The sequence below is a fragment of the Pleurodeles waltl genome, chromosome 12 (assembly GCF_031143425.1).
Source record: "Pleurodeles waltl isolate 20211129_DDA chromosome 12, aPleWal1.hap1.20221129, whole genome shotgun sequence".
NCBI classification, from domain to species: Eukaryota; Metazoa; Chordata; class Amphibia; order Caudata; family Salamandridae; genus Pleurodeles; species Pleurodeles waltl.
The window spans coordinates 138,905,332-138,977,420 of NC_090451.1; the positions used below are offsets into that span (position 1 = coordinate 138,905,332).

Sequence of the window (72,089 nt, forward strand, 5' to 3'; positions counted from 1 at the left end):
TGAACAGTCAGACTTAACTTAGAAGGCAATGTGTAAAGTATTTGTGCAATAAATCATATAATACCATGATATAACAGCACAAAACTACACCACACAGTGTTTAGAAAAATATATAATATTTATCTGGATAAACGCAGGTCAAAACGATTAACGATGAAATAAGCAAATGTAGGGATATCACTGAAAGTGATATCAAGTGTCTTAGAGTTGAAATATTACTGTAAGAGCAAAAAAAGTGTCTTAAGTTCTCCTACAAACAACAAGTGTATCTTGCAAGGCAAAGTACCTGGTTTGCGTTGAAAAATTCTAGCAAGGGACCGCAGAGGAGGAGATGCATGGAAAACGGTAGGTGTGCGTTGGTTTCGCTCCTTCACACATGGACTTGCGTTGTTGTTTTCCAAGCAGTGTCAATTTCCGGCGCGCAGACTTGGATCCTCTTCAGGTTGCGGGGTTCTCAGACGCCCAGGGGACGTTTTGTGGAATCCTGGGCTTGCGGAGCGAAGTCACAGGGGCTTCGCCGATTCCGGTAGACGGTGCATGGAATTTTGTTCCGCACAGTAGGGGCTGCGTCGATTCCTCTCTGGAAGTCGGGTGGCGTCATTCTGAGTTGGCTTGCGCCAGTCCAGTAGGGCTGTGCGTCAAAGTTCCGGTCACATCTCTGGCGCTGCGTTGATTTTCTGTTGCAAAGTCAGGGCTGCATTGTTCCGGTCTCAGCGTGCAGTGAATTTTTCACTGCGAGCAGGCTGTGCATTGTTCTTGGCAGGCGGTGCATCGCATTTTCACCGCATGGGGATTTCAGCTGCAGGAGAGAAATATTTTTGGTCCTGAGACTTCAAGGAACAGGAGGAAAGCTCTATCCAAGCCCTTGGAGAGCTCTTCTGCAACACAGCAACAGAGCAGCAAGACAGCAGGGCAACAGCAAGGCAGCAGTCCTCTTCAGAAAGCAGTCAGGTGAGTCCTTTGGGCAGCCAGGCAGTTCTTCTTTGCAGGGTGGAGGTTCTGGATCAGGTGTCTTCTCCAGGAAGTGTCTGAGTTGGAAGAGGCAGAGGCCCTGTTTATATACCCATATGGGCCTTTGAACTGGGGGAGGCTTCAAAGACTGGCTTAGAAGTGCACCAGGTCCCCTTTCAGTTCAATCCTGTCTGCCAGGGTCCCAGTAGGGGGTGTGGCAGTCCTTTGTGTGAGAACAGGCCCTCCACCCTCCCAGCCCAGGAGGACCCATTCAAAATGCAGATGTATGCAAGTGAGGCTGCGTATCCTGTGTTTGGGGTGTGTCTGAGTGAATGCACAAGGAGCTCTCAACGAAACCCAGCCAGATGTGGATTGTAAGGGGCAGAAAGATTTAAGTGCAGAGAAATGCTCACTTTCTAAATGTGGCATTACTAAAATAGTAATATTAAATCCAACTTCATCAGTCAGCAGGATTTTCTATCACCATTCTGGCCATACAATATACAGTATATGACCTTCCTACTCCTTTCAGATCAATAGCTACCACTCAAACATTGTATGAGGGCAGCCCCAATGTTAGCATATGAAGGGAGCAGGCCTCACAGCAGTGTAAAAACAAATTTGGGAGTTTTACATTACCAGGACATGTAAACTACATGTCCTGCCTTTTTCCTACACAGCACCCTGCCCTATGGGTTACGTAGGGCATACCTTAGGGGTGTCTTATATGTAGAAAAAGGGGTATTTTAAGCTTAGCAGGTATTTTTGAATGCCAAGTTGAATTGGCAGTGGAACCACACACACAGGCCTTGCAATGGCAGGCCTGAGATAAGGTTAAGGGGCTACTTAAGTGGGTGGCACAACCAGTGCTGCAGGCCCACAAGTAGCATTTAATCTAAAGGCCCTGGGCACATATAGTGCACTCTACTAAGGACTTATAAGTAAATGAAATAGCCCAATTGGGTGTGATCCAATGTTACCATGCTTAAAGGGAGAGAGCATAAGCACTTTAGCATAGGTTAGCAGTCTTAAAGTGTGCATAGTCTAGAAGCCAGCAAAAACAGTATCTTAAAAGTGGAGTGAGGCAGGCAAACAGTTAGGGGTGATCACCCTAAGGCTGTCAGGTCTAACAATACCTAAGAAGGTATTATGGACAGCTAGCTGTCAGAAAACGTTTGAGGAGATAAAGCAGACTATGTGGACTGCACCTGTCTTAAAAAGCCCACACTACTCCAAGAAGTTTATAGTTCAGACTGATGCTTCAAAGGTAGGGGTTGTGGCAGTTTTATTACAACTGAATTCAGAGGGCCAGGATCAACCTGTAGCTTTGATCAGCAGGAGGCTGACCCCTAGAGAAAAGCGTTGGTCAGCCATAGAGATGGAGGCCTTTCCTGTGGTCTGGTCCTTGAAGAAGTTGAGACCATACCTCTTTGGAACTCACTTCATTGTTCACACAGACCACACACCTCTCTTATGACTCAAACAAATGAAAGGAGAAAACCCTAAATTGTTGAATGGTCCATTTTCCTACAGGGGATGGACTTTACAGTGGAAAATGGACCTGGGAGTAACCACTCCAATGCAGATGGACTCTCCAGATATTTCCACTTAGACAATGGAGACACATCTGGGTTAAGGTTAGCCTTATTGTCCCTCGTTTGGGGGGGTTGTGTAGGAAAGTACCATCTTCTTGCCATGGTTACCCCCTTGTTCTGCCTGATGTCAGTGTGCTGACTGTGTTCACTGGGATCCTGCTAATCAGGACCCCAGTGATTATGCTCTCTCTCCTCTTCCAGTTACTGCATACTGGAAACCCAGTATTTCACCCACAATTGGCATCCTGGTGCCCCCTTATAAGTCCCTAGTATATGGTACTTAGGTACCCTGGGCATTGGGGTTCCAGGAGATCCCTATGGGCTGCAGCATATCTATTGCTGTCATAGGGAGTCCATGCAAAGGGTTCTGCAGGACTGCCATTGCAGCCTGAATGAAAAGGTGCATGCACCCTTTCACTGCCATTTATACTGCACAAGGTCACTTATAAGTCACCCCTATAGCAGGCCCTCCAGCCCTGAGGGCAGGGTGCAGAGTACCTGTGTGTGAGGGCACCCCTGCACTAGCAGAGGTGCCCCCACGGCCTCCAGGGCCATTTTCCCAGACTTCGTGAGTGCAGGGATGCCAATTTACGCGTGTACTGGACATAGGCCACTACCTATGTCCAGCTACATAATGGTAACTCCGAACATAGGCATGTTTGGTATCAAACATGTAGGAATCTTACACCCATGCTTTTGCAAGCATTGGTTGTATGATTCCATGCACTCCGGGGACTCCTCAGAGGACTCCCAGTACTGCCATTACAGCCTTCTGAGGTTTTTCAGGCAGCCCCAGCTGCTGCCACCACTCAGACAGGTTTCTGCCCTCCTGTTGCTCAAGCAGCTTGAGCCCAGGAAGGCAGAACAAAGCACTTCCTTTGGGAGAGGGGTGTTACACCTCTCCCTTTGGAAATAGGTGTTACAGGCTTGGGAATGCTTTGAAGGGCACAAATGGTGCCCTCCTTGCATAATCCGATCTACACCGGTTTAGGGACCCCCAATCCCTGCTCTGGTGCGAAACTGGAGAAAGGAAAGGGGAGTGACCATGCCCCTGTCCATCACCACCCCAGGGGTGGTGCCCAGAGCTCCTCCAGAGTGTCCTTGGGTTTTGTCATGTTGGATTCCAAGGTGGTGGGGCACTCTGGGAGCATCTGATTGGCCTGTGTCAGCATGTGACGTCAGAGACTCTTCCTGATGGTGCTTACCTGGTTAGGTGACCAATCCTTGAATAATGCAGTCTACACCAGTTCAGGGACCTCCAGTCCCTGCTCTGGTGTGAAACTGGACAAAGAAAAGAGGAGTGATCACTCCCCTGTCCATCACCACCCCAGGGGTGGTGCTCAGAGTTCCTCCAGAGGGTCCCTGGGTTTTGCCATCTTGGATTTCAAGTTGACAGGGAACTCTGGGAGCATCTGGGTGACTAGTGCCAGCAAGTAGCATCAGAGCCCTCCCCTGATAGGTGCTTACCTGTTTAGCTGATCAATCCCCTTTCAGGGCTATTTAGGGTCTCTCTTTTGGGTAGTTCTTCAGATTAGGATTGCAAGACTCCAGCAGGAATCCTCTGCATCCTTTACTTCACCTTCTTACCAAAGAAAATGCATCTGGACTCTCCAGGAACTCTACAAACTGCAACAAAGAAGCAAAGATGACTTCTACAACATTGTATCTTCAGCTGCTGCCAGCAACTGCAACTGTTTCCCGGTCGTGCATCCTCAGAGGACAGCTTGTCTTCAGCCTGCATCAGAAGAATGAAGGGATCTCGGTTGGAGTGAAGGAGTCACTCCCCTGCTTCAGCAGGCATCCCTCTGCAGTGACGACCGGTGGCGTGGGTCCCCTCTCCTGATGAAGTGCATGGATCCAGCATCATGGGTGGTGGACTGAAGTGGCCCCGATGGTCCTAATGTCCTACTGTCCATTTGGTGGAGGTAAGAGCTTGCCTTCCCATGCAAGACAGTACCCCTGCGCCTACCGCCATGGTTTTCGTGGTATCCTTACCGCTACGGAAACCATGGCTGTAGGCACTATCTGTGACAGGGAATACTTTCCCTGTCACTGAGAGGGGTCTTCCCCGCCCCCTCCACAGGTTTCACCCCCTTTCCTCTCCAAAGCCCCTCCATACACGCCCCTCCCTTCACACACACACACATACACACACCCATTCCAACATTCATCCACGCATGCATTCATCCATTCACACACACATCCACACACACTTTCATACATACACACAGACAAGCATTCACACAACTCAACATACACGCACTCACACATCTATATATGCACACACTCACAACATGCAACACACACCTGCATACACGGACGCACAGACATACACAGACACGCCCACACAACACCTCCCTCCCCAACTTACATGTTGTCAGGGGGTCCTCTGGCAGCAGGCGGGGCACTGCTGCCAGAACCAGCGTTCGCCAGCAGAACACCACCAGGCCGTATTATTCTCATAATACATCTGGCGGCGGCCTACTTGCGTGGTGCTGCTGCTGGCAGCAGTGCCACCTTACCGCCATCAGCCGGCATGGCCTTAGCCAGATTTCCACCATCCTTCTGGCAGAAATCCAGCTGTGGTCATAATCCGGCGGTTGGCTGGAAGCCGCAGCGATGGTCTTTTGGTGGCCGTTGCCTCTGCGGTGGGCGGTTTTTACCATCGGGGTCTTAATGACCCCCTAAATTCCTTGTCACAAACGTCAAGGAAAAGAAATATCACAATTCAGGAAATTAACCACATAGGCCAAAGGGTTAGGTGTTCTGATGAGATTCTTCAGGGATTCAAACCCCAAGTCTCTGAACTGGACTTGTTAACTACCAATTCCATAATGGAAAGGAATGACAGACATTCCTTTCCAATGTAGAGCTCTGCTCTATTTCTGCAATGGAGGTTGCCATGTGATCGCACTGAAAAAAGACCTTCAGTGCCATCCCTGACCTGGTTCTGGCCAGGAGTCCACTTGGCTCCACCAGCCTGCCCCCGTGCCCCTGAGTCGCTCTGACTGCCACCTGGACAGCAGTTCAAGGCCCTTCTCCACCCACAGGCACCCGCCTGTGCCTCATCCCTGGTGCCTAGTGGTAGGCAGCTCCAGTTACAGTGTAAGTAACCCTTTTGTGTTTTTCTATTTCTGTACTCTTGTAGTTGCTGTGTACGTATTTTTTGTATTCTGTATTTTGCCGTTTTTTCATAGCTCCCCACTCCTCCTGTGATCCTCTGCTCTGTGCCTCTCTGCCCCCCTGCCCCCCGTGTTCTCAGCGCTCGCTCTCATCTCTCTCTCCCTGCCTGTTTTTCCCTTCCCCGGCTCAAGACGGTCTCTGCTTCCCCTGCCGCTGCCTCCTCTGCGCCCCCGCCCCCGCACAGTTCCAATAGCCCTCCCTCCCTCATCCCAGCTGCTCCACCCTCCCACCCAACCCTCTTAATGGCAGCCACTGCGCAGAGCCACGTGTGACTCCCTGACCTGGTTCTGGCCAGGAGTCCACTTTGCTCCACCAGCCTGCCCCTGAGCCGCTCTGACTGCCGCCTGGACAGCAGTTCAAGGCCCTCCTCCACCCGCAGGCTCCCGCCTGCACCTCATCCCTGGTGCCTACTGGTGGCAGCTCCGGTTACTGTGTAAGTAACCATTTTGTGTTTTTCTATTTTTGTACTCTTGTAGTTGCCATGTACGTATTTTTTGAATTCAGCATTTTGCAGTTTTTTTCATAGCCCCCAAACTCCTCCCGTGATCCTCTGTTCTGCGCCTTTCTGCCCCCATGCCCCCCATTCTCAGTGCTCGCTCCGCTCTCTCTCTCCCCGCCCGTTTTTCCCTTCTCCGGCTCTGACCGGTCTCCGCTTCTCCTGCCGCTGCCTCCCCTGCGGCCCTGCACACACTCATTGGCCCTCCCTCACTCCTCCCAGCTGCTCCACCCTCCCACCCCACAGTCTTAATGAGGCGCACCAGAGGCTAGCCCGTCTGTGCCCGTCCGTGCCTGGACCGTACCCAGCGCCAGTTCCCCTGGCACCCCCAGCCAAGCCCCCCCAGACAACACTACTCCACAAACACACTCCACTCCCTCAACCCAGGACCACGCCCTGCATGCACCCAAACCAATCCCACACACACAGATGGACCCTTCACCTGTTATGCCTGCAGTTTTTCCTGCTCCACCTCTCACACCTCCGACACCCACATGCCCCACACCACCTCCGGCACCCCCACACCAAACACCACAACCTCAACAGACTCACGCAGAACCCCCACACACCCAACAGGTCCCACCTCAAAAAAAACCACAACCCCAACACACTCCACTACAACACCTCCACAACCCACAACCACACCACAAGCACCCACACCAATACCATCGCACAACACAACAACAACACCCCCCACAACCATCTCAACTGCCTACTCCTCAACACCCGATCTCTACACAAGCACGGCATAGAACTCCGGGACCTCATCACATCACACTCACCTGAGATCGTGTTCCTCACAGAAACCTGGACAAACCACTCATCTGAGCCCGACATAGCCACAGCCACCCCTGACGGATACAAACTCCAACGCAAAGACTGCCTAAAAAAACCAGGATGTGACATCGCCATCCTGCACAAAGACACCATTAAGGTCACCACCAACACACACGACACCCTCAACAGCGCAGAACACATGCACTTCCTTATCCACATAAACAATAATACCACCCTCAGAGGTACACTCATATACAGACCCCCAGGGCCACGCCCCCCTTCTGCGACACCATTGCCGACACCATCAGCCCTCACGCACTCATCTCCACAGACTACATCCTCCTTGGTGATTTTAACATTCACCTGGAGAACCCCCAAGACCCCAACACCTCTTCCCTCCTAGACAACCTCACAAACCGCGGACTCAGACGACTGGTCACAGCACCCACCCACTCAGCAGGACACTCACTAGATGCAATCTTCACTTCGAGCCACCACACACACACACCACCGAACTCCACTGGACCGACCACCACTGCGTCCATTTCTCCTTCGCCAAACCCACCTCACACCACGCCCTATCGCTTGTGGGACAAGATCACCACCGAACACCTGAACTCCCAACTGGCACAGAACCCCCCCGCCCACACCAACGACCCCAACACTGCTGCCCACAACCTCACAAATTGGATCACCACCTGCGCAGACACACTCGCCCCCCTCAGAAAAAACATCACCACCCGCAACATCAAGAACGCCCCATGGTTCACCACTGAACTCCAAGACTCCACTGAACTCCAAGACTCCAAATGCAAATGCCGCAAAGCTGAGAAAGCCTGACAGGAACACTAACTTCTCCACCCTCAAACCCACCATTCACATTCACCACCAACTCATACGCACCACCAAAATAGCATACTGCAAGGAAAGCATAGATAGCAACTCCCACAACAGCAAAGAACTCTATACCATCATCAAAGAGCTCTCCAAACCAAAAGCCAGCAACATAGACCCCACGCACACACAACTCCCTCTCAAAACACTTCCACCGCAAAATCCTAGACATACACAATAGTTTCACACCACACACACCCACCGCACACACACTCCACCGGTCCAACACAGACACCCCTCACCCCCCCAACCTACTTGCCAACTGGGCCCCAACCACCGACGAAGAAACCGAAACCACTATGAACTCCATCCACTCTGGATCCCCCTCCGACCCCTGCCCCCACCGCATCTACAACAAAGCCAGCCCCACCATCGCCCCCAAGCTTCGCGACATAATCAACACCTCATTCGACACCGCCACGTTCCCTGACCCCTGGAAGCATGAAGAAATCACTACACTCCTAAAAAAGCCCAAAGCTGACCTGGATGACCTCTCCAACTACCGCCCCATCTCTCTCCTCCCTTTCCCCCCCAAGGTCACGGAAAAACTAGTAAACACACGCCTATTCCACTTCCTGGAGAAAAACAACACACTCAACCCCTCCCAGTCTGGTTTCCGCAAGAACCACAGCACAGAAACCACTCTCATCGCATGCACTGACGACATCAGAACCAGAGTCGACAAGGGTGAGACCATCACACTCATCCTCCTAGTCCTCTCCGCGGCCTTTGACACAGCATGCCATCACACACTCTGCACATGCCTCCACAACGCAGGGATTCAACACAAAGCCCTAGACTGGCTCACCTTCTTCCTCACCGATAGAACCCAAAAAGTCTACCTCCCTCCTTCCCAATCCACTGCCACCAAAATCATCTGTGGTGTCCCCCAGGGATCCTCCCTCAGCCCCACCCTCTTCAACATTTACATGACCCCGCTTGCCAACATCCTCCGACCACACGGAATCACCATCCTCTCCTACGCAGACGACACGCAACTCATCATCTCCCTCACCCGCAACCCTACTACTGCCAAAACCAACCTCCACGCTGCACTCCTCGACACCGCCACCTGGATAACAGCCAACCACCTCAAGCTCAACTCCAACAAAACCGAAATAATCATTTTTGGACCCAACAAAACCATATGGGACGACTCCTGGTGGCCCACCGCCCTAGGCCCCGCTCCTACCCCCGCAAACCATGCACGCAACCTCGGCATCATCCTGGACCCTTCCCTCTCCATGACCCAGCAAATCAACGCCGTCACCTCCTCCTGTTTCAACACACTCTGCATACTGAAAAAAACCTTTAAATGGATTCCCATAGAGACCAGAAAGACCGTCACCCACGCACTCATCAGCAGCAGGCTAGACTACGGTAAGGCCCTCTACGCCAGCATCACACTCAAACTCAAACGCATACTCCAGAGGATCCAGAACACATACGCATGCCTCATCCTGGATCTCCCTCGCCATGAACACATCTCACCACACCTCAGATCCCTTCACTGGCTCCCCATCGACAAGAGGATCACCTTCAAGATCCTCATCCACGCGCACAAATCCCTCCACAACGACGGCCCAGCCTACCTCAACCAAAGAGTGAACTTCCACACTCCCATCTGCCACCTCCGATCTGCCGACTTCGCACTCACCACAGACCCCCGCTTCAAACGCACCACCACAGGAGGCAGATCCTTCTCCTACCTCGCCCCCAAGGCCTGGAACTCCCTCCCCATCGACCTCCACAAGACCCAGGACCTCCTACTCTTCAGAAAAAAACTGAAGACATGGCTGTTCGAACAGTGACCCTCCCTCCCTCTCCCCCCTTAGCGCCTTGAGACCCTAACGGGTAAGTAGCGCACTCTATACATTTTTTTTGATTGATTGATTTGATTGATTGACCTTCTTAGTGAAGGAGAATATTGGCTTTTAACTGAGTAAAAAAGCACCAGCACAGATAGTTGGAAATCTTCTTATCAAGGTGCTTTTCTGAATCATATAGGAGAGGTGCTGTAGTTCCCCTTCAAAAGAAATATAACTTTTTTTCACTAAAAAGGTATACTTGTATTAGAGTACTCTGCCTACAAACCAATAGTTCTGTTAAACTGGAATGCTACATAATATGCAATTTAGCCCATCCAATAACTTTAATACTCATCAATATAAACAGACAAGAGACCATTTTATTAAATAAACACCACAGTGGAGCTTTTCTAAAGGACCGAAGTGGCAAAGCACCTAATTGATAGCATCTTATTAATTGTCAGAAAGTTATTTGGCAGCTTTGTTTGGCCATATCTATTGCAAGCCAAGTTTTGAGTTTGGCATTAGTTTGTAGATTTGCTGAAGAAATTCAACATAGAGCCTTCAGCTAAAGTTTACTAGGAGAGGAAGGTGACAAAAATGTTCTGTACCCACAATCTTTTTTTGATATTTATTAACTCTTACTATTGCTACTAGTGGGTAATAGGGATAGCCAGTCATTCACCTACCTAGTAGCTTCAAGCTCACAATGTTTGCCAATAACACTACTCTTTCCAACACCCAGCTATAAACACCTTATTCCACCCAAATGTCTGATGACAAATTTGTGACAGTTTCTGGGTACAAATTAAAAACAGGTGGTGTGACGTGATGGGAAAAGGAGTTGCCTGATTTCTGAGAGGCTCCCCTGAACCCTAGCAGAACAGTGGCTCAGACGAGAGTTCTGACATCCATGTATCACACAGTTGGAGGAGATCTGTTTAGAGGAAGTGGGACTCATTTTGGGGCAGATGGGGTACTCCTTTGCTGCTATGACCCAGATGGAGCACCTTTCAGCGTGTTAGGCCTAAAAGTGGGCGAGCTCAAATGCACCTGTAACTGCAGTCAGGGCAACATAAACGATGGACTGCATGTCAACACACCAACTGAAAATTAGTAGGTGAGATTCCACCTCTGAAATCCAGTGTGATATCTCTGGTCTTTGTGGGACCTTAGGAGTGGGGCAGCAGAGGAACCTGATGAAGCACAAACCCTCACTGTGCCTGGAGCACAGATCTGATGAACATGGTGAAGATAGCGGCCCAAGCAGACAGTGGTGAAAGGAAAGCACCTAACTTAGGCCCTACTACTGAAAACAATGCCATAACCTGGCACATCCACCAAATAGAAACCCAGATGACTGCCACGCTGGCCAACAAGGGGGGTTGCAGCTGAACATGTGGAAATGCAGCCAGCCAACAAGCTACCTGAAGACTGAGGTGTGTGTAAGCTGTCTTGAATTAGAGATTAGGAAGACATTTCTGTGAGCCAACGATTAGCTCCCTAGAACCGCTCATCAGATAACGTCTGGACCTGTGCGAGACTCAGTGAATGACTACACTGTTGCTCGAAGGACTGCCTTGCTGCCTGAGGTAGGGTGATTGGATTTGCTCCTTGATCCTAGGACTACCAGAGTGAGTCCAAGGGCTAGGTGACTGGCCTCCTGTGTGAGCTACAGTGAAACAATAAGCTCCAAGGTCACTTTAGTCTGCCTACCTGCTTCTGCTGGAGTGGGTTGTAGCCTCCAAGCAGTGCCCTATAGATCCTGGACCCTCGATGTGGTGCTAGGGTGGCCTCCTTCTCATAATAACTAAAACCTGGGACCTATACAATTTTCCAGCAAAAACTGCTCTAAGAACCAAAAAAACAGGACCTACTTGCAAGCCACTGCAGCTCCCCCGACATTGTTTCACACCAGCAAATCCTCTTCAGCAGGAAATCTCAATGATGGTATCCAGCTCTCTTCAGCTACAGTCTACATCCTCGTCCTGCTGAAAGAATTCACGCTTGAAAAAACATTTCTAGGTTCAAAGGTAGAACTCTTCACCGGGTTCGATGATAGCTAGCATCTCATTGATGATGACTACCTCCTCCACCTGCAAATCTAGCTTTTTCAGCTCAGAGCTTTTCTTGACATCGCTGAAGGCTTCACCAAGACTTCTTACAAGGGCTCACCATCATCAACGGCCTCCTCTCAGCTATAGCTTGCTGTCTGGCCCCTCTGAGGGCTCTACCTTCTATAGGAAATCTTCAGAATTTCTCCTTAGTCCGAAGGTAACTCTTGATCGGGGTGAACCTGGGACTGTATCTAGCTGACACTCCATCATGGCTGGCTTTAACTTGTGATTTGATCCCAGCCTCGTTCGACCAGGTACCCCCAAGTGGAGTTTTGTTCTTTTTCATGCTATTGTTCACTAAAAACTTAAACAATTCATAACTCTGGATCTACTGATTGGATGTAATTTATTTTGGTATTATGTTATTTATTAACATTGACTCTAATTTCATAAATTGGTTTCTGAGTTTTCTTGTGTTATGTTTTCACTTTATTACTGTTTGTGTGTTGCATAAATTCTTTACACGTTGCCTTTAAGTTAAACCTGACTGCTTTCGTGCTAAGCTAAAGGAGGGCTAAGCACTGGTTCATTTAGTGACTTTCTGTGGTTCACCCTGACAAGTATTGTGTTTATTATTTAAGTGTGACTTCCACTCCCTAAACGAATAGGTCCTCCATATTTGGATCTCGCTATGACAGAAACACACTAATAATTGATGAGTCTGTTTTCACCATGAAAGAGGAAAAGCATGGGGATGCTAAGTCATTGGTGCTGCACTGAAGGCATGCCTTAATTTTCTGAAGCACTTAGTTGTTTTTTCTCTCTATCTAAAAAGAATATTTTTAGGGTCTGTCTTGTGCCACGACACACAGAAAAGACCTTCTCTGGAAAACACATTTTACCATAAGAATACGAGCTGTCTACACTCTGCCAGTATAGTGACTGCTTCACTTTCTAGTTCCATGAGACAAGATGGAATATTTTTCACACCAATAAAGCATTTAGATAGCTCAGCATGTACTGTGTTTTCACAAGTTCTCCATTACCTGTTGATGATGTTCACTTACAGTGTAGGACGATATTAATGTATTAGCCAAATATACCACATCAAATTGATGTAATAAATCTTGAAGAATCTTGTTAGTTGAAATGCTGTAACTTATTTGTGGAAGCCTTATATTACCTGAATGACATTACTAAATATTCATAGCAACCATATTTTGTAATTAATCTCGTGTTCCATTAATCTCCAATTCAATTGCACACCAGGATATATGCTCCTCTTAAATACAACTTGGATTACCAGTGATCATTCTTGAATTGTTCAGGTGATACAAATATAATAGCAAGGGATGTTTATTTCTAATTGTAATAGTGTTTAATTCTCTGCAATGTATGCATTGATGCATCTCACAACGTGGTATTGGTGCAAATATTTTGCTGTAGAGCAAGTGTCATATAAAACCTTTTGCCAAATTCTTCAATTTTGTCTCTTCTCTCTGAGTAAGGGTGTATATTCTTCCACGCACCATCTTTGCCAACTGGACCTAAACAATAGCACAGTTATATATGTGATCTGGGGGTAAATCCTCAGCCCTACTTTTCACAAATACATCAGCAAAATCAGCATATTCCAAAGGTAACTTACATTCCATGCTGATGTCACTGTGCTCGTTTTTACTGAAATTCTTAGTCATTGGAGAACAAATGTTCTGACAGAATTCAGGATCAAAGGATTAAGAGGCCTCTCTCTTCATCATAGGTTTCCATTTGTTATAATTACCAGTGCTTTTGACTTTAGTAAGTGTAACAGAAGGTACAAATTCATATAATATGAACATATAAACACCTCTTCTAGAGGGTTCTAACATATTTATTCAAACTGGGAATACAATATTTCAATAAGGGCTGAATTGCCAAGGAAAGGGCTCTGTTTGTTTAGTATCATTTAATAGGAAGTATCTAGATACACCGTGCACAAATTATATTTCCACGTCTACTATATGATGGGACCTTTTATAAGAGGTCTTTGAGCTAAAAATATCTTTAATAATGAACTTGACCATAGCTTAACTATTAGCTGTCACAAATAAATTGTTAAGGACGATTACATGAGATTGTGACAGCTTGATGAAATCACAGTCAGTACTAAATACAGACAAAACCGAAAGAGACATTCATTAAAATGGTTTAGTATAGAATCATAACGTAGATTTACATAGAGTGTTATGATCTATCACTACATAATTTTTTCACTTTTGCTTTCACTGTCTTTTTGGCCCAAGTAAAATAACTCTTAATTTGTTTATCATAGACTAGTAAAAGATAGCCATTAGAAAACCAAACTTTTCTTTTTTTAACAGAGGAACAATCTAATTCTTTGGCCGTTAGATGGCAGCAGAGGCTAATCTTGTGCATGTTACATGGCGTCCCTATCTATGACTAGAACGAGGAAGGCAGCAGGCATCCAATGGTATCTCACTTCAATATACTTTGTTTACTTTCTTCCTGGAACGAGAGCATTTATCCTGATTAAATTGGGACAACAGATCCTTAACTCTTATATAGGACCCTGCCAACATGTTTTAAAAAGGGCCTTAAACAATTGGCTTATTTTCATGGAATGATCTATGACCTTCCATAAGCCATTAGGTAACTACAGAGCAAATTTCATGTTTATTTATTAAAACATATACTATAGCCTCAAGTTTGGAAATAACAATAAGAAAATGAATTATAATCTATAATTTTTCTTTAGATGTTGATGTAAAAAAGCGGTATTATTGATACCACACAAGGGTTACATGAAATGGAAGGCCGATTGGCAAAGTTTTATTGTTAACATGACTAGGATGGGTCTGATTGCCATCAAAGAGGGGTGAGTACCTCTTCAAATTGGTTTAGTTTCCAAATTAAGTAGGTACATTTTGTCTCTATCTCCTATGAAGTTGATTCATTATCACATAAAGAAGTAGTGACCTCATGTCAAACATGGCTTTGATAATATAACCATATATGATAAGTTGTACTGTTGAATTAATAGATGCTGACCAGATGGAGGGCAAAGTGCTGATACATGCTTTCTGTATTGTATTTTAGGTGCTTCCTATTTCAATATTCTGTCCTGATGATGACCCCCTTGAATTAATTTCATTTTTTTGGCGTCAAAACATTGACATTGAAATTGAAAATGTGAATAGGCTTTTGAAAAATTCAGCAGATTCACAGCAACTATTGTTATAGGTGCTTATCTGAGACCTCATGCTTTTAACCACAGTTTGGTTTTAGTTTTCATGTAAACAGCACTGTAGCACTTATACTAACACATAATTCACTCACACTGTGCCGTTATACAGGAGCACCTTAATTACTTTACTTGAAATTGTGGAATTTGTGGATTTTAAGTTTCCAATAAATGTGATATATGATTCACAAACTTCATTGGTACAGAAATTCCTTTATGGTACAACCACTGTTGTGGACGCCAAACTCAGGCAGAATTTTAAATATTTAATGCTTCCGGATATTATGGCACCAACACTAAAATGTTAGTATGCCTGGGGCAAAGCTAACAACCTAACATGATGATGGATCTAGATGACTTGTAGTGATGGTGCCAGATATTGTAATATTATGCATATTGTAATCTGGGGCCATGGGGCTGGTAAAGAGGTAGACCCATCTGTAACTCATGTTTTGGGCTAGAATTGCTGGGCATATTCAACCACAGACTGGGCTGCTGCTTCAGGAGACAAGGAGGGCTAAAATGGAGTCATACCCTTGTTAGGTCTGTGTCTATGCAAAGCTAATGAGGCTGGGTCAGAAGCAATTGCATGTGATGTTGATTTCCATGACCAAAAGCCTGTTTTTGTAGATACACAGTTAATATATATTCCAAGTCTGGAGAAACTGTTACAGGAAAGTAACTTTTAATCAGCATATGTCCCTTGAAAGCTTGAGCTTTATCTTGTACAGTGTAACCCCAATTCTCATACAAATAAATGTTTACATTCCAAGAAATGTTTATCTCTTACTCCAGATCCCAAAGTCTTCATGCAGTGAAATGTGCACCATGGGCTTCAGAAAATCCACTCGTGTGGGTCAAGGAGTCTGCTGCTATGACTGCATCCCGTGCTCCGATGGAGAGATCTCGAACCAGACTAGTGAGCTTAGAAGGGTCCACCTTAGAGAGCAGTCATTTTACTCCATAGATTCTTCACACTCTGGTATAAATACATACTGATTAGAGCTTTTATATATACCTTAGAGCCAGTATCTCTAATTGAACCAAACAGCCAGCAGAATGGCTGCATATATAAACCAAAGAAGAGAGTATCGGTATGTAAGTGACACAAGGGCAGCATGTCATGTATGTACTTCTGTATGTGGTATTTGAATACCATGAAACTAGGCAAATGGATGTGCTGTACATGGTCAAAGGCAACAATACAGTCAACAAGTAATTGAAGTGATGGCTGGGTTCTGAGAGTGGAATTGAACCGTGATTTACTGACAGGGTATTCAAATGTATCTCCAGCAGTGTACCCATCCTAAGCAGAGTACAGGAGTTGGCAGACATCACACCAGGGAATACTTTAATCTCTACAAATGGTGAGAGATATTTGCACCAGACAGAATTATGCATCACCTGCCCTTCCTAGAGTATTACCATGAGTACTTTCATTTCTATGGCTCCATTTACTTCTGGTTTCCAATAGCCTGATAAAGTTAGAAATCAAAACACACTGTTTTCACAAATGACAGAGGAGCAAAGAGACGGTGGGAGAGAGGACAGTGCCTCATCCTCTCTCGCTAATGTCTACAACCTCTTATTCAAGCCTGACCTAATCCTCACCCTAATGCATGCATTTGCCCTAAGACCAAGCAATGATGAGGGACCTGAAGGAGTGACTGCTGTAATGTGTCAGCTATGAATTTCTCTTTCATTCGGTCTTGCGTTTATGGGGTGGCTAGAGTCCACGGAATGTACGTGGTACTGAGCGCTGCACAATTGGCCCCAGGTTCTATGAAGCAGCCAAAAGAAGATCTCGTCATTTTTATGGTTCAAATCTCTTGTATCAAGTTCTTTTACATATACACCCATCTACAGCCAAGGGTCAGTGGGAAATGGCAATTGCCAAGCTTGTTTTCATTATGCAATGCATAACATAAAACAACTGTGAATAAAATCCCCCCTCACCCTCAAAGACAGCTATCTGAATTGGATTAAGAGATTATACAAGGATCTGAAGAATCCAGACATCCTAGGGCTCCGCATCATCAGCCTAAGACCTGGGCAGTCTACTAGTCATCTAGAACATGAGATGTGAGCCACAGTGTATCACATATTTACAGCATGTGAATTCTCTAAATTCCACAGAGAGGAAGCAAATAAATGAAGCCCATAATGTCTCAAAGTTCTCACTCTGTCAGATGCAGTAATTTTCTCCATCCCTACGAATGTCCAAGAGACCATATATTGAGTCCTATTGTTCAAGGACTTTGTTTGTACCCCAGAGGGAAGTTATGATTTGCTTCCCTGCACATATTGGTAAGGAAATTAATTTACCATTGCGGATCATATTACTTGTGCTTGTTTATTGGAAACACCAAGAATGATATATGTATGGAATATGGGATCTGTGTTTCAAAACTGGTATCTACAGGTTTGATTAATAGTTTACTAGATAGGGTACTTCACCACAGACAGACAGTCTGTCTGCACTGTTTTGATTTGTATGGACCGTCATGTTTCCAACATTGGTGTTAAGCTGGTTCTGTAGTCGGAAACCCTACAGCAGCTGACCTACAGAGTTGGGGCCATCAGCGTAGGTACATCAGACCATCTGCCCTACTAAGAACAGATGCCCGATGTACTTTTTGTCAGTTCCGGACCACCAGTGAATGTCTGAGTAGATGTGATATTGTTTCCGAGCTGCAACATGTTCCCCAATATTTGTCTGACCTTCCAGGCTTTCTTGCCTTAATCCTCAATGGCCTTAGGTATTCATAATTGGAGATTTTTAATAGTGCTTCACTCCTATGGATGCATCTAGAGGTGGTACGGTTCTAAGATGTATCTCCCCATTCTCTCTGGATAACCATTCTGTCAATCACAGATTCCCAACTTCTCTGGCCTGGTGTTTGTTGCTAGGGATAACATGTGAATTGAATTGATATATTTTTGATAGAAGTAATTTATCATTCTCTTTGGTGATCAGCCAGTTTTCAAAATATCTAAGTGGTTAAATGACATGTGGTTAAACTGTCTTGTTTGTAAACCAGTGTCTAATTTGAAAGCACCAGAGCCTTTCTGTCTCTGGTATATTTTATTCTTGGTTAAACTGTATTACACTTGTTAACTCAAAGAGTAAACCTTTTTTCTTACAGCCTTGCTCTGTCAAGATGGGAAACTCGCCTGCTTGGTGCCAGGTGTAAAGCCTGGATTCGTAATTATTGGTGTGAGCAATGACCTCATTGAGCAAAGTGGTCTAGACTATAGGGGAGGAGTAAAAGCTCTCATGACCTATATTTGTTTGGCAGTAAGGGGACTTTTCATATGAGAGTGCTGGATATTAGCTGGTCAATAAATCACCAACTCTTTTGTGAGGGGGCTTTTTACACGTGGGCTGATGGCACTATAGTGCAAGACACTAGCTTTGTAAAATATGCCAATTCATGGGAAAATAGTAGATTGGGCTGATAAGACAGACAAGCCAATGTAAGTGAATGTATTCATATTTTTTTAAGTTTGCCAACCCAAGCATTTTCTTGAGAGATACTGCTAATTCCACGTACCATACAGAAATGTAATATGCTGCTATTTTGTTGCCGCCGCCAAGAACAAAGCCCACCACCCAACACATATTTACACTATTTACACATCAAAGAGTCACACTCACTCTTCTGATTCAAGAGGGTCACCACATCTGTGCTTAATGGCCAGATATTCTGCTAACCCCCCTGTGGGAAACTGACCCTTTGTTGCAATACACTCCCCACACACTTTTTGCCTGGCTTCTGGATGCAACTTGGACTGGAGTGCACTGGGATCAGGTAATTGGATACACTTTTAGCTACCACTAAAAGTTCCTAGTAAAAGGTACTTAGGTACCCAGGGTATGGGGTACTATGGGTAGGCTTCTGAGGGCAGCAGCACTGATTGTGCCACCCTCCAGGGCCATGCATGCAGATGCCTCCAGCACTGCCATTGCAGGCTGGGTGTACTGGTACAAACCTAAAACACAAACTCAACATAGCACACTGCCTGTGTGCCCTGTCCACCATACACTGCATATACTATGGGTAAGACACCCCTCTGGAAGGCCTTACAGCCCTAAGGCAAGGTGGATCATTTCATATGTGAGGGCATAGCTGCATGAACAATATGCCCCCACTGTGTCCTTGCCAAACCTGGGACATAGTGAGTGAACAGAGCAGTTATTTTAATACATGTGCTGGACACTGGTCAACACGAGTTTGCCAGCCTCATGATGGCCACTCTGAACCCTGGGTTGCTTGGTATCAAGCAACTCAGAATGATAAATCCAAACTGGTACCAGTATTGCATTTATCTCTAAATTACCAAGGGGTCACTTTAGAGATACCCTGTACAAAAGCTAACTACCGTGGCATGGTTGCTGACTGGTTCTATCCAACCTGCCACCTCCAGACACCCAATCTACAAACCATGGGGGAGATATCTGTATCTCTGGTTTGTAGAATAGTGCCCTTCCTAGGTGGAGGTGCTAACACCCCCTCCCTCAGGAATGTGCAGTTCCCTGGCGGCGATCTTCAAAGGGCTTACCACCTTTGAAACTCGACCCCCAGGCTTGCTGCTAGCAGCAGATGGGCAACCCCTTTGCATACCCCCACTTTTGGTGAAAGCAAAGGTGGAAACTACACAAAGGGTAGGGGGAGTGGCCCCATCTGGCATGCACCACCTCTAAGGTGTTGCCTGTGAGATGGACACTCCATTTCATTTTCTTCCATCTTAGATGGAAGGAAATAGCCAATCAGGGATAGGGAAGGCACCCTTTCCTCAGGAAGTGGTGGCTGTAGTGGGTGTAGCCACCCAAAGATAAGTGTCCCATTGGACACTGCCAAGCTCCCCCTAAAACATTTGCTAAATTCACCAGACCAGATAATCAGATTTGAAGGATATAAAGAAGACCAGCACCAAGAACATCCAAGGCACGAGAACTGTGGACCTGCTGCACAAAGAAAAGGTGCCGAACCAAGCCTGGTGCACCCAGGAACCAACAATCGCGGCTGCGGAGCTGCTAAACAACTGGACCTCAAGAACCCCAGAGGACTTCCAGGCTTTGCCATTCGCCCAAGAACTCCTTCCAGAGTGGAGGTACCACTCTGCAACAAAGAAGAAACCAGTAACCCAGTGAGGGTCACTTCCCCGAATGGCCACTAACTCAGAAGTCGCAGCCAGACCTGATGACATACCAACGATGGCAAAGACAAACCCTGCAAGTGTGCCAAGTTTGATGGCATTGGGCTTTCCAGTGGTCCAAATGTACCTGGGCACTAGTCAGCTGACATTGGACACCAGAAAACTAGCCCACCTGGGGCTGAAACAGGACCAGGAGGAAACCCCAGTCAAAGGACTTCAGGAACACCCTAAATCCCTGCCAGATTGCCCCTCGTTGTCCTGCAAACAACCTTTGAAGTGACTTACCTCCAGATCCAAAGGCCATCTTTGCGCACAGCTCCTGGCTCACCGATTCATTCTCCTCCCGGAGGGTGGAGATGAAGTCCCAGATCTCTGTGGTAAGTTTGCATTGTGAGCGCACATTGAGAAGGCTGCATACAAGTTGGTGTTTTTATTCTGGTGGTGGGCTGGTGTGCCTGCTGTTGCAGATGAAAGGCCCCACTGTGAAGCATGGGTCGGCACAGTGGCAGTGCTTTTTGTAGCATCCAGGGCTGAGAGTGTAGAGCTCGGTGATGGTGTGCGGGGGACAGGAGGGTCAGGGGTCGTGGTGCTGGGTGTGGTCCAGCATGGACAGGTGCAGACAGGCTTGCATTTGGCGCAGTTTGTCCACTGCGTGGTAACTCTGCAGCCTGCATGAAGTAGGTCCTGGGGTAGAAAGGACTTGTGTTGGCAGGAAGAAAGGTGAGCGGGAAAACCCGGTGGGAAATCCTCAGGAGCGGGTAAATGGCAGCAACTGACTCCAGCTGGAAAAAGCAGGAACTGGAGGACACAGGCAAGTGGCGGGCTAGGTTTCCAGGTGCCTGCCATTTGCCTGTGCCTGTGCACTTCCAGTCTACATCTGTGACTTGAAGTTCTGTTTACATTTTGTAATCATTTATTATAACTGAATTCAAAATCCCTCTCCTCCTGAAGTAAGTCTTTTCTTCCAAGCTCCACTATCCTTGGAGAGTCAAGTTCACAAAGGGAGTAAATTGAATATCCAGTTGTAGTTCAAATTTGTACCCGAGGCTCTAGGACACATTCATCCTGGTCAAAGATTTGACTTTTTCACTCGGGCCTAATTTATATGTTGACGGAGAGAGAACTCTGTCACAACGACAGCAGTGTTCCATCACCCCAACATGGTGGCCGCTCACCCTATTTAAATGTGGGCAAGTGATTTAACCAGAGGCACACCTCTAATTCTGCCCACCTGAGTTATATGGGTGGAATTAGAGATCAATTTTAACTGCCTGTCACAACCAGGAAAACCCTGACGGGAAGGTACAGTGAAAACTGCTAAATTCTCCCCTCCCATAGGAAGGGGAGCATTTTCTTTTTTATTTTCAAAAAGAAATCCTGCGTTGGTGCAAGGCACCCATCATTTTAGTGGTTCCCTGCACCAATTGCAAAAAACATTGGCAGGAATTGCTGTAATGGTGGTTCCTGCCAATGCTTTAGAAATGTCCCCCAGCTTGGCAGTCATTTCGAAATTAGGGAGGTTGCAAAGCCGTCAGGGCAAGAGAGTAATTCACTCTGTTGCCCTTGAGGAGAAACAAGCCGCCGGTCTAAATATAAATCAGGCCCATCTGCCTTCATTACAACATTGGCAGTAAAAGCAGCTTACCGCCGTGCAGAAGACTGCCAACACACCGCCGCGTCCGTGGAAATCTGCCACAGCAATTGTGACCCACAGCACGGAATCCGCCAAAATTCAGACACCCACACAAGTCAGCCACACCAAAGGTCAGTGATAAACTGGCGAAAACAAAACATCCACCGTCATGCCAACAGAAATACGCCCACACGACACACGAATCCAAGCGGCGGTCTTTCAACCGCGGTATTCCATTGGCGGTACACACTGCCGCGCTCAAAATACACACACACATACAAAACACAGCCACATTGGACAATTCAAAATACACACACCTGATACACATATACACACCACTCCCACACACCAAATACAATATAAAACTCACACCCACATCCCCTACAAACCCCCACAAACCCCTACAACAACAATTGAGAAAGAAGCACAGAGAGAGACACCACAATCAACAATACTAGCATCTACAGGCACACCAGATGATCACCCACATAACTTCCACGCACCTCACACAACACCCCACTACATATCAGCACACTTATCACCACACACACCACCCCACACATCACCCACACCACCCCATGGCACTGCAAAAACACCCCAGGTTCTCGGAGGAGGAGCTTAGGGTCATGGTGGAGGAAATCGTCCGGGTAGAGCCACAGCTATTCGGATCACAGGTGCAGCACACCTCCATTGCAAGGAAGATGGAGCTATGGCGAAGAATAGTGGACTGGGTCAATGCAGTGAGACAGCATCCAAGAAATCGGGATGACATCAGGAAGAGGTGGAACGACCTACGGGGGGAAGGTGCGTTCCGTGGTCTCAAGACACCACCTTGCGGTTCAGCGGGCTGGCGGCGGACCCCCTCCTCCTCCCCCACAACTAACAACATGGGAGGAGCAGGTCGTGGGGATTCTGCATCCTGAGGGCCTCGCAGGCATAGATGGCGGAATGGACTCTGGTAAGTCAAATCTTAACTATTACATCCCCCACCCTACCTGCATGCCATCACATACCCCCACCCTCACCCTCACCCCCATCACTCCAACTCCTCACAAATGTCCCAACATCACAAACCACGCATCCCAACACAAAGCCCTGCATGCTACACCAAAGCATGGACACCCGTCACCAAAGCATGCGCACTGCACAAACCCATACACCCCCCTAAACCATCATCACACAAGGTTCCACACAGGAATGCAAGCACTGGGGTACACGGTCACCCACCCATTGCACACCATGGCACAAACAGATGTAATAAACATCCTTTTATACCCCTGAAGGACCCCTACCCAATGTCACTGGACAGGAGGGTCCACACATGTCCACACCACCAACAGAAGAGGCCCACAGTGATGACAGCAGCTCAGTCCAACTGGATCTAGATGACCAGCCCGGCCCATCGGGGATCTCGGCACAGTCGGTTCCCATCACACAGTCACAGGCCACTACAGAGCTTCCACCCTCTGGAAACACCAGCACAGCACCCACCCAGCGGGCCCATACCTCTGTCCCCAGGACACGTCAATCAGCAGTGTGTCCACCACTACAGGGAACCCAGGCTAACCCACCACCCAAACAACAACAGGGACCTGTGGGCAGTGGCAGTGGGCACACGGTCCAGGGGACAGAGGCCCAGGAACACAGGGGAACTGGGAGGGCTGCTGTGCGACAGGGGGAGGACAGGCCAAGGGAACCCACTCTCCACGAGGCCCTCTCCTCCATCATGGGAGCCTACCACCACTTCCAGGAGACAATGGCAAAGGTACTGGCCAAGTTTCAGGAGACCCAGCTCCTGCAGGAGGAACAGTATTTGGGCTTCAGGGAGGAACTCAGATCCATCAATTCCACCCTGGGCACCATCGTAGGGGTGCTGAAGGAAGTACTCAACACAAGGAGGGACACTGTGGCACAACAAGGGGCCCCTGACACTAGCATGGACGATGAACTGCCCACCACCTCCGCTGGCGCTAGTTGACAGGAGGCACCGCCACAGGACCACCACACCAGCACCCCACCCCCTGCAGAGGGAGAACCACCCCGCAAACGGTCCCTGAGATCCAGGACAAAGACAGAGAACGATGCCAAGACCCCCGCCAAGAAATGAGACCACCCTGAATGTCATCCTTCTGTCCCACTTTGTCACCCTGTCCATCCTTAAGCTGCCCCAGCTCCACTTCCTATGCCCATTTGGGCAATGCACTGTGAGACTAATAGACTGGACTCTGCCATGGACATACCTCCACCATCAACCCCTCACCATTTTGCAACCCCATCCAATATTGAGCACTTAAATAAACACCCTTAAAGCACAAAACAATCTGGAGTCAGTCTGTGATTTCGGAATAGTGTATTAGCAATTATTGTGGCAAAAAGCTATTTCAATTGTAATGTCAACATACCTATGTCACACAGCTCTAGTCCATGAGGAATCAAAGCAGATGTCACACAGTGCGACCCACATCTGTGAAATCGTAAGGGAAAGTGACAACTCAGTGACCATACACTGGGTGAAAATGACAAACAGTAGAGAGGTAGTAGTGTTAAAGTACATGTAGTAGGCAGGTTTGTATTCTTACCTGTGTCTCACTGGAAATATTGCAGGATCACCGAGTCCCTGTTGTCCATGTCCTCTTCTTCTGCTTCCTTGTCTTCACTGTCCACAGGCTCCACAGCTGCAACAACACCACCATCTGGACCATCCTCCTGCAGAAAAAGCATCTGTTGTCGCAAAGGTAAGTTGTGAAGCATACAGCAGGCCACGATGATCTGGCACACCTTCCTTGGTGAGTAGAATAGGGATCCACCTGTCATATAGAGGCACCTGAACCTGGCCTTCAGGAGGCCGAAGGTCCACTCGATTATCCGCTGTGTTCGCCCATGGGCCTCATTGTAGCGTTCCTCTGCCCTTGTCCTGGGATTCCTCACTGGGGTCAGTAGCCATGACAGGTTGGGGTAACCAGAGTCACCTACAAATGGTGAGGGACAACTGTTAGACACACACTAACCTGTAGGGATAACCCCAGACCCAGACAACCCTTCCCACTGTCTTGCTTCCAGATTCTCACCTAATAGCCACACACAGTGCCTCTGGAGTTGACCCATCACAAAAGGGATGCTGCTATTCCGCAGGATGTAGGCGTCATGCACTAAGCCAGGGAACTTGGCATTCACATGGGAGATGTACTGGTCTGCAAAACATACCATCTGCACATTCATCGAATGATAACTCTTCCAGTTTCTATACACCTGATCACTCCTGCGGGGGGGACCAAAGCCACATGGGTCCCATCAATGGCACCTATGATGTTGGGGATATGTCCCAGGGCATAGAAATCACCTTTCACTGTAGGCAAATCCTCCACCTGAGGGAAACCGATGTAGCTCCGCATGTGTTTCAGCAGGGCAGACAACACTCTGGACAACACGTTTGAAAACATAGGCTGGGAAATCCCTGATGCTATGGCCACTGTTGTTTGAAATGACCCACTTGCAAGGAAATGGCACACTGACAGCACCTGCACTTGAGGGGGGATTCCTGTGGGATGGCGGATAGCTGACATCAGGTCTGGCTCCAGCTGGGTACACAGTTCCTGGATTGTGGCACGGTCAAGCCTGTATGTGATGATCTCATGTCTTTCCTCCATTGTCGACAGGTCCACCAGCGGTCTGTACACCGGAGGATGTCGCCATCTCCTCACATGTCCCAGCGGCCGGTGCCTATGAAGGACAACAGAGAGCACAGAGTCAAACAACTCAGAGGTACGTACCCACAGCTTATACAGAACACAAATCCTAATCTGAAAAGTGGCCTGTATGTGTGTTGAGTCTAGGCCTAGGTATGTGTGACGCAGTTAAAAATGAAGCCATGTGGGCCCCTGAAATGGTGGCTGCCTGACCTCTAAAGTGGGACAATGGAATGTGAGGTAACTGTGCTGGCGTTGTACACCGTCGCGGTAGGCCGTCGAAGACCGCAGCGCAATGCTGCATTGGTTAACATTGGACCCTATGGGTCCCAGGAACCAATGACGATGTATGCCGGCGGTGAGGGTACGTACCACCGGGGACGTGACTGCCATTTTCTATCTGTTCAATCACTCGATACCTGGTCTTTGACAGGAGAGGACCTACACTGCAAGTGCTGCTGTGACCTCGGTCTGGAAGAGACAATGGCTCGAGTGTCTGGGGAAAGGGCCCCTGCCTACACATCGGAGGAGTTGGAGAAACTCGTGGACGGGGTCCTCCCTCAGTACACACTACTCTATGGTCCTCCAGACAGACAGGTAAGTACACTGGGAGCATGCTGTATGGGCTATGCCTGTGTGGAGTGGGGTGGATGTAAGAAGGGGGGGGAGATTGCAGCGTGCATGAAACGACGGTGAGTGCATGTGCCACATGGCAAGGGTAGGGATGGGGGCCAATGACTGTGATGGTGCACTTGGTAATAAGTTTCTCTTCCCCCTATACAATTCATGTAGGTCAGCGCTTACCAGAAAAAAGATATTTGGCGTGCCATCGCCAAAGGACGTCCGGACCCTGGAGGTCTACCACAGACGGAGCACACACTGCCGGAAAAGATGGGAGGACATTCGTCGCTGGAGCAAGAAGACGGCGTGGGAGGGGTACCCGTCGCACCATGAACCCCCTGATGTTCAGGATCCTGGCAGTGGCGTACCCGGAGTTGGATGGGTGCTTGAGGGCATCACAGCAGCCACAAGGGGGTGAGTACACTCTCATCCTGCTGATTTTGCACGCAGTGGAGGTGTCTGGGTGGGGGAGGTGGGCTGTGGATTTCCCTAGGCCAAGGCGAGTTTAGTAGGCAAGGTCCCTCCGTAAGGCAGACCATGTGGCACCCCACCCCACCTCTGTAGAGTGCCAAGTACACCTAGTCATGCCCCTGTGTCATCCATGTGTGCAGATGTCATCCATAGCCTAGCAGGCCATTTCCCAGGGATTGAACAGTGGAGCGCGGCATAGTGCAGGGGGCTTCTGAGTCTGTCGTGTCCGCCAACGGTAGTGGTAATGCATGCACTGAACATGTCTTTCTTCTGTCGCCCCCCACCCCTTTTGTGGTCTCCCTGTTCTTGTGTGCATTAGCATCATCAGGCGGAGGAGCAGTGGCACCGGAGCACGAGGGAGCTGCATCCCACATGGCCCTGTGGGGCGAGACAACGGACTCGGAGTTCACCAGTGGGATGGAGGGCGAGGGGTGCTCCAGTTACCCCTGCTGCCCTCAGCGAGGAGGCCATTGACCTCCTCAGGTCCCTCACTGTTGGGCAGTCTACCACTTTGAATGCCATCCAGGGTGTCGTAAGGCAGTTGCAACAAATGAAATGCATTCCTGGAGGTCATTCATTTTGGTCAAGCGGCCCTTCATCAAGCTTTTCAGACTCTGGCCTCAGCTCTGATGGCAGCCATTATCCCTGTCTCTAGCCTCCCCCCTCCAACTTCCTCCACCCAGACCCAATCCCCTGTACCCCAGTCTATCCCAAGCATACCTTCAGACCAGCATGCACACGCGTCAACACACAAGGGAAGCTCAGGCAAACATAAGCACCACACATCCCACAGGCACTCACGCAAGCATCACACACATGCAGACAAACCAACATCCACTGCCTCCACTGTGTCCCCCTCCTCCTCGTCTCCCTCATCCCTCCCAGTCTCGTCTACACTCACACCTGCATGCACTACATCTACAGCCACTACTGCCATCACCAGCACACCCACCACCACACCCCGCTCACGTGCAGTCACCACCCCCACTACCATTCACACGTCCCCTGTGTCCTCTCCTAGTGTGTCTGTGACGCCACCTCCCAAGATACACAAACACAGGCACACACCCACCCAACAGCAATCCACCTCACAACAGCCTCCAGCGCATGCACCTTCACCCAAAGTCACCAAACAAACACCTCCTACAAACACAACATCTTTCTCCACTCCCAAACCCCCTCCAGCTACCCGTCCCAGTGTCTCCAAAAAACTTTTCCTGTCCAACCTTGACCTCTTTCCCACACCTCCCCCATCCCGTCCGTCTCCTAGGGCCCGACTCCCCAGGTCCCAATCTAGCACCTCATCCACAACATCTCCGGGACCAGTGGTGCCTGCAGTCACCAGAATCTGGAGTGCACCGGCCACCAGGGCAGCCAGTGTGGCACGGAGCCACAGCACGGACAGTCCCCCACCTCAAGCATCAAAAGTTGGCCAGTGCCCGGCGGGAGAGGGGGAAGACGCCAGCCACCAAAGCCGCTCCCAGGGGTCCCGGTGGGAGTGTGGAGTCAGCTGGGACACCTTCCAAGGTGGGGAAGGGCCACAAGAAACCCAGAAAGTCTGAGAAGAGCAGCACGGTGGAGGAGACCGCCATCATCCCTGCTGCCCAGGAGGCCACTGCCATCATCCCCGCTGCCCAGGAGGCCACCGCCATCATCCCCGCTGCCCAGGAGGCCACCGCCAGCACCTGCCCTGCTGTCCAGGAGGCCACCGCCAGCAAAAGCCCCGCTGGGCTAGAGAGGACCGCCAGCACAAGCCCCGCTGGGACAGAGAGGACCGCCAGCACAAGCCCCGCTGGGCTAGAGAGGACCACCAGCACAAGGCCCACTGGGCTAGAGAGGACCGCCAGCACATGACCCGATGGGCTAGAGAGGACCGCCAGCACAAGCCCCGCTGGGCTAGAGAGGACCGCCAGCACAAGTCCCGCTGGGACAGAGAGGGCTGCCAGTACAAGCCCCGCTGGGCTAGAGAGGACCGCCAGCACTAGCCCCGCTGGGACAGAGAGGACTGCCAGCAGCTGAGTCACTGCAAAGGAGCCCGCCGCCTCAAGCACCGCTACACAGGGCGCCGCCGGTACAAGCACCGCTGACCAGGGCACCAACGCTACAAGCACCGCAGAACAGGGCACCGCCGATACAAGCAACCCTGAACAGGGCACCTCCGCCTCATGCACCGCTGAACAGGGCACCGCCACCTCAAGCACTGCTGAACAGGGCACCACCACCTCAAGCACCGCTGAACAGGGCACCGCCACCTCAAGCACCGCTGAACAGGGCACCGCCGCTACAAGCACCACTGAACAGGGCACCACAGCCACAAGCACTGCTGGCCCATGAGCGCCAAGGGCACTGACGCTACTGAGTCCGTCACGAGCAGGATGAAGCACTCTGGGTACAGAGCCCCCTCCAGAACCAGTGGATGTTGCCATCCACTACCTCTGTCCTTGGTAGGATGAAGCACTCTGGGCACAAATCCCCCTCCAGAACCAGTGGAGAAAGGCATCCACTACCTTAGTCCTTGGCAGGATGAAGCACTCTGGGCACCATGCCCCCTCCAGATCCAGTGGAGAAAGGCATCCACTACCTCTGTCCTTAGCAGGATGAAGCACTCTAGGCACCATGTCCCCTCCAGAACCAGTGGAGACTGTCACCCACTACCTCTGTCCTTAGCAGAATGAAGCACTCTAGGCACCATGCCCCCTCCAGAACCAGTGGAGAGATACATCCACTACCTCTGTCCTTAGCAGGATGAAGCACTCTAGGCACCATGCCCCCTCCAGAACCAGTGGAGACGGTCATCCACTTGAGAGACTGTGGCTTTGCACTCCCCAGGATGGAACAGTGGGCAAACCACCCACCATATAGACTTGAGAGACTGTGGCTTTGCACTCCCCAGGATTGAACAGTGGGCCAACCACCCACTGTAGAGACTTGAGAGACTGAGGCTTTGCACTCCCCAGGATTGCACAGTGGGCAAACTACCCAATGTTGAGACTTGAGAGACTGTGGCTTTGCACTCCCCAGGTTTGCAATGTGGGCAAACCACCCACTGTATAGACTTGAGAGACTGTGGCTTTGCACTCCCCAGGATTGCACAGTGGCCAAACCACCCACTGTAGAGTCTTGAGAGACTGTGGCTTTGCACTCCCAGGATTGAACAGTGGGCAAACCACCCACTGTATAGACTTGAGAGACTGTGGCTTTGCAATCCCCAGGATGGAACAGTGGGTAACCCACCCACTGTATAGACCTGAGAGACTGTGGCTTTGCACTCCCCAGGATTGAGCAGTGGGCATGTGGCCCCCCTGTGGATTTGGCGTTGTGCACTCAACCGGCTGAGGTGCCCCCACTTTCCCTCCCCCTGAGGTGCCTGTTTTCTTGCTCTCTGATTCCCCTGCAGTGTTCTCTCCATCATGGTCGGGGATACACTCATTTCCTTTTGTCTTTGCATTCTTCCGGGGGTGTTGTGGGTGTAACTATAATGTATAAATATGTATTAGTGTGTGTGTTGTAGTGGGTGAGGGTGGGGATGGGGGTGTTGCGTGTGTGTGTCCCTGTTTTTTCCCTCCCCTGTGTCGTAGGTGCAGTACTCACCGTTGTCTTTGCTGCCGACGTTCGTGCTCCTGGTAGAGGAGCAAGAAGATGAGTGCTGGCAGGATGTGCAGCTCGGGTTCCATTGCGACGGATTCCTCGTGGGGTGTGTAGAGGTGAGCGTTTTCCCTTCGAAGTCCTGTTTCCGCCGTGTTTTTGTCCACGGTGATTCCGCCCCGGAAAAGGTGGCAGATTGGTAGGTTGTGATACTGTGGGCGGAACTTTGTCTTCCGCCTGTCTGTTGGTGGTGACCACCAAGCTGTTTGTCTGTACCGCTGTGGCGGTCGGAGTGTTAAAGTGGCTGTCTTTGTTGGTGGTTTCTGCCACGGTCGTAATTCCAATTTTTTTACCGCCGGCCTGTTGGCGGTCTTACCGCTGCTTTAACACCGTCCACCAGGGTTGTGATGACCACCATAGTCTTTTAAGTTCCAAGCAACCACTTAAGTACACTTGTGAGGCCCCCAGAATATCAGGGGAGGTACTAAGAGATTCACAGGGTGTTCGGCAGAGGGCAACTGCGGGGTCCAGTCACTGGTCAGCCGGGTACTTCTAGGAAAAGACCTTTTGCAGCTTGTTGTCTCCCTATAGTCTCACAGGTCAGTCAACAGAGCCTTAGGGACAACTTCTTTGTCTAGGGTACAAGAGGGAGCAGGTCCAGTCCTTGAAGGATCCTCTTGGGTCACAGACAGCACGCCCAGTCCACGTCCAATCTTCTGCATGTCCACAAAGTGCTATGAGAAAAGCTGGATGTAGGTCCTACTTTGTAGGGTTCACCACCCGTTGTGGATGGGGAGTGCCCTACGACACTCTTAGTTCCTCTCTGACAAAAGAAGTTCACGCTCTTTGCCCCTCGCCAACCTACCTTTGCAGTAGTTCTTGTTTGCCTTGTTGCCTGAAATGCAGTGTGTTTTGGCAAATCAAGGAGGGCAAAGGTCTTCAGCCACAATAAACTAGTGATCTAAGACTGGGGGGGTCTGACAGAGGAGTGTACTATGGTAATCATAGTTCCTCCCACATCTACCACTAAACTCTAGTTTGAAGCAGGCACTGTACCTGCCACAAACCCAGAGACAGGCATCTGGTTGGACAAAAGCAGCAACCTTCAGCAACCAGAGAGTGGACTCACAAGAATTGCCTTGGCATCCTGTTCTTTCCATTTCAAGTGTGCCCGAGTGTAGATTTGGCTCCACAGTCATGTCAAGCAGAATTTGAAACTGCATTGTCAAAAGAAGTCTCACAGTCTCCGGACTTTATATTTTATTGAGCTCAGATGAGTCATCCCTGCTTATTTAGATCAGTTGATCGCTTGCTCCTAGAGGATATTTCACACTTCATGTACACCTATCCAAAGATCAAGGACAGGTTGAGAGCTTGCAGAGGCTTATGCTGATTAGCCTTGTTACATTTTATGCTGGTAAAAAAGGAAAATGTACTTTTCCTTAATATTCCCTTAAGATCTGACTTCACCATTTAGCTGGAGTTTTAATAATTATGAAAAATTATTGTTTAATTATTTTTCTTGCTGGTCCCTTTCCCAAGTTTGCAGTATTAGTATTTCAATCTGTGCTCTGGTTTTCAACATAGGACAACTAAGCATGCCACACTGAAAATAGCTTTTAGGGCCATGTCACTGTAAGGACATGCTAAAACTAATTCTTCATATGTCACACTTTTAAATTCCATGCACCTTACATTGGGGGCTGCAAGGCATACATAAGGGGGACTTATTAACATTTAGAAGAAAGGTTTTCTCTTGTCAAAAGGGGATATTTGCAGAGCTTACACTACTGATGTCAGGCTACACGTGGCAGGGCGAAAGACAAGTTTTCCTAATAAAACTAGAGGGTGGCATAATATGCACAGCAATCCACATGTGACAATTAAACTTCCATGCCATAGCTGTTTTCCGTACCATATATTGGTCTTATAGAAAGATAAATATGGCAATCAGGGATTAGCCTATTTAACCATCTTTAAAGGAGTAGCAGAGACACCTTACCTCTGGTTAGCAAGGGTAAAATGCACAGGGTTCTAAAGTCAGCAAAAATATAGTGACCAGAAGAAGGTGAAAAATCTGGGATGACCAATCAGAAAAGCAGGATTTCCTACAAGGGACACTAGAATGAGAATCCCATTGCCATTTCTTATCTAATTTTTAATGAATAAGAGGTGTTGTTGACTCAGCCACTCTTTTCAGGTGTTACATAGAACAGTTATTGTTAGGAGGCCATGAGCCTCAACCAATAATCATGATTTGCTAGTCCTACTCTACTGAATGGTGAATACACTTGATAGACTTTAGCAAAAAGGTCTGACCGGATAATTCATTTTTTGATTTTCTGTCTATTGTTCTTGAAGGCTCTCACACGAGGATCATCCTAGAATAGCTGCAGAAAATCCAGAATTTTCTCCCATAATACAGTATTTATTACGAACCTTTAGTATAGAAGACCACTGCCTTCTCCAGAAGAGGGAGTGGTTTGCTTTTTGTGATTTGGCCCTCATGCAGCTAAAGATAAACTTAATAGGAAGTACAATTAGGATAATTCTTCTTGCAATACCATTTACTTGACAACAGAGTTTTCCAACATTCATCTTTGTCATGTTCTCTCTTCAATGGATATCTAAGACACCAAGGTAAAATCAGAAAGAGCTTCCAAAGTAAATACCAACTGCATGCTGATAACATTACGGATGGTCAGGTAGGAGTCCCTCAACAGTCTTTAATAATTCTTCAGTTTTTTAGACTACTAGAATCTAGTCTAAGCTAATTGAGTAGGGGCCTAAAAAATTGCCTTTTCTATTTTTTGGCATTGTGCCCGATTACAAGAAGAGGTTAATCTAATCAGTATATATCGAGAACAGTAGATTGCTCAGATATTTTGGCCATGAAATCACTCAGGTTTTACTCAGAGAATCTGAGTCGCCATGACTCAGTAACTCAGCCAGAAATGAAATCTCAATTGGAGTTCCACTAATGCCCTAAAGTGGTTATCTAGCTGCTACATCTGTGGGGCAATATCGAGATCTTTATTTTCTACAATTGATTGTTAAAACACACTTTATTTAAAAAAAATATGTTAAATCCTATAACTAATTTTGCAGAGTACAGTGGTTTGGATATAAGATAAGTGGTGGATGTTGCATTACTCATGAGAATCCACTGTTGAGGAAACATGGTGCACATGGTGCAACTTCTGTAACCAAATGCTGAAATAATGACACACAGAGAGGTGAATGGAAGTAAGCTACATGAGGGCACAACGTTCATAATGAGATCTGTAAAACCTGCCATATTGCCCAGAGGGCAGTGGCAGACAAGAGTTTCAACAATTGTCAAACTACTAAGAGAAAGTTTTTGAGTATGAAACTGTGGAATGTTTTTACAAAGAATTGTTAGAAACCATGAAACAGCTCTTAAAAATGTCCATCCCTGTTGTGGACCTTTAATGATTTACCTTTCTGTGGTCAAATTACTCACATCAGAAGTACCATTACTTAAAGCCATGTTTCTGTGAGGTAAGACTCATTTCTAGGCTGTTCTGTACATATTGGCCAAGATTCTTATTAGACAGCTTTTTCACCATTTAGTGAAAGAATCAATCACTGCCAAAGTATCAAATGTTCTTTTAATATTTCAAGATTGTTTAAAGTGTATGAAATACCTATAAATGCTTTTAATTCCCTCAATATTTTTTTTCAAATCATACAAAACTGGGAGAAAGAAAGGGAAGAAGAAACCATATTTTAGTGGCATCTCTAAACAACAAAACTGAAGAAGCAGCATAATCTTATAACAGCCTTTCAAGCTGCTACCAAGTATAACAAAGTTACATTGTGTTGACCCTTTCAGGAACATATAAAAATGCCTCATTCTTTTTCACTTTCCTTTCTTTGAATCACATTTTAAGTTTGTGGTTGTGCAGGTGTTTAGCATGCATTTACACTGATGAGGGCTGGTTTACTGTTATTATAGGTTTAAACCTAAAACAGGATAGCCTACATTTCCTATCTTGTTGAAGGTTGTCCATATGTGATAGGTGGACTACTGTTGAATATGTATCAATTGCTCCATATGGAATACATGATTTGATCTCACTGGCATTGTGCCTAAACTTAGCATTTCTGGGTTCTGACTAGAAAATAGTGCCTCAGATGAGTGCACAGGGTTCTAGTATGTACTAGCTTGAGAAAAGACTTTCCTCTCTGACTCCAAAAGTGGAGTGAAATCCATAAGTGGCAACTGTTGGGTCTTACCAAAACTGAAAACAGCAAGAGACGGCTTTCCCTGCTGACCTGTGTCAATTCTGGACAGACCTAAACCTGATTCAGATATGTGCTTCACACCTCAGAACTTTTTATGTGAAGCAGTGCACAACCCAGAGCACTGAGGTAATATCATGGAGGATAAAGCAGTCCAGATACAAGGTTGTGAAAGTTCACTTCCACCTTCACACACTGTCCCACACCACTTTTACAATAAAGTAGCCATAATGATTAACAAACAGAGATGAGGCGTTTGGTTGTGGATTATGAGAGGGCCTAAAAGGCCCTTTTTTATTTCTTTATTAAAAGTTCAGGAATTACCTAGTCGTTCTGGTGGATTGAATAAGATCAGCATGACATTAAACAAGGCCAGAAAAGTCTTCAGCAATCTGTTCACTCTAGAACTCAGGAAGCAAGATTCCAAAGCATTAGCCAGAGAGTGGATTAATATTTTACACGAGTCTCTAGAAAGAAACTTCTAGCTGTTTATTCTGGGTGAGTGAAAGTCAAAGTAAAATTGCTTGGCCATATGTTTCTACTCAATTGCATTTACAAGCACCTGCAACCTCCTTAGAGGTATGATAGGCAAAAAGAACTTGGGAGTAGGGTCTGAGCAAGACTTTTCAGTCTCAGCGAGAACAAGGATCTAGTTAAGTGTGTACACACAGGGTTGTATTGTGTTCCATGGAGGTACTTAAATCACCAGTTGCAATATCTTTATTAGAGGTTATACTCAATTGCTTAATTCATACAAATGAAGATGAACCAGATCAAACGTAGCAAGCCCTTTCACTTGAGAAAAGGTAGATGGGCAAAGTCAAAGGTGATGGTGTTCACTCAAAAACCACTGCTACAGTTATTCTGGTGCCTGCCCACAAATCACTTTTGCAGCCGTACTGGACTTTAGGTTGTCATTGCCCTAGATGCATCCTCACTGCAGCCTGCGGATTAAGGTTACTTAAGCAACATTTTTGCATACCGAATCAATGATATACAGATAAAGACTTGTGCCCTCATTTAATGTTTAACAGGCAATCAAAGAAACTTGACAACAGAAGCATCAACTCTACTGTCCCAGCCATGGATGATTTACCAGCATTAGAGATTATCACTGAATCTGCATTTATTCTTCATTAAAATCAATACTGTCCTTCTGATAAAAGAGAATGACTTCTGGTCCCCCAGGCCTTTATAATGTTCTAGACCCATCAACTCTTATTTTTCAATTCTGAAGACAGATCAACAAGGCTGAGATCATTCTTTGGGAAAAAAACTAATTTATTGGGAAATGTTCTTGAAAAGCCGAGGTGGTTTTTCCCAAAAATGGATTTGTCAGAGGACAACAGTTGTGAAAGCTATTAGGTGAGCTGTCAGGATATTCAAAACATTTTAGCAGTTCTGCTGTTGCCAATCACCTTCAAATGCTGTCTTAGATCTTATGTTACTTGGTGCAATATTGCGCCAATCATTCTGAAAAGTGTAGCTTTTAGAGTTGTTCTAGATTATGTACATAGCTGGTTAGGAGCCACATATCATATACATTACATAGAAAACATTTGTAACTTTGTCAATGATACTTCTATGAATGCAAACAATTATGTATTAAAGTCAAAACGTGGTGCTATAGAACAATAGCAGTCAGTCAGAGCTCTGCTTGTATGACCACAAAGTTTGTGGAAGCAAATCAATAACTTAATCGCTAGATGAAAACTTTCGTTAGGAACCCATTTAGATATTTTATGTAATATCGTATTATAATTAGGTAATATATAAAATTTTCAAGGCCCTGATGCCTAAAAAGGTAGACTTAAGATGAAAGGACCTAGGACACAAATAAAAATCTCAATTAACTTTGTGCAATAGTTGTTAGTCGGTTCCAAAAAGCTTCTCTGTATTTCTCAGGAGTTTGTGATTCATGCTGGCCATGTCATCCTTCATTGACAAGCATCTTTTCAAGCATGTGAAAGGCTTTATGCACAGGTGGGCTGTAAACCACCAATAACATGTATGTGGTGCAACAACAGTGTACAAAGGTGGAATGAACAATTTCATGAGTAAGTGAAACAAACACATTTTGGGGTCCTGCATTGCAAGGAGGTTTGTAAATTATTGTGACCCTTGATCCTCACATAGCAACATGGGTATTAATACTGAATGTGAACCCATGTGGGTTTTGCAATAGACAATATTGGCCCTCAGCAATTAAGAAACGAATAAGCAAATAAAAAATGTATGTGTGAGCTTGGAATCACATCTTGGAAACTCCTTATTCAAAGTAACTGCTCTATTATTATTTACACAAGAAAAGTCACTATGACTTTTTTCTTCTATCTTCACTATGTGAGTATCTTTCCCCTACTACAAAACCTTTTTGATTCACTCTCTAGATTGGCATAAAGAAATGCTCTTGGCTTAAATGAGCATATGTAATATTCATCTTCACCTATTACAGGTACAGGACAGATGGGCAATGTTGGAGTAATATTTAAAAAAACATTCTTCTCGGTCAACAAATGCTATGTATGTGTTAGAAGCATGTCACATTAAAAGATACATGTAAAATGTTAATTTACCATTTTGCTCATGCCTTTAAGTCACGTGTAGTCAATGATTGTATTTGTGTTCTCCTCTCATGGACATTTCTCTCTTGTTCAAGATTCACCAGACTGCACCAAGTGCCCAGATGACCAATGGTCGAACGAGAAACGTGATCACTGCATCCCTAAAACTATTGAGTTTCTTTCCTTCCAGGAGCCTTTGGGTTACATCTTGGTTACTGTGACAATAGCTTGTGCCTTGGTTCCTATTGTAATCCTAGTTGTCTTTTTCAAACATCGAGATACTCCAATAGTCAAAGCCAACAATCGAACACTGAGCTGCCTTCTTCTTGTGGCCTTGTCACTCTGCCTTCTTAGCACATTTCTCTTCCTAGGGCACCCCACAGATATCACTTGTATGCTCCGGCAGGTTATCTTCAGCATCCTCTTTGTCATGTGTGTCTCTTGCTTATTGGCCAAGACTGCCTTGGTGCTGATGGCATTTGGAGCCACTTACCCAAACACCACCGTCAGAAGTGGGTTTGGCCCTAAGGTGCCAGCCATCATAGTCTTTACTTGCACACTTGTACAGACTCTGATATGTGTTATCTGGTTGGCCTCATCCCCTCCTCACGCTCAACAAAATATGAAGTCCCTGATTGGGAAGGTGGTGATTGAGTGCAATGAAGGCTCCCCACAAGCCTTTCGTTCTGTTTTGGGATATATGGGGCTCCTGGCTCTTGCTAGTTTCTTGGTTGCATTTCGAGCTAGAAAGTTGCCTGACAACTTCAATGAAGCCCAGCTCCTCACATTCAGCATGGTGACCTTCTTAACTGTTTGGACTTTGTTCCTTCCAACGTACATTAACACCAAAGGGAAGTACATGGTGGCTGTGGAGGTCTTTACTATTATATCCTCCTCAAAGGGTATCGCAGTTTGCATATTTTTTCCCAAATCCGGCCTGATCTGAACAACATGAAGGGTAAGCTAAGTCATTTTGATCATGGAACTAAAAGCGTCCAGTGAAGAACAGAAGAAAACAATTGGTGAAGAATGGGCAAGTTCAGAAGAGACACTTGTTTATTCTGCACATCTCTATTAACAGTGTGCTTGATGCTGAATATGGTGCATATCTTTCTGTTCTGGAATTATGACATAAACATAATCAAAATGGTTACATAAAAGGATTATAGAAATACCCTGTTAAAACTGTTGATTAACTCTTTGATTCATTTGATTTATTATTTTGATAGGCCTGATGCACTCTGGGCCCATGCTATGAATGTGTTCGCTCTTCTCTGTTCTACAAAGGTATGAATAGTTTAGAAAGTTTACCACATATATTGTTTTAAGAGTGTATTCACACAGTTGAAAAACTACATTTCCTATCATACCCAGCACCTCAAACTACATTTTCTGTGATACTTAGGGATGATGCACTAAGATGCTGCATTACTTTGCGCAGAACGTCGGCCCATGATCCTATTGCAGATAGACTCTGTAGGAGCTGCAGCATCCTGGTGCACTGCACTTTGAACTAGATAAAGCAATTTCACACAAGAAAGATGGTGTACTACTTCATCAGAATGATTTACTGCGTCCATGAGGAGTCATCATTTGTTTCATTAATAGACATGCACATATAGGTTTTGCCCTTGTTTAGTGACAACAGGCTCTAAACATTTTGATTTATCTCCTACAAGATCTACCAGCCTTCCTAGAAACACATACTTCCATAGAAAAGCGGTTCTTAAACCGTGGTCTGGGGAGATCTGGAGGTCTGCAATGACTAAGAGGCGGTCTGTAGACTGGCTAGAAAATTAAATAATATTAACAACTTATTCAACTGTATATAAAAAAAAGAAGCAAAATATAACATATAACATTTAAAAAGATTCTGTAAATGTGAAGGAATTTGAAATAGGAAACTAAAAACTAAATTAGTAAATTAACTTGCGGAAGCAGTGCAAGTGCATCAAACAGAATATAATATGGATGATGGGTGACCTCAATTGAATTTAGAAAAGCTTCACTCTTAACATTAAAACTCATATTGTGGTTACTTTATGTTTGCATGTGAGTTAAATACAATATTTCATCATACATGTATTTGTTTGATGGATGACAGGTTTCATATTTATATGCATTGCTTTGCAGTTCACATCATCAAAATTACTTAGGTCGGGGTCCCCAGATTCCAATAATTATTCAGTGGGAGTTACTGGATTCCAGTAATGATTAAGTAAGTGTCCTCTAGAGTCAAAAGGTGAAGTACCACTGTCATAGAGCAACTAATAGCTCTTTTTAAATGTGCACCACTAACAAATCAAGGATGGTTTTTCTTCCACCTTGTCCTTATATATAAAATAAATTGAACACCCAAAACAATAGTCTTTTTCCTTCTCTTTCATAGAATAACATCTTAGAAGCATGTAAGTGAACGCTATGCTTAGCATTATTCCATATTACACCTACAGAAACATCCCTGTAAGCTCCCACTCCCATGTTTGTTATATCTTTTACCCTAGCCCTGTATTGGCAAGAACTGTGTGACAGGTGTGACCACCCATTTTAGGGTGTTTCATAGACATTTCACCTTGGTTAGTTGTGTACGAATCTACATGTCTCCATATCTTTTCCTATTTGTCTTCAATACATGGGACCATCAGTTCTGATGTACACTCTGTAAATGTTCCTCTAGGTCAAAATGCACTACATCAGCAAGCATACACAGGAGGACCATTCCAATTTAAGAAACCTATTCTCTGATCAGGGGCTTCAGAATTGTATAGGCATTAAAGGACCACACATTCTTAGTACATCTGCTTGGACTTCAATTTTTATTTTTTATTTTTACAAACCTTACTGGGCTTGATTCAAGGATATTATAATTCCCAGTAATTAGCAGGGTCACTGAATAAAAGAGATTTGGTTTATGTATAGTATGAGGATTTGTTTTCTTTTCTGTATTGTCAGTATTAATCACTCTTATCTCCACTTGTGGGCACAGAACACTCTTTGGTGAAATAAAATATTATGGGGGTCATTCTGACCCCGGCGGTCAGAGACCGCCGGGGCCAGGGTCGGCGGGAGCACCGCCGACAGGCCGGCGGTGCCCCGCAGGGCATTCTGACCGCGGTGGTTCGGCCGCGGTCAGATGCGGAAAACCGGCGGTCTCCCGCCGGTTTTACGCTGCCCTTGTGAATCCTCCATGGCGGCGGAGCGCGCTCCGCCGCCATGGGGATTCTGACACCCCATACCGCCATCCTGTTCCTGGCGGGTCTCCCGCCAGGAACAGGATGGCGGTAGGGGGTGCCGCGGGGCCCCTGGGGGCCCCTGCAGTGCCCATGCCAATGGCATGGGCACTGCAGGGGCCCCCGTAAGAGGGCCCCACTTTGTATTTCAGTTTCTGCTATGCAGACACTGAAATACGTGACGGGTGCCACTGCACCCGTCGCACCTTCCCACTCCGCCGGCTCAATTCTGAGCCGGAGTCCTCGTGGGAAGGATGATTTACCCTGGGCTGGCGGGCGGCCTTTTGGCGGTCGCCCGCCAGCCCAGGGCAAATCCCAAAATACCCTCAGCGGTCTTTCGACCGCGGAGCGGTATTTTGGAGGGGGAAGTCTGGCGGGCGGCCTCCGCCGCCCGCCAGACTTAGAATGACCCCCTATGTCTTAAAGCTCGTATATTATTACATTTCCTTATGTTTATTGTGGTCTTTGTTAAATAGTTTTAGGGATACATTTACTTCAGCTTTGTGTATAGTTGCATTAATGTATTTTGTGTGAATGAACCAGAAGAAAAGTATTTTTCTAAGAAAATTGGATCAATCACACTTAAAAACTCTGACTTACCCATTCTTTATTTTCATAATTAACATTTTGGAGACATAGGGACTCTTTTTGGATTTTTGGGACATTGACTGGGCCTTTTACCTGATTGGTCCCAGCCCCATGCACACTAGTTCATGCAGCATTATCTCAGCCATGAAATGTTCCTATTCACTTACCTATAATATGGCCATATCCAATGGTATAACATTAAGAGCTAAAGATTGAAAACCTAGGGATGCCAAATACTATATCACTACAAGGGTCATTATATTTGGTATGCCTCAAACACAGGATGGGAAAACTCATGAAAAATGTATTTTCTTTAAAGTACTAAAACATACTATATTCTGCTATTGAACTAAAGACAGTGATGTGTCAATAAAATGTGATCCTTGAAAAGTAGGTTATACAAGATACTATAGCTATATATCAGCTGCTATATTTGACACCGCCAACCAAAAAGACTTTGGATAACGTACAGAATAGTGATATTAGGCTGCAAAATGGTCTAGTGACCATCCCAAAATTAGTCCAGTTCAAATCGTATATCAGTAAATGTTAATGATATTATAGCACGACCAGGGCCATTATATTTGATATCCCATCAAAAACAGTATGTGATAACTAGTGGAGATGCCTAAAAAGAGCACAACCTTACTGTAATTTCTTACTGAATAAAAGGCAGTTTTAACTGCTTTATCACTAAAATACAGCAATACAACCTAATAGATACATTACACTATAGCTATGTATAGCTATGTAACATATGGTTTCTCCAAGCAAAAAGAAATTTGAGTCTGGATGAAATTATGCTGAAACATTATCTTTGACCAACCCAAAATGCATTCATTTCAAAATGTATATTAGTTAGAATTAACCCTTGAAAATGAGAAGATATAAATATTATAGCATTACGTGGGTCATTATATTTGGTATCACCCTCAAAAATAGGATGTAAACCTCATGGAAATGTACAATAAAGGACATACACATACTGTAAACTGCTATTGTACAAAAGACACTTCGAATTGTCACTAAAAGGTAATCCTTGAAATGTAGAAATACAAGATACTACAGCAGTATATCTGTCATTATATTAGACATCCACACATAAAAATACTTTGGACAACACACAGAATGGAGACATTAGGTTGAAAATGCTCTATTCAGGTGCCCAAAATGCGGTCATTTCAAATAGTATATAAGTAGGAGTTTGCCCCTGAAAACTAAAGGAATACCAAATACTGTAGCACAAAATGGACTATTAGATGTGTTATACCCATACAAAGTAGTATGTGAAAACTCATGGAAATGTAAAAAGTACATAAACTGCCATCTGCTATTGAATAGATGAACCCCAGGTAGCTATGGCACAGAGCAGAAAGGCTTACCCTAGAGGCAATGTATAAAGAATTCATACAGTATCAAAACAGTAATAAAGTCAAAAACAGCATAAGAAATATCACAAATCGATTGAGAAAAATAGAGCCGATTTTAATAAAATGACACCAAAATTACAAAAATCTAATAAGTAGAACCAGAGTTATGAATTGGTAACATTCTCTACTCAAAATAGCTCAAAAAAACATTAATCACCAACTGCAGTCATCTTGTTGGACTTGACTGCGGCATGCGTAAGATTTAAGGCCGATCATGTTAGAGCGCATGTCAGTGTTGTTCTTCCAAATCTAACACTAAAACCAGTTAGAAGCAGGTTGAGTACCCAGAACAAACTTAGAGACTGATGTCATCTAGAAAAAAGCTGAGCTTTTCTAAGAACAGATAGTGACTACACAAGAATTACTTTGGGATCATGCTCTTATCTTTTGAAGTGTACCCCAAGTGTGAGGTGTAAAACCCTAGAAGACCTATCAAACAGGTTCTGACACTCCAACTGAATATTGAACTGTGATGTCAAGAATAGGCCGACAGTGCGGGATAAGAGAAGGGTGCAGGCCTGGATGTTAGAAACCTCTGTGAAGGTACTCATGTTCTTAGGCCCAGTACACATGCCATTCGGTCAAAGGCACTTCCCCCACACCCAAAGTCTTTTTCCCCTGTCCTGAGAGCAAGCTCATACCTCATCCACACCTATTCAAATGACAATTACTGGCTAGGAGAAGCGGGAAAGCAAAATGCAGATGCAGGGACTCGGGCAGGGAGAAGATATCTTTTAAAAATGTTCTTAAAGTACTTTTTTACTTAATAGTTATAGAAAGTGTGATTTTACCATTAAGTTGGATTTTTTTTCTATCAGCTTTCAAACCGAAATCAGCATTATTACATGTGTTAATGTAACTCAGTGCTTTTTAATGGCACACCCAACCTTACTAGAGTGGAAATAGCTTTTTGGCCATTTTCTCTGTAAGGACATTTAAAACAATAAACGTTTACATGTCCTACTTTTACATGTAATGCACCCTCCCATATGGGCAGTAAGGCCTGCTTATTTGTGACTTATTATTTTTTAAAAGTACATTTTGACCTCTCAAAAAGGGATTATTTTGAGTTGTCAAATTGGCAGTTTACAATTGCCATGCTACAATAGTAGATCTGGAGACATGCTTTACAGTGCTACTGCAGTGAATGGCATGAGTGCTGCAATTCATTAGTAACAGTTAATTTACAAGCCGTGTGTACACTTGGTGCTTTATATTAGGCACTTACCGGCAAATTAAATAAACCAATCACGTGTATACCAGTTTCAACATGTGAAACGGGGGAGTCCAAGTATTTTACTACTGGTTAGCAGGACTAAAGGGTGCTAAGCAAAGTTCTATGGGCAACAGAAACAGGACTCAGCAAAAAAGCAAGAAGTGCAGGGTGACCCTACGGGAATGGCAAATTTACAAGAATATCTCTGAGGGAGAGGGTTTACTCTGAAGTTCACCTCTCTTCAGTCTAAACTATTTGTTGTGTCTAAGGCAATTTAGGCATCTGTCAATATGTGCATAACAATTATTTTTCCTTGATTCCTACCAACCAACTGCCAGTAGAGCATCTTCAGATGCGGTGTTCTTGGGATGTGTGAACTACACATGCGCCGAATGTAGTAACAGCAATTGCAGTTTGACGGGTACCACATATTGCCCATATTTCACTCTCCACTGCACATCTTCCTTAGCTGTATGCTTGTCATGACCACACAAACTTGCCAAGTCAAATCAAAGAAGTGCATGAAAAAAGCAAAGAGATATCCTCAGTGGAGACAGCAAAGCCCAAACTGGAAGAAGGTTTGCAGAGTAATCGTGCGCTTATTTAAATGGAAGAATCAAGAAGAGAAGATCCAAGATGGCCGCTGTGAGTCCTGAAGGTTAGTTACAGTTCTAGTCTTGCAATCGGTTGGTTGCTAGGTTACGAGCTCTCCAGCTGGAAGCCTTGCACTTCAACTGAGGTCTGACAGGAATCAGCTGTGTGGAGAGAGAGCGCGCTTCAAAACAGAAACTCCTGTGAGGTAAAATTACATTTGAAGATTATATTACAGAAAACAGATAAATATTGTCAAGGTTTATTCGAAGAGTTTGATAGTAGACTGTTCCCGTGGGAGTCGGCAAGGCTACAGAGTTAATGTATGAATTAACCTTATGTTTACAAGGTTCTTTTTTAAGATATTAAAGCCAAAGAAAAAACGAACTTTGAAAGAGCAAGTATTTACAAATGTCAAGGTGATAAACGAAGGCCAAGTTTAAAGGAGAAAAGAACTGTTAACAAATAAGCATTTACAAATTCAATGGTAATAAACCAAAATAGAGTTTAAAAGAGAAACAAACTTAAATAAACAAGCATTTACAACTACAAGTTATCAACAGATGTCGAAGTAAGGAAGGAGAAACTAACTGTAATAAACAAGCATTTACAAATACAAGTTATCAACAAATGTCGAAGTAAGAAAGGACAAACAAACTTTAATAAACAAGCATTTACAAATACAAGTATTGACAGAAGTCACAATAAGACAGGAGAAATTAAATAACATCAGCTGATTTGAAGAACGCATTATCACCAACTATATATATATATATATATATATAGCAACATAAAACCAATCTCTAACAAAGGTTGAGAAGTTCTTCCAGAATCAGTAATAAGCATTTTTTTAAGAAGAGCTATCATTTATAGAGAGAAGCAAGGCTACAGAGAACTCAGGGTGAGTGAAGAAATAATAGAATTAAAGAGAATTAAGTGTTGAGAGTAGAAAGTGAAAAACTGATGTTGTATGTCCCTAGTAATTGCGACTGTGACTCTTGCAGGTGCTGTATCCAAACTTAGATGTGAAGAGGCAGACTGAGTACTGGTGTCCATCATCTCTGTGGCAGTCTCTCTACCATCCCATTCCCCTTTCCCCCTCTGGGGTACTCAGCACGAAGGATTAATATTCGTTGTGAGTAGCTCGGGTCGGGACTGAGGAGTTATCTTTTGCTTCTGAGGAAATCGAATTGAAGTATCCTGACAGATTGAAGTGCCATCACCCTAATTTTAGGGAAAAAACAGATTTCCTCCTGAGCAGAATGGCAGAGGGAATTGATATTAAAGCATTAGCCACCGTTTTGGAAGGGTTACAGAAACAATTAAATAACACCATAGAAGAAACAGTCCAAATAAAACAGCGAATAAATGAGTTAGGGAACACCGCTAAATCAAATGAATCTGTGTTTTCACAAATCCCTAGCCCTTCACAGTCTGCAGGTATATTCACTCAAGTAATTCATGCAGTTTCCCCTATTATTCCTTTGGCTCAACCCGAGCGCTTCGGTGGGGATCCAAATAAGGCGCAGATTTTTCTGACCCAATGCTCATTGCATTTTTTATGTAGACCAGTCATTTTTTCCGAAGACCAGTCCAAAGTGGCATTTATATTGTCTTATCTGACAGGAGATGCGGCCGCATGGTCCATGCCAATAATTTCCAGAAATGATCCTGTTTTATATAATTTCCAAAATTTCAAGGAAGAGTTCTTAAGAATATTTGATCGGCGAACTGCAGCTCAAGCCACTGACAATGAACTACTGGAAATCAGGCAAGGTAATAAAGATCTAGTAGCTTATCTGTCTCATTTCAATAAACTCATTGTAGAGACTGCCTGTCCGGAGTCAAAAAAGCCACCATATTTTATCGTGGACTGAGAGATGAATTGAAAGATGCCTTAGCACAAGTTCCAAATAGACCCACTGAAATTTCTGAGTTAATTGTTCTTGTGTTACAGATTGACCACCGGTTAACTGAACGAAGAGCAGAAAAAGAGAAGAGAGTATCGACCATTTCCCCTGAGAATTGATTGTGTAAGAAATGATCATACGAGAGCCGGAGAAGGGATAACGATAGAAGAACCAACGCAAATTGGTTCCATCCGTGGTCCTTTATCTAAGGAAAAAAAAGAGAAAAGAAGAGTGAATCAACTATGTTTATATTGCAGTGCATCTGGGCATTTTGTTAAAAACTGTACCAAGAAACCCAAAGCTCTTCAGTCGGGAAAAGGCCAGCTTCATCAGTAGAGGGAGTTGCCCTGATGAAAGCTGAACCCAAGACAACTCCTTTAGATCAACGAGTGGCGATGTCACGTACTGCGCTGGACTTCTCACCTCTGGATTTCGGATTGGCGAATACACCAAGTCTTCTACAGGTCCTGGATGTTCCCAGATAAGGGCGACCCCTTCTAGTAGCCACGGTGCCGCTTGACAGGCTACGCCAAAGCAGACTGTATCCTCCAGAAGGAGTCCCAGAGGGAAAAAACCCCAACACTGGGGAAAAAACCTCTAACAGGAACTCCTGAAGGAAAACAAGAAAAAAACAGGACTTGACAACAGGAAACAAAAATAGGCAATATCCAGGGTACAAGGCAGGAAAAAAGGAACAGGCAAAAATATCCAAGGCAAAGGCAGGAACAAAGAACAGGCAAAAATCTCCCAAGGCAAAAGCAGGAACAAAGAACAGGCAAAAATCTCCCAAGGCAAAAAAGCAGGAACAAAGAGCAGGAGCGAACAGCACAACCAGAAGGAAGTGTTTGCAACGCAAGGAGGAACACGACTGACTGACTTATATACTGAGAAAAGGGAAGTGACATCACAGGAAAGGGAAGTTACACCATCTTGGATTGGGAAAAGCCCATAGACCAGTATAGGAAAAACAAAGTTATATAAAAGAAAAACATAGCATGCTGGGACAAAAACACGAAGAAGACAAGATGGACACACCATGGATAGAGAGAGGCAAAAGGCCCAACAAAAAACCCACCACCAACAATAAAAGAAGAAAAAAGGCTACAAGTAAGTGTAGCGCGACCGGGAGCGAAATATATGCTTCCCAGAAAGCATAGTCAAGAAACGCGGAGAACGGCGCTCCGAATATCGGTAGCGTGTTCCACCCGCGAGGACAGAAAGAGACGCTGCGTCAGAGCGCGGCGTTACAGTCGAATACCTTACAAACCGCAGCGCCACATTTGGTACAAACAGTATCAGTTAAGACCCTTGAGAAGGAAATTCAAGGGATCTCAGTTATGATAGACTCTGGAACTACGGGCAACTTCTGTGATATCAAATACGCTCGTAAAATGGGTATTCGATTTATCAAGAAATCTACTTTGGAAGTAGTAAGAGCTGTGGATGGAACCAATCTTTCTTCAGGACCCATTTCCCATGAGACCGAACCAATTCAGATGCAAGGTTTTGGTGGACATCAGGAGCAGATAATCTTTAATTTGATAGATGCTCCACAATTTCAACTCATTTTGGGTCTGCCCTGGCTTACAGAACATAATCCACAAATTGATTGGAGCAAAAGAACGATCAAGATGAATTCCTCTTACTGCAAAGAGAATTGCTTTCATGATGGAGTGGAAGTGTCCACCAAGTTCCAAGTGGCCTGTTTATCATCACACTCTTCAGTGATCTGTGCACTAAAGACAGCACAAAATCCCAAAAGAATATGAGGATTTAGTCACCGTTTTAGATGAAAAGGAGGCTGAGAAATTGCCACCACATCGACCCTACGACTGCAAAATTGAACTGGAGCCAGGTGCGATATTGTCATGTAGCAGAATATACGCATTGACCGAAGCAGAGAATCAACATTTAAAGGAGTATTTGGATCAATATCTTGCTAATGGTTTTATTCGTCCTTCTGAATCTCCAGTGTCATCCCCACTATTTTTCATACCAAAGAAGGATGGGAGTCTTCGAACTTGCATTGATTATCGAGCCCTCAATCAGGTTACCATCAAGAATCGATACCCACTGCCTTTTGTGTCAGTTTTATTACATCAAGTAAAGAATGCTAGAATCTACACCAAATTGGACCTGCGAGGAGCATATCATTTGATTCGAGTGGCTTCAGGGGATGAATGGAAAACCGCTTTTCGGACTCGATACGGATTATTTGAATATCAAGTGATGCCTTATGGGTTATGCAATGCTCCCGCTGCCTTCCAGTATTTCGTAAATGATATATTACGAGAATTCCTCGACCGGATTGCCGTGGTTTATATAGATGACATTTTAATCTTTTCCGACAATCTACAGGAGCACATTTCCCATGTTCGATCCATCCTCACAAGGTTGCAAGAAAACCATCTCTATGTCAAATTGGAGAAGTGTGCATTTCATGTGGAACGAGTTGAGTTCTTAGGATTCATTTTGTCACCAGAAGGAGTTAGTATGGATCCTGCCAAGATAAAGACAGTGCAACATTTGCCTTCTCCTTGCAATGTCAAAGAGATCCAGAGTTTCTTGGGGTTCGCTAATTTTTATCGAAGATTTATATCCAATTTTTCTCAAACAGTTACACCCATTACTCGATTGTTGAAGAAAGGAGTGAAGTTTGAGTGGACAAAAGAAGCTGAAAATGCTTTTAATTTTTTGAAGAATTCCTTCGTCTCAGCTCCAATCTTGCTCCACCCCAATCCAGATGAGCCATATTATGTGGAGGCAGAGGCTTCAGATGTTGCCATAGGAGGTATCCTTTCCCAGCGTCATAAAGATACAGGTCAATTACATCCAGTGGCCTATTTCTCTAGAAAATTAACACCACCAGAGATAAATTATTCAATTGCGGATAAGGAGCTATTGGCAGTCAAAGAAACTTTTCGTGAGTGGAGGCATTACATTTTGGGAGCTAAGCATAAAGTGACCGTTTACACGGACCACCAAAATTTACAGTTTTTAAAATCAGCTCGAACTCTAACAGCTAGACAACTGCGTTGGCCCCTATATTTTGCAGACTTTGATTTTGTTATCACTTTCAGACCAGGAAAAGTAAATGGGAAGGCAGATGCTCTATCTCGAATTGATACCGGTGCAGTTAAAGAGCCTCCAGAAAAAGAATTGATTATTCCACAAGAGAAGTTCATATCTGCCATATTGTATGACAATTTAACCAAAGAAATTCAAGAAAACTTAACATTCGAAGGAATGCTAAAGTGGTCCAAAGAAGGCCAAGGAAGAGAAATCAATAAAGGTTTGCCATACTTTAAAGGTGCACTGTATGTTCCGACTGTGGAGCTGCAAGAAAAAAAATTTCAGGCTTATCATGACGATCAATTGGCTGGACACAAAGGAATTCAAAAGACTCAAAATCTAATATAACGAGAATTTTGGTGGCCAAAAATGAAAACTCAGATAAGACAATATGGGGGTCATTCCAACTTTGGCGGGCGGCGGAGGCCGCCCGCCAAAGTTCCCCCGTCGAAAGACCGCAGGGGTCATTTCGACTTTCCCGCTGGGCCGGCGGGCGACCGCCAAAAGTGGGCCCGCCGGCCCAGCGGGCTCCGAATGGAGCCGGTGAAGTTGCACCCGTCGCGATATTCACTGTCTGCAAAGCAGACAGTGAAAATCTTAATGGGGCCCTGTTAGGGGGCCCCTGCACTGCCCATGCCAGTGGCATGGGCAGTGCAGGGGCCCCCATGACACCCGTTCCCGCCATCCTGGTTCTGGCGGTGTAAACCGCCAGAAACAGGCTGGTGGGAAGGGGGTCGGAATCCCAGCGCCGCCATGGAGGATTCTCTGGGCCAGGGGTAATCCGGCGGGAAACCGCCGGATCCCCTTTTCTGACCGCGGCTTTATCGCCGCTGTCAGAATAGCCCTGGAAGCACCGCCAGCCTGTTGGCGGTGCTTCCGTTGCCCTCCGCCCTGGCGGTCATAGACCGCCAGGGTTGGAATGAGGGCCTATGTGTCAACTTGTGACAAATGTCAAAGAGGGAAATCAAATAGAACAGCTTCACAAGGTCTGTTAAGACCTTTGCCCACTGCACCCCATGCCTGGCATACTGTTACTATGGATCTTATAGTGGACCTCCCTAGTAGCCAAGGTTTTAACACTATCCTAGTTTTTGTAGACACTTTCACTAAAATGGCGCATTTCATTCCTTTGAAAGAAATCCCTCGAGCCCCACAGGTTGCACAGTTGTTTACACAACACATAGTACGCACCCATGGTATCCCAAAAATTCTAGTTTCAGACAGGGGGTCCCAATTTGTTTCTCGCTTTTGGAAGGCCTTTAGTAAAAGATTAGGAATTGATTCTCGTTACTCTACCAGTTACCATCCTGAAACCGATGGGCAAACAGAGAGGGTGAATCAAGAGTTAGAACAGAATTTAAGACTCAATTTATTCGATAAAGAGACGGAATGGCCCGAGTTGATGTGGGCAGCTGAATTTGCTTACAATAATGCTGTTCATTCCACCACTGGGTTCACCCCCTTTTATCTGAACCATGGTAGACATCCTAATGTAATGTTGGGTAAAGAAGATGATTCAGTGCCTGCAGTAGAAGAGATGGTGAGGGATTTGCAGACCACGTTAGTTAGGGCTAGAAAAAACATAATTCAAGCAAAAGACTCATATAAGACTCAGGCTGATAGAAAAAGAAGAGAGAGCCCCATTTATTCGAAAGGAGACAAAGTTTGGTTATCCACTCGTCATTTACGTCTCAAAGGAAATCGCAAATTTCAGCCACGATTTATAGGCCCATTCAAAGTTGACAAGATGATCAATCCAGTGGCAGTTAAATTGCAAAGCCCAAACTGGAAGAAGGTTTGCAGAGTAATCTTGCGCTTATTTCAAAGGAAGAATCAAGAAGAGAAGATCCAAAATGGCCGCTGTGAGTCCTGAAGGTTAGTTACAGTTCTAGTCTTGCAATCGGTTGGTTGCTAGGTTACGAGCTCTCCAGCTGGAAGCCTTGCACTTCAACTGAGGTCTGACAGGAATCAGCTGTGTGGAGAGAGAGCGCGCTTCAGAACAGAAACTCCTGTGAGGTAAAATTACATTTGAAGATTATATTACAGAAAACAGATAAATATTGTCAAAGTTTATTCGAAGAGTTTGATAGTAGACCGTTCCTGTGGGAGTCGGCAAGGCTACAGAGTTAATGTATGAATTAACCTTATGTTTACAAGGTTCCTGTTTAAGATATTAAAGTAAAAAAAAAAACGAAGGCCAAGTTTAAAGGAGAAAAGAACTGTTAACAAATAAGCATTTACAAATTCAATGGTAATAAACCAAAATAGAGTTTAAAAGAGAAACAAAGTTAAATAAACAAGCATTTACAACTACAAGTTCTCAAAAGATGTCGAAGTAAGGAAGGAGAAACTAACTGTAATAAACAAGCATTTACAAATACAAGTTATCAACAAATGTCGAAGTAAGAAAGGAGAAACAAACTTTAATAAACAAGCATTTACAAATACAAGTATTGACAGAAGTCACAAGACAGGAGAAATTAAATAACATCAGCTGATTTGAAGAACGCATTATCACCAACTATATATATATATATATAGCAACATAAAACCAATCTCTAACAAAGGTTGAGAAGTTCTTCCAGAATCAGTAATAAGCATTTTTTTAAGAAGAGCTATCATTTATAGAGAGAAGCAAGGCTACAGAGAACTCAGGGTGAGTGAAGAAATAATAGAATTAAAGAGAATTAAGTGTTGAGAGTAGAAAGTGAAAAACTGATGTTGTATGTCCCTAGTAATTGCGACTGTGACCCTTGCAGGTGCTGTATCCAATCTTAGATGTGAAGAGGCAGACTGAGTACTGGTTTTCATCATCTCTGTGGCAGTCTCTCTACCATCCCATTCCCCTTTCCCTCTCCGGGGTACTCAGCACGAAGGATTAATATTCGTTGTGAGTAGCTCGGGTCGGGACTGAGGAGTTATCTTCTGCTTCTGAGGAAATCAAATTGAAGTATCCTGACAATGCTCCTCATCTACAGTATCAGGGATTCCTTTTTTCACCATATATTGGTATATGACAAAAGCCAAGACCCATACCTAGGTAACTGTTTTAGCGCTTGCTTGGTGGCGCATTGATTTAACATGGGTCCCAGAATAGAATCATGAGTTATGCAGTCCTGAGCTGTTAAAAGCTGTCATTTATCATCCTGCCTAATGCAGCCTGAGCACGTGTCACAAGTGCCACAGGTGCCACGGATGCAGCAGGTGGAGGTTTATTTCTTCTGTGAACATAGAGGTAATGTTTAGGTATGCTCCTTCCACTAGCTGATCTGCGCACTCAATATCTTTTTAAAAAGGAACTTGCTTTATGATGTGAGCCGATCGCACCTTGTTTACTTGTGTAAGAGAACAAGCTAAGGTATCAATTGTGTGCCATAAATTTGAAAAATACACAATATACCCACATGTTTTCACTTGTTCGTTTCCACCAATCAAGGCATAACACACACCCTTTGAAAACAATGTCAGAATCAACAACATTAAGCATGGCACACACTAGTAAATGCTGGGTGGCCTGTTTTAAGGCAAGTATTACTGATTCCACTTCTGCGTGCTGTGTTGATCTGTTACCACTTTGTCACAGTGTTTGATTTCATTCTCATTCAGGATACTTGGATAATGAATATACACTCCAGCACCTCCTTGGTACTGGTTCTGAGATAGGCAGACTCTACCATCTGTGTGTAAGTGGTGAGGCCTGTAGGAACATTGTCTTTGGGGCAGTTTCTAAATACTGGCGATAGTGTCTCATTTGTTTCAATAGTATACTCAGGTGCCTGGACAACAAGAGGTATTCCTACAAATGGGTGGTCGTCGGTAGAACATGTTCTGCGTGTCCGGAGTTATTACTACGTTCTGCTATCCCTCGAGCTATGCACACACTGCCAACATTTCTCAAATTAATTGCAAGATTATAACAAAATCTTGAGTGGCACATCGTGAGGTTTGATGATAATATCTGATCCTGAAATCATGTACTGACATTTCTGGATTGCCCAGTATACTTACAGCACAGTTTGTTCACAAAAAAGTATTTCAATTCAATCATTTTCAGAAAACTGTGAGGCAAAAGCCCCAGGAATGTGCTTGTTTCCAAACATCTGGGACAAAATAAATAGAATTGAAATTTCTGTCACAACACACCAAAGCAGGAGTAGGCAATAGGCTATCTGGGCTGGAGAAAGAATAGCCTTCCCCAAGTGTTTTATGACATTTTCTCATTGCTTTTATACATTCATCTATACTATTCCACTCTTTGTATCTCATCAGGTCATACGATGGGGCCTCAATATCTGGGAAATGGGGTGAAGGGCCTTGAGAAGTCCAAAACACCTAAAAGGCTTTGTAATGAGTGAAAGTTGTGTGGAAGGGACTTCTGTTGTATTATCTCTAGTATACTTTGGTTAATGTGTTTTCCTTCAGGACATATATTTATAACCCAAAGAATTCAATTGATGCCTTTTGGAGTCCTTCTTCAAACCTCTACTCCTAATAGTCTGTATGGCTTGCTGCAGAGGTTTTGCATGCAACTGCGTATCTTTACTAGAAAGGAGAATGTCATCTACATATCGTATGATCTGCCTTGGGATAGGACTGTGCCCAGCATTTAGTTCATGATCCAGTGGAAAACAGTAGGACGACACGTTCAATAATTAGGGTAATATTTTACGCTGGAACACTTCTCATGCCAAAAGAATGCATTTTATTTGCAGCTGTCAGAATGCAGAGAAATGGACTAGAAACCTTTACTGATGTCCAAAACTCTGTAAACCTTACTAGCTCAGGAGAAGTTGCCACTATGCAGGCAGAAAGTACCAGGCCCTAGCAGAGCTCCCTGGAGTCTGCGGTAAGCCTCCAATCCTGCCCTTGTTGTTTTTTTTTCTTTTTCAATTTGTTTTATTTGTTTTATTGCTTCATCATTCCAAAAACTATAATATGTGTCATACATTTTTAATACAATTTTCCATATATCCAGTAACAGTTATCATATATCAACGACTCAAAACATATAAAAGACATTGCAAGGAAGGATAATCCACAGACATTTGGTTCCATGGTGGGAAAAAGGTCAGGCATAATTGTCAAACCTAGAAATCCCCCGCTAATCAACGATTGCCTTTCAGCTAATATTAGACAGGTAGTCACAGTCACAGTAGTCACAGAGCACTGAATTTCTACAATAATGTTAATTGTATTGTGGCTGCATCTTCCCAGGCTTGTTTGATTCTTGCTCTTGCTTGAATAATTTATTCATTACTTCTCTTCTTTTTTTGGCTCAGTCTTACCTTCTTTGGACTGGGTCCTGCTCAATTTTACTTCATCAATAAGGCTACTTATAATAGTTGGAAGGGTGTTTAACTTGTCCAACATGGGCGAACATTTACAGGGAGTTTCTTGTGTGATATTGGTCACAATGTGGACTGTGACAATGAGTCAGTTATGTTATCTTGACTTCTCGTCTATCCCTGTCATATAAAGAGCTAGTTGTTAAGCAGGTTGAATTGAATGACAATTTTGCCTGAGTGATAATTCACTACTGCAGCTTGCATTGTACTCAGTAGGACTTGCCAAGTGGAGTTGTGAAAAGACTGAGTAGATTGCAAAAAAAAACCCTCTTCTGCTAGGGGATTATGTGATTCTGGGTGAGCATTCTGTTCAGGGGAAGGTTTTTCATGGATGAAAAGACTTTTGCTCATCAAAGCTAGGCTGTTCTCCAGAGTAACGTTCTTTGGGTCCATGCACCTACTGATGGGTTTAGTTAATCTTGACATTAATGGCCTCTGTGGGCCTTGAACCTCTTGCTTGAAGCACTGGGTTCATAAGGGGGAGATCCATTTCCTTGGTGGTGATTGATGCAGGGAGCTTTTCTATTGATTCTTGTCTGGTAGCTGCCGTTTCACCTTCGAACTGACCAAGAGAACTTACTTGACCCAGTTCTTGTTTGGCCGGTGAATTCACGACTTCCTGTAACCTCAGGTAGCTTATTCCTGATTAATTTCTCAGGCTTACTGAGGGCCTCTGCTAGAAGAGAGGTATTTTTAACTGTACACTCAGAGCTACCTGGAAATTGCCAGGACAAAGTGCAAACCAGAATAAATATACTCTCTGCTACAGGGTTGGCAGTGTGTTTGTGAGTTGACACACCAAACAATTATAACACAAGCAAGACTGCACAATAATGGATGCAATTAGAAATCAGTGTAATATAGTGTAATGCACCTTCCTATTATATTTGTCAGAGCGTCCACATTGTGAAGCCCCTTTCTATTGTTCTTGGCAAAAAAGTTCATAATGAAAAATTCCTTCTCATTGCATTACATACCTCTGTAGTGAAGATTGACTTCATAGAGAAACCACCCTACACAGACTGAAAAGAACAACTTCAATTAGCACTAGAATGCAAGCAAAGGGCTGCCACAACATAAACAAACTCAGCAACCCACCTCAATCTGCATTCAACTTTCAGCAGGGATTTTATCAAGCTTTTGGTCAGTATGTTGCATCCGCAGTTGAAAAAAAGAACTACTTCCTATATGTTCTATCACCAAATCGTAGTACTAATGACAAAGAATGTAACCTTTGCAGAATGCCAACCACTTACTATTGAAGCAATAGCAAACAAGACAAGCACTGACAAAGCCAATAGGTCTGGCATTGGCCACCAGCCTTTTGGCTATTAGTGATTTGTTTTGTCATGGTTTTTATAAAGTGTTGTTCAGGAAGCTACGGGCCTTCGTCAATCTCATGAAAAACAGTGGCTAACGGCACAAATGTTTTCTGGTCTCAAGCATACTTTACCATAGTACTTCCTGGCACTGAAGGGAACTACTTTGTGTGTGGATGTGTTATGGCGCTGCCCCTGTGAAAGGGCCGGATGACGTAAGTCATAGTGAAGTCAGCCAGTGGCCTAAGTGACCTGATGCATTGCCCCTTCATTAATGTTGAAGTGGGTAGAAGAAAAATGATATAACCTTAGATAAATGGATGAGGTGTGGCGGAAACCCCCTATAAACAACTGTGCCATACACATAATTCTTGTAAATTCAAAAGGTCTTGGTTAACATAGACCTAAAAAAAACAATCTATATGCCTTTGGATCCCAGCTTCTTGCCTTTAAGAAAGAAAGAAAAAAGAAAGAAAGAAAGAAAAACAAGAAAGACATAAGGAAAAGCAGGGAAGAGGGAAAGAAACAAATGAAGAAAGAACTAAAGTTAAAAACAAAAGATCTTCTCTAAAAAGTAACCTAAAAAGGTGAATCCTTTTTTCCTTTGACTGCTGGTCTCTGCCTTTGAAAAAAGACAAGAAAGAAAAAAGGATTACAAAAGACAGAAAAATGAAAGAAAGGGTAGAAAAGAAGAAACAAGAAGGCAAGAAAGAAAGAAAAAGTAAGGTAAAATATATGGCAATGAAAACAGAAAGAAAGAAGGAAAGAAAGCCAAAAAAGCCAAGAAAGGCAGAAGGCAGGACAGGTAGGAGGCAAGAAAGACAGAAAGAAGGCAAGAAAGGAAGAAAAAAGAAAGAAAAAAAGCAGTAGGGAGACAAGAAAGACAAAAAGAAAGAAGACTAGAAAGGAAGAAAGAAAAAAGGAAGGAAAGACAGAAGAAGGAAGGAACAAAACACAGAAATAAGAAAACATGCACAGTAGTAAACTCAAAAGGTCTTGACTAACACAGACCTAAAACGGCCAATCGTTGCCATTGGCTGCCAGTCTCTAGGAAGAGAGAAAGAAAGAAAGAAAGAAAGAAAGAACGAAAGAAAGAAAGAAAGAAAGAAGAGAGAACAAAGGAAAGAAGGAAAGAAAGGAAGGAAGAAAGAAAGATGGAAGGAAAGAGAGAGAGAAAAAAGGCATGAATGAAAGAACAAAAGCAAGAGAGAAAGAAAGAAAGATGGAAAGCCAAAAAGAAAGAAGCCAAGAAAGGCAGAAAGAAAGAAGGCAAGGTAGAAAGATAGAATGCGAGGAAGGCAGAAAGAAAGCAAGAAAGAAAGAAAGAAAGAAAGAAAGAAAGAAAGAAAGAAAGAGGTTAAATCAACCCAGACATAAAAAGACCATTATGCCATTAGTTACCAGTTTCTTGCCTTTAACAAAAAGGAAAGAAAGAAAGTAGGAAATAAGGAAAAAGAGAAAGAAAAAAGAAAAATGAAAGAAAGAAACATACAAGAAAAGAAGGCATTAAAGCAGAAAGAAGACAAGAAGAAAGGAAGGCAAGAAAGATGGAAATTCAGGAAAGAAAGAAAGTAATAAGAAAAAGTAAGAAGGAAGGAAAGACATAAAGAAAGAAGGAATTAAATATAGTAAGAATGTCAGAAACGAACGCAACAAAGGCAGAAAGGAACAAGGCAGACAGAAAGGAAGAAAGACAGAAGGAACGAAAGCAGGAAAGAAAGAAAGGACAAAATAAAGACAAAAAGAATGAATTAAAGAAAAAGAACAAAAGAAAGAAGTAAAGAAAGAATGAATGAAAGAAGAAACAAAAGAAAGAAGGAAAAAATAAAAAACTAAGTTACAAAGAAAGACAGCAAGCAAGCAAAAAAGGTAAGCAAGAAAGAAGAAAATAAAGAACGTAAGAAAGGAGGCTAGAAATAGGGTAGGCAAGAAAGGAAGACAAAAAAGAAGGCAGGAAGAAAAGAAGAGGGCATCAAGGCAGGAAGGAAAGGAAAAAAAGAAATGAAGCAAAGAAGTAAGGCAAGCGAGAAAGCAAAGCAGGAAAGAATGAAAACGAAAAAGCAAGAACAGAAAGAACAAAGTGTTACTGCTGCAAATTTAACACAATAAATGCTGATTTTCTTACTGGGCAATTTTTTTTAAAGAACCATTTGTGAGAGTGAGTCCAAAATCGATGTGTTCTGCTTTGTGCGCTGTATGCAAAGTAAAAAGAAGATAACTTGATAAAGAACAGTTTCAAATGGACAGTCTGGTATGGTGGGAAAAACAGCAGTCAAATAAACAGAGCCCACTCCAAAAGGAATTTACTACAGAATTTGCAGGAGATAGGCACTGATAAAGCTGGAATGTGGTCTGTGCATTATTAAGAGCTGGTAGAAAGAGACCTGCTATCACATCAGGTTTTAAACACAAAGGCAACACTAAATTATTAAAGTGAAAACAAAAACACTGACTCTGTAGGGAACTACATTGTGTGTGAATGTGCTCATTGTGAGAAAGCAAAATGGCATCACTCAAAGTAAAGTTATCCTGTGACTGAGGTTGGCTGACCCATTGCCCCATGCTGTATTCTGTAGTGGGCAGAAGCAAAATGTAAATGACACACCAACAGACTAATAGATGAATAGAGCTGACTGAAAGCCCATTTAATTAAGCATATTATATATATAATTTTAGTGAAATCAAAAATTCTTGGCTAATGTCAAGTGTACAAAAAACACGTTAAAACCATTCATTGCAAAGGGCTTATTCAAAGACCATTCTCCTGCTTTACTATTTCTTGCACTTTTTTACAGAATTTGTAACAAAAGCTCTCTCTATCTGTGGGAAACTTAAAACGGAAGCATTTACAAGTTGAAACTACTGTAAACATGTGGGTGTGTTTGTGATAGGGAGAGTAGTTGAATAGCTTAATTGTAATAATGGTGTTATAATGAATTCATATGAAACAAAGGGGCATATTTATACTCCGTCTGCGCCGATTGTGCGTCAAACATTTTGACGCACAATCAGCGCAAAAGTTGCCCAGTATTTAAACTTAACGCCCGAGCCCGCGGACGACAAAATTCCGCCGTGTGCGTAATTTTTTAGATGCGGCGACCCGCCTTGTGTTCATTATATGCAAGGTAGGCGTTCCCGTCCAAAAAATTGCTTAAACGGCCGTGCGTCGTATTTATGCTTTCGGGCAAAAATGATGCACGGCCGGGAGGCGGAGCCAGAAAATGACGCACAGCCCGATTTGCGTAAAAAATTAACGCCTGGGTCAGGGCAGGCGTTAAAATGGGGCAAACACAACTGTATTTAATCAGAACACACAGAACAAACAGCAGAGCAGCAGAGCAGAAACAGGGAGACATGGAGGTGATACTAATCCAGCGTGCACGCAGACGCAGAGCCCAGCAGCAACAACAGCAGCTACAACAACACCAGCGGAGACCCCAAAGGCAGCGCAGAAGGCAGGAGAGGAGATTCCGCCCAAGAACAACCCTTCAGGGCCTCAGGGAAGACGACATCATACAGAGGTGCTGGTTGAACTGGCAGGCCATTCAGCAGCTGCTGCGAAACATTGAACAGCAGTTGGCCCCTACTTTGGTGACACCCCGCACCATCCCAACAGAAACAAAGCTGCTTGCCGTACTTCATATGCTGGCAAGTGGCTCTTTTCAAACAACTTGTGCCCTGGTTGGCGGAATATCACAACCATCATTCTCCGCCTTTTTGCCCAAAGTACTGGACGCCATCATTCGACTGACACCCGCCACATCTGCTTCCCTAACACACCGCAGAAGCAGCAGGAAACTAAACAGGGGTTCTACGCAATCAGTGGCTTCCCACATGTCCTTGGTGCAATCGACTGCACACATGTACGCCTTGTGCCACCTGCTGCAACTGAACACCTCTACCGCAACAGGAAGCACACACATTCCATCAACATGCAGGCCATTGTCGATCACCGGGGATTGATCACCAACATCGTGGCTAAATATCCTGGGAGTGTATATGACTCATACATCTTCCGTCACTGCACCATCAATGAACACTTCCAGGATGGACGTATGGCAATGGACTACTTGTTGGTAAGTACAAAAACCTACATAAATACACTGCACAGCAACCCTCTAGGACACACAACACATACTCCACAACAGCAACATGTCGACAGGAACACACTGAGGTCGTGACATCGCTAGCCATGTTTCTTAAGTCACCATTGAACCTGTCACACATCGGAATTTACTGTACAGCCTAATGTGAAGACGTCAATGAGTGTGGTTGCCGAAATGCCACCTTGCAAATTGTAAGTGTCCCAATGACCTTTACATTAATACATTGGCTAAGTCTAAAGGTATGGGATGTCCAGGGTACTTTGATATGAACGTGTTAACAACACTTTCAATTTTAACTCTGCATGGAACTATCATCTCACCCCCAGTGAAGACACACGGACACCTGTATCACAAGTCACAATGCTAGGGATGGCACACTGTACTGCAAATCCCAAAACATACTGCTGACAAACGGTTAGCAGACAAACACTTGTTCAGCCAAGGAAACAACACAATGCAGATGGTATAGCCTACAAGCATAGGATGTCACATTAGTACACAAAAGAGTCACAGACAACACAAGACAACTACTGCCATTGAAGGTCTTTTCAATAGTGCCATCTACATCAACATGATCCCATTCATTTTCTCTTGCAGCTGATCAGGGGTATGGCATCCAGCCATGGATTATGACACCATTTGGCAACCCGAGTACAGCTGCAGAGTGTGCATACAACGAGGCCCATAGGAGGACACGCAGCATTGTCGAGCCGTCCTTCGGCATCCTCAAGTCAAGGTTCCGCTGCCTCGACATCACTGGTGGTAGACTCCTATATTCCCCTGAGATGGTCTGTAGGATCATCCTCACATGTGCAATATTGCACAACATTTGCATCAGAAGAAACATTCCCCTCCTGGAACCAGAGCCACACATGCCTGAAGAGGAGGAAGAGGAGGATGCTGGCCTGCAACAGGAGGGGGAACTACAGAACACAGCTGCTGGTATACGCAGGCGGAAACAGATTGTAAATAATTTCTTCTGAATATGATCACCTTCACCACTTTAGTTAACTAATTTAAATAAACACCTATTATAATCACCATATCATGGTCTGGCTATTCCTTTTTACACATCTTCATCTCTACTTATCAGAATAAGAGTGTTGCCTCATGGAGCATTGCTGAGATACTGAGTAGGACACGAAACATCCCAGAGCTTATGTGATGCCTAACATACAATGGTCACATACACACACACTCTTAATGACATATATCATGTACATATCTCCTTTGAAGGCCTATAGCAGAGGACCACAACTATTTCACACATACATGTTGAAAGCAAGGTCCAACGCAGCATATGGCACACAACTATGACACCATCACTCAATAAGGGGAAAACAAGCCTCATACATGAGGCAGTCAGTGTGCTTTGGCATTACTAACAGGAATGTCTGACAAGACCCTTGACAGCAGTTAGTCCAACTGCATCCAATATTTGCAAGGAATATATGTGACTAGAGTTCCAAAGAAGCAGAACATAGACAGCACAAGTGCCACACATATGACATGCATTGCGCACATGACATTCCATGCACATGTCAGCCCATTTCCTAACTCCTGACACACCCATGCACCTGGTCACAACCCACCTGTCGGAAGAGGTCCCTGGAATACTAAGATGTGTACCCTGATAATACCTCCTCTACACATACAGACCAACATTAGCAAACCAGTGTGCTACACCCTTTCCTAAGGTATGCCATTGTCATAGAACATCTGACTGCATGGACGTCAGGTCTATACACTGACTTCTAGTTTCAAAGCCCTGTTAGCACATGTAGATTGCTTCCCCTTGTGAAAAATGTCTGTTGGCCCTTAGAATGCAAGTCTCACCTACAGGACTGGTGAGAAACAGATGCAGCCCACACCTGTGATCTCCTCCATGCACACCACCCATTTCAAAAAGCACTAGAACAGCATAAGAGTCGCCATTATGTCAAATACACTGTCAACCATTGATAGTAATTAAGCCATGTAACACAGCCCTTGTGTTCATTTGTCACCTTTAAAAACACAGGACGTACACAGATTGACATGTCAACTGTCTAGTTTGTCCTCCAAACAGTCTCAGTCAGACCACTGATTATGTAACTTGTCCAGTAGCTGGCTCCTGAATCATCTTGCATTCTGTCAGTGTTAGGGTTTGTGCACAGCAAAGAGCATGTCCCCTCTCACTGCACTAGTGGGTTCTGTAATAGCTCCCTTTTAAAACTTACTATTGAAAGCCTTTCTTGTTATCTCACCTTCCCCCCCCCCCTAGGCTTCTGTGTATGTTGTTTAATGTGCTGTTTTGTTTACACATTGGGCCTTGCTTTTACCAAGGCTTCTTTAAAACACTCCTCTCTAGGCCATGTGTTAATTTAACTCATTTGCATAATAACTGAAACTCTGCACACCTTTCAAGAACATGTGCAGCATGTGAGGACCACACCCAGCTCTTCAAACCACACCCAGCTCTGCACACCTTTCAAGAACATGTGCAGCATGTGAGGACCACACCCAGCCCTGTCTATAAAAGGCAGCCCCCGAGCCTCACCCAGTGCTTGTGCTCGTCTACCTCCCGCTTACCTGAGGACAGATCCCTCGGCGCTGGCACTCCTGCTCTCTACAGACTTTCATTGGCTTCAATGGGCCCAGCTGCTGGCTCTTCCTTCTTCCGGTTTCCCGTTCCTCCTTGCCTTAGTCTCTCTCCTACAAGCAACCTGCAAAAGAGAAAGAAGACAAGGTTAGACTGATCAGTATCTCTTGCCAGCAACAAGTAAGTGCAAAACTTTTATTACCTGAAAGAACTTTGACAACAATTTCTGGATTCGTGTATAGACAATTTGAAACAAGATACCTTCCCCGAACATTGTGATTCAAACTCTTTGTTACAAGAATACTTTGCGGAACTTTGTGAAGCAAAAATTTTTTTTTTTATGGGACTTTTAAGAATCGAACCGTGGAAACCATTAACAGCAAGGCAAACAGTAAATCAAGGACTTGCACAAATTACATGCTGTATTTTGACGTAAAAGTACAGTATTTGTTTTATAAAAGATTCTGGAAATATGGGAAAAGTGAGTCTGCTATTGGGAATTTAGGCTTTAGTTATATTAAGATGAATGTATGATATTGGTAATTCTGATAACGGTATTTGTTTAATGTTTTAGAAGCTTTAGAGTAATAGAAAGCACATCCCAGAGCAGTAACACATTCCAGACCTGGAAACTAGAGACCAGGATCCAAGAGGTACTTTTAGAAGAAAATTTCTAATAAATAAAGGGATAGTCAGGAACCCAGTTAGGAATAGGTTCTACTTATCTGTTCTTTGTTTATGTTTCATTAGGCACCAGTTTCTACAAAAGTCAGAGAGGGCCGCAGATTTGTGCAGCACTTCAACAGTGGAAACGCAAGAACGGTGTTGTCTCTTTATTTTATTTTATCCACTTCCCCCCTTCCCTTGAGCTTCTGTTCTTAGTGCACTGTTTTAAAAACTAGTGTGCTGGAACAAGCAGTTTCAGGGTGGGGTCGGATTGTCTTCAACCTCCATCAGAACTGAACAAGGACTCAGGTGAGCTGGGCTTTGACAGTCAGCCTGACTGGCGACTGTCTGTGCGTCACACTAAAGTATCCCTGTGTCTATATATGTATCACATTTGCGTTAGCAAACCTGCCATTCATCAGGGGGCATTGGGCATGGGCTTCTTCCAGGCATACACAAATACATTGTATAGCATCATCTGCCTTTTAACTGTACCATTTGAGTTAAATCCTCTTGGAAATGCAAAATTCATGGCCCACCCCTTGACTGGGTTGCATTTATGCATGAATGACAAAGTGTGACAGTGTCCTAGGGTCATAGGCAGGGATTGGGTACGGGGCTTTCAGCACAACCAGCAACCTCTGATAATGCACATGACTAATACACAAATGTCAGAACCATGAGAGTTCACACACAGCTTCAAATCAAATCAAATCCAATCAAATCATTAACATTTATAAAGCGCGCTACTCACCCGTGCGGGTCTCAAGGCGCTAGGGGAAAAGGGGGGGTTACTGCTGCTCGAAAAGCCAGGTTTTTAGGAGTTTCCGGAATGCGGAGTGGTCCTGGGTGGTCGTGAGGCTGGTGGGGAGGGAGTTCCAGGTCTTGGCAGCCAGGAAGGAGAAGGACCTTCCACGCGCCGTGGAGCGGCGGATGCAAGGGACGGCAGCGAGCGCGAGGCCAGAGGAACGGAGGAGACTGGTGGGGGCGTAGAAGCTGAGGCGACGGTTGAGGTATTCCAGTCCCTTGTTGTGGAGGGCTTTGTGTGCATGGGTGAGAAGTCGGAAGGTGATCCTTTTGCTGACTGGGAGCCAATGCAGGTGTCTCTGGTGTGCGGAGATGTGGCTGTTGCGGGGTACGTCGAGGATGAGGCGGGCCGAGGCGTTTTGAATACGTTGCAGGCGTTTTTGGAGCTTGGCGGTGGTCCCAGCATAGAGGGTGTTGCCGTAGTCCAGACGGCTCGTGACGAGGGTGTGGGTCACGGTTTTTCTATTGTCGGCCGGAATCCAGCGGAAGATCTTGCGGAGCATGCGGAGGGTAAGGAAGCAGGCGGAGGACACAGCGTTGACTTGCTTGGTCATGCTGAGAAGAGGGTCCAAGATGAAGCCGAGGTTGCGGGCGTGGTCTGCGGGGGTCGGTGCGGTGCCGAGGGCCGTGGGCCACCAGGAGTCGTCCCAAGCGGACGGGGTGTTGCCGAGGATGAGGACTTCCGTTTTGTCAGAGTTCAGCTTTAGGCGGCTGAGCTTCATCCAATCTGCGACGTCCTTCATGCCCTCTTGTAGGTTGGTCTTGGCGCTGGCGGGGTCCTTGGTGAGGGAGAGTATGAGTTGGGTGTCGTCGGCGTAGGAGGTGATGATGATGTCGTGCTTGCATACGATGTCGGCGAGGGGGCTCATGTAGACATTGAAGAGTGTCGGGCTGAGTGATGAGCCTTGAGGAACACCGCAAATGATCTTGGTGGGGTCTGAGCGAAACGGTGGGAGGTAAACTCTTTGGGATCGGTTTGAGAGGAAGGAGGCGATCCAGTCCAGGGCCTGGCCTTGGATCCCGGTGGAGCGGAGGCGGGTGATTAGGGTGCGGTGACAGACGGTGTCAAAGGCTGCCGAGAGGTCGAGGAGGATGAGGGCGACTGTTTCACCGTTGTCCATCAGGGTTCTGATGTCGTCTGTGACTGAGATGAGGGCGGTTTCAGTGCTGTGGTTGGTTTGGAATCCAGTTTGGGAAGGGTCGAGCAGGTTGTTGTCTTCCAGGAAGGTGGTCAGCTGTTTGTTGACGGTCTTCTCTATTACCTTGGCGGGGAAGGGGAGGAGCGAGATAGGGCGGAGGTTTTTCAGGTCTCTCGGGTCAGCCATAGGTTTCTTTAGTAGGGCGTTTACTTTGGCGTGTTTCCAGCATTCGGGGAAGGTAGCAGAAGAAAAAGAAGAGTTGATGACGGCCATGCCCTTGCTCATTCCAATTTTTACATGCATCTTAGGGTTGGACACATGGAAGTCACATTCATACAACCAAATGTACAATAATGCTTCATGTGATGTACACACACACTTGGTCAACCAACAAATTAGTTGTCAAAGCACACACTTTGAGCCAAAGGCAATTAGCTATTGTACATATGTGCGTCACATTGCTATCCTCTCCTTATGGCAAACATGCACAATTTGTGCCACCATATATGCAGGGCACACTTATGACCATCTATGACGTCAGCCAACTGTGAACATACTGTGAAGGGTGTAGTGGATGATGTTCCGCTGCAGTATGATGTCACACATGCGAACATACAACATCAACACCATACTGTCTTCAATTAGCCGATTTCTGATGTGTTCCAAATGTAAAATAACCAAAAAAGAAGTAAAAATGCCCCAAACCAGTTAATGCACTGTAATTTTGACCTCCCTAGTTGTGTGCGTCATTTTTTGTTTACCAAAACTGTATTTGCGTCATTTTTTTTTACGCACAGGAGTGAAATTTAGCCCGCATCCAAACATTTGTACAGTCCATGTATCATTATGTGGATGCGGGTTAATATTCACGTCTGTGCGTCAAAAAAAAATGACGCAAATACAGTTTTGTGCAACAAAAAATGATGCATAACGCAAAAAAGGTGGGACTTTTCATACAGGAAGTGATGTAATAGGATATCCTGTTTACAGATCATGTACAGTGGGTGTACTTTCACTTTCACTTTGCAGTCTATGATCCTTCTAGACTGTGTGGCTGTGTAGAGAGTGTTGTCCTGAGATTTTGTGCTGTATTTGTCCTGTGTGCTATCTGTAAAGTCCTTTTGTGAAATAAATATTGTTTGTGTATACTGTAGTACTGTGTTTAATCTACATTTGTCCATTTATCTTGTGTATTTCTTGTTTGTGGGAGTCTGTTGTGGGTAGTGTTAGTTTGAGGATAGTTGGGCTCTTTTAGTGTTTAGGTTTACTTTTTTCTGTCTTTTTACCCCTACTTTCACCCATTTCCCCTTTCTATTTCTTTTACCCCTATTCCTTCACTTCAATTATAAGTATGTCTGGTAGGCCACATCTTGGCAGGATGGGGGAAGAGGAGTTGGGGGGCTTCATCTGGCTTGTGACACATTTCTTGCCACTCATTATCCAGGCAGGGGGCAGGGTCATACAGGGGTTTCCGTCAGAGGCGCGCAGAATCCGGTGGGGAAAGGTGCTGCATCACCTGCAGCGTGTGTATGCCAGCCAGAGGAGTGACCACCAACTGAAGCACCGGTGGGATGACCTCATCACCAGGGAGCAGGATCTCTTGGACCACCTGGGAATCATGATTGGTGGCACTGTTGGTGAGTACGACTATTGTTATTGTGCATGCTTAAATGCTCTGTAGTGACATCAGTGGCTTAGTGCAATGTCTGCCAGCTAACTTGATGACTGTGTGTAATTTTGGGGAAATAGAAGGGGATCATTGATGCACTATGGCAAGGATCACAATTGCTAACTGTCAGGTAGCACGTGCTCAGCAAACTTACAGGTCACTTTACCATGAAGGAAAGCTGCGTGGCCTTTTTGTCAGCACAGCTAACAAAATAGGAGCCAATCATGTCTCTATAGGGTATGATTGACAGAGAAGTACAGATGTACCAACATTTAGGCCAACAATGTTGACGCAATTGCTAGACTGACTTTAGAATCACTACATGATGCTGAAAATGAGTGCTGCCTTCACGTCAATTGATAATAGGAAAGTGGCTCAAACATTGGTCTCATGTTAGTCTGGTGAGTGTGGAAGGCAAGCGTTCACAGAAGTACTATGAATTTGGGGGATTATTGTGTTTCTTGATCTTTTTGGATACATGTCAGTTAATGATTCGAAAACATTGTGAAAAGGTGTAAGGTGCCCTTAGCTAACATATTAAGATGTTTGTTGGAATTGGTTGAGCCACAATCCAAATATGGATGGCAGTCCAAGTGTATGCACATGGCTTTACATCTCCATGGTTGGTGCAAATCACCATAGCTGGGCCACATCAATTGACTATACTGTAACAACAGGATGGCTTACAGGAGTCCCTTCCTCTGTACATTGGCCTATGTGCACTAAATGTGTCATGGCCACAAGGCATGTTTGACTGGTAATGCAGTCCTCAAGTAACCAGGCGTTGGATGTTTGTCTTGGATGCACATGATGAGACAATTAGACTCCATATTTTTTAGTGCTCACCAATTATGGGGCAAGTTTGCAACCACATGATAGTTAGGGCCAATGTATGTGTGCAGATATGTGTGTAACTGTCACAGGAGACCCATGCTATGTACAATGGCCGTGAAATATCAGATGCAGTACCATCATGTCTGAATGGCTGCCATGTCCTTATTCAGCCTACACATTGTAATTGATACTGAAAATGTTGCACTGTGCACAGATTTTGAGCACATTTCTTCCTTCCATACCTTACAGGTGGACCGGCGCCCTACACTGTGGGAGAGGTGGCGACATTTGAGGACCCCGACCACTACAGTAAGTGGTGATATGTCTGTTATGTGTTTTGTTTGCTGGTTATGGACTCATGTGAGTTGGACGCATAGCAAGGTGTGATGCGGTGGGCAAGTTTTTCTCTTGTTCCATGAGTGGGAATGCAGTTCTCACATGTTATGAGTTAGCCAATGGTATCATGTAGGGATTGTAGGACATCCCTGTAGGCCCCACTCTGAGCACAGGGGATTGTCATGTCTCTGACACTTGTATCACCAAGAGTTGCAATGGACGTCAGCCCCTATTTAGTCAGCCTGTCAGACCCACATTCTCTAAGATTGGTGGAGCTAATAGCTAGCTTCCCAATAGACATCTGCTTCACTATTTACCTACGTAAGTTTGAAACAGTAGGTAGAACCTCCTAGCAGCATGTACTTCCACATGTAGTGCATCAAGTCTGTGGAACCTGAGTGTAATGGCCTAGGTGTGCATGCAATTCATGATCACGGGTGTTCTAGCAACTCTGTGTCTGATGTAAGTCAGGCCTCACTGGAAGTATATGTTGTGTACTAAGTTCTGATTTTCCTGACATATCTGACCCTATGAGTGCTCTAGGGTTTGCTGACTCCAAATTGTAGATAGACCTTACCTGTGGTGTGTCTGTAGAGACAAACATGTGTGGATTGGCCTATACACTCCTCGGTGTACATGTTGTTGGCAAATTATAGTTGTGTATCCACCGCCCCCTCTCAAACGTGGCCATGGGTTTGTGAATGGGGTACCTAGTATTGATGCTACCAGTATGTTACACATACCTGTGAATAAGTGACGCTTTGGTTGCATACTAGTATACACACTCCAGTTTGGCCATTGGTACTATACTGGCTAGTCCAGTTACAACTTGCAGACCATGTGGCTATAGTTTTGCTTTCCGTACTCTGACATTTGTAGCCCGGCTCTTGGTGGAGGATATGCAGCATGATTTTTAGATGTTAACTGTCAGAACTCAGATTGCAAGTCAAGTCCAGTTGTTGCCCATCTTGTGGGTTATGGTTGTGCTTTGTGTGATGTTACCTTTGTTGTCTGGCCTGCCATGTACTTCCTCAGGGACATTCGATGCTCTGTATCGTGATATGAGCTGTTACAAGTACAGTAGATGTAATGTCTGATTAACTTGCTGTGCTGTTTCACACAATGCAGTTACTAATGTGGCATATCTGCATTTGTCTTCACAGCAGCTAACATGACTCCAGACCAGGTCCGTGAATTTCAGCGTCGGGCCATGCAATACCAGCACATCCTGGAGTCGGGGTTCTGGAGGATGGTCTGCCGATATCGCCATGAACGTGCCTCCGGGGCATGGTGAGCCTTCCCACAGGGTGGGCCTACTCTGTCCACCACAGCCCCCACAGAAACAACCACCAATCAGAGCCAGGTGGCCCCACCCACATCTGACTCTGTTGATTCTACATCTGCTGGACTTCCTGGCCCCAGCATTGCCACCGGTGCAGGACAGCCCACACAGACCTCCTCCACCGGTACCCAGACTTCCACTGCTCCAGCTGTTGACCCTGCAGCCTTCAATAGACTTGAACACAAGATGGACAAAGTGCTGCGCAAGGTGAGCCACCTGAGCTGGGACGTGGGCACATTAAACGGCAGGTCAAGGATATAAAGAGGACCCTCCAGAGGGCCAACCTCTAGACAGTTGAATAGATGGACATGATACCCTCCCCTCCCTCCTCTTTCCATGTTCTTATAGTTAGTGGGCGTGGGGGCTTAGTGTTAGGTTAGTATAGGCTGTTAGTTTAGTCAGTGTTAGTGGGTGGGGGGTAGGGCGTCCTACTTGTTTATTTTTTGACTTATTACATGTGTGGGAGGGTGGGTGTTGGGCTATGTTGGGGTTCTTGTGTGTAAAAAAAAAAAAATACCAAAAAAAGCAACAAAAAAAATAAAAAATTTACCAAAAATATTTATATTTGTTTAGGATAGTATAGTATGTGTTTAGGTTAGTATGTGTTGTCCTCAATGTGTCCCGTCTCATAATAGGGGTGGGGGGTAGATGTTTAGAATGTTTTGTTACATGTGATAAGTAAGTGTAGCTTAGGTTAGTTAGGGACAGTTGTGGGTAATGAGTAGTCAGGGTAGATTAGGGTAAGTAAGATTTTTCCTTCTGTTTCCTCATCTATGGTTAGCTTTTAATAAATATTTGGTTACCCCTTAATAGTACGTGTTGAATGGTACTTGATCGTGGGTTTGGATTGAGTGTACATCTCTTTTGTACTATAACATCTGTGTCCAATGCTACAAACAAATTCCAACTGAGCTGTACGATTGGCAGCTAACCCAGAGCTACCTTGCAAAGTGTCTACCCTTTGTTGCAACCACCAATCACAGTTAATATGGATCCCAATGTGTTTCTGTTGATAAGTGTGTTTTCAAAGTCACTAGCAGTGCTTCCAGACTTGATATTGGGGAAACAGTTTTAGGTCTGACTGCAGTGTGATGATCATGCACACCCTTATAAGATGAGTTCGCATTGGCAATCTTGGCCCGTATTTATACTTTTTTCAGCGCCGCATTTGCGCCACTTTTTGACGCAAAACGGCGCAAACCTACAAAATACAATGGCATTTTGCAAGTTTGCGCCGTTTTTGCGTCAAAAAACGACGCAAATGCGGCCCATAAAAAGTATAAATACGGGCCCTTGTATTCTTGTCTTCATGACCCTCAGATATCATTTGTGACACAGTTCGGCATGATTACCTATTTGTATGTTAACTCAGACACCTTCATTTGTGCAGTTTTTTTTTTTTGTATTTACTTAGATTAGTGTGGCATGTTTATTGTGTTATTTGTGCATGTTGACAACATTTAGCTGGCACTATTTGATGACTTAGTTATCCCCTGAAGAAGCATTCTTCTGTCCAACACAGCATTGTGGTGTATGGTTTCTCACTTCATCAGATAATCCCCTCAGGATGGGCAGAGTATGATGCAATCATGGTCACTGTGCAGATTTCTCTAACTACATAATATCTGGACAGTTGTATTGACAAGCTACGTTATTTGACAGTAGGGACATTTCAATTATCTACTGCGCAGTTGATATGTCACATTACCCAGAGACAGATTTGTTGTGTAAGTGCTATTTATTGAAAAGTGCTGTAGGGCTATATGTACATTGTCCATGATTGTGAGTCCATTATAGTGATATCTTCCAGTGTGATCCAACACAAGGGTTTACCAAAATGCTTTTGTCATGCTGGGGTTGCTGTTTCAGACAGTGCAGAGGGACAGACTTAGCCAATGAGCAGGAGAGAGACAATCACTGGGCTGGGTGACAAGATATACAGTGGTTAGCAGAACAGTGTTTGAGTACAGTTGTTGTAAGACTGTCATGTTTCAAAACGCAGGACTTTGGTAATAGTTGGCCATGTGGCAGGGACTAGTGCTTCCGGGTCATTTTCCTTGTGAATGTGATCTGTTCCATGTCTTCTTCTTCTGATGTGTGTGTTGCCTGCTTTGTCCTTATTGTTGTTGGTTGTGAAGGGGCAACACACACCTCAGTGTTAGAAGACGTGGAGTCAGACATTTCGGTCGCTGCTCCCTGTGAAGGTCTTAAGGGCAGTACTGCTGCAAGGAGGGCCTGCTGGTTCTTGAGAATAGCAGCCACATCACGATGGTAGACAGCCAGGTCGGCCCTGAGGGGTTCAATGTTGCATTCGTGCACGCATTGACAGGATTGCTGTTGTAGGTGTTGGGTGAACTGTATTACAGCTGTGCTGATTTCCTTCTGGGTTTTCTACAGTTCCTGCAAGATAGATGTTAGGGCTTGCATAGCTGCTGCCTGATCTGCAGATGACATCATGCACGAACGCATCCCCTCAAGGCTGGCTGGCATATTTTGCATCCCCACCCGCACCTCCTTGGCCAGCTCCCGCTGTACTCCAACTACATTACTCTAAAAGTTGGTGCCAGTGTCGTCTGAGTCCTCAGCTGTATTGGAGCTGGCAGGTCTTACAATTGGGGTGGTGGGTGGTTCCTCTGCGATGGCTGCTTGTTCTGTGCTCCTCCTTGTGACTGAAGGTGGGGTCTGGAGGCTTTAAAGGACCTTTTGGATAGTCTCCTGGGGAATGTTTATAGGCTCGTCATCCATGTCATCAGGGAAATCTGGGACAGGCATATCGACAGGAGATCTATCTTCCTCTGCAATGAAACAGGGTACAATTAGTGTGTCTGTGTTGTGACAATTTTGACGTGACGTGCCTGCCTTTTGATGAATTCACTTTGTGATCTTGTTTTGTATTAATATCTGCAGTCCTTCAGAT

The 72,089-nt window shown here is 44.9% G+C and overlaps 1 protein-coding gene across 1 annotated transcript; it reads left to right on the forward strand.

Moving 5' to 3' along the window:
- Window positions 1-11,783: 11,783 nt before the first annotated feature.
- LOC138267090 (vomeronasal type-2 receptor 26-like) lies at window positions 11,784-37,937 on the forward strand. Its single transcript, XM_069215939.1, has 3 exons — window positions 11,784-11,978; window positions 15,801-15,924; window positions 37,087-37,937. Exons 1-3 carry the CDS (start codon window positions 11,784-11,786, stop codon window positions 37,935-37,937), a joined length of 1,170 nt encoding a protein of 389 aa, XP_069072040.1.
- The last annotated feature ends 34,152 nt before the right edge of the window (window positions 37,938-72,089 follow it).

Bases quoted from the DNA above. Each gene is read 5' to 3' on its own strand.
- LOC138267090 (XM_069215939.1), top strand. From the start codon at position 11,784: ATGACTACCTCCTCCACCTGCAAATCTAGCTTTTTCAGCTCAGAGCTT. The intron at 11,979-15,800 runs GTAACTCTTGAT...CTCTTACTCCAG, and splicing joins AATTTCTCCTTAGTCCGAAG to ATCCCAAAGTCTTCATGCAG. The intron at 15,925-37,086 runs GTGAGCTTAGAA...CTCTTGTTCAAG, and splicing joins AGAGATCTCGAACCAGACTA to ATTCACCAGACTGCACCAAG.